The 72089-nt window shown below is 42.5% G+C and overlaps 1 protein-coding gene across 4 annotated transcripts; it reads right to left on the bottom strand.

Moving 5' to 3' along the window:
- Positions 1 to 12634: 12634 nt before the first annotated feature.
- ST8SIA5 (ST8 alpha-N-acetyl-neuraminide alpha-2,8-sialyltransferase 5) lies at positions 12635 to 67934 on the bottom strand. 4 transcript variants are annotated; one of them, XM_087958644.1, is made up of 9 exons: positions 67424 to 67934; positions 41428 to 41535; positions 37344 to 37436; positions 36080 to 36124; positions 35514 to 35600; positions 32065 to 32209; positions 26647 to 26759; positions 15295 to 15387; positions 12635 to 13293 (listed from the first exon to the last, which is right to left on the bottom strand). In XM_087958644.1, the coding sequence occupies exons 1-9, from the start codon at positions 67552 to 67554 to the stop codon at positions 12825 to 12827; spliced, it is 1284 nt and encodes a 427-aa protein (XP_087814770.1). In that variant the 5' UTR covers positions 67555 to 67934; the 3' UTR covers positions 12635 to 12824. The 4 variants fall into 4 exon arrangements, with proteins under 4 accessions (XP_087814770.1, XP_087814771.1, XP_087814772.1 ...); XM_087958645.1 differs by lacking the exon at positions 36080 to 36124; XM_087958646.1 differs by lacking the exon at positions 41428 to 41535 and having other exon boundaries at positions 67424 to 67933.
- Positions 67935 to 72089: the final 4155 nt, after the last annotated feature.

Genomic DNA, 72089 nt, shown 5'->3' with positions numbered 1-72089 from the left:
AGTAGTTTGGAGAATCCCACTTCTGACTGGCCCCACCCCAATCTCTTCTCTGCCTCCCATCGAGTCCCAGCTGATCGGCTGGGTCTTCTTTGGTTGCCCTGCACAGGAGAACAGAGCTGGAAAGCAGGTTAGTGGGGTGGGGAGGAAATGGAGACTTTACAGCAGCGGTCACCAACCGGTGGGCCGTGAGAAAATTTTGGTGGGCCACAGAGAAATCTCACCCCCAGGGCACCCCCATAAAGCAGAAACACAAGGCTGCTTAGCCCACATGGCCCGCGGGAACCCTCCCTGCCCACTCACTCCTTACCTGGTAAACCTGTCTGCTAAGTTGCTATTTTTCCTTTTTCCGACCATCATCTGTTCTGCTGTGCTGGGAGATTCAGATTAGCTAGGGAGCAGGAAATGGTTGGATTTCTTGCTTTCTAGCTAAGCACAGCCGAATCTCTCTTAGGACTGAAGGTTTGCTTGCAAGCAAATTCAGTGCAGACTCACGGCAAGCAAATTTGAGAGACTGAGTTAGCCGATGGCAGATAGATAGATCACTGAATGATTCTGTGAGCACCTCAATCTGCCTGCTTTACCTGATTTTGGATAAAAGTTGCTTTTTTTAATAAAAAATTCAATATTTACACACATGGTGTGTTGTGAGTTAATTTTGTGAGTTTGCTTGCTAGCACATTTTAAGAGTTTGCTTGCAAGCAAATTTTATGTGACAGACTGAGCTAGCCAATGGCAGATAGTTAGATTTCTGAATGAATCTGTGATTCTGTGATCAACTCAATCTGCCTGCTCTGCCTGATTTTGGGTAAAAGTTGCTCTTTTGTATAAAAAAAATCAATATTCATATAAATATTTATAATATTTACATATAAGCCATGCCCAGCCAGTCACATGACCACCAAGCCACACCCACAAATTAGGCCATGCCCTCCGAACCCGTTACTGGTCCCTGGGATCTAAAATTATGAGTGTGGTGGTCCCTGAGGTCCGAAAGGTTGGTGATCCCTGCTTTACAGTATCCTTCCCCTGCCACGCCCACCAAGCCACGCCCACAGAACCGGTAGTAAAAAAAATTGAACCCCACCACTGCAAACAGCTTCTTTGTTCTGACCAAATGATGGAGATCATGCATGGATTCCTTCCATTCTCCACCGTTCAGTCAGAACCAAAGAAGCTTCTTGGTTGAGAAGCCAAATGTCTTCAAAGCAAAACAAAAAAAAGTCCAATTGCCTTTTTAAGGGGGGGGGGGGGCAGGAAATAATCCTTTGGGACAACCAAACCTTGGATGACTGAGAATCTCCATAGATATTTATTTGTTCACTTATTTGTTGGAAGGGTTTCATTTTGCATGGAAGGGGGAAAGCGCCCTAAAGCAACCTGACGAGAACAGCTGGGAAAGGCATAAATCCAAATTGCTGGCAGAATAAATAATAGGATTGGATTATTCAGTTGGGGGACAAAAACAAAAAGCTAGATTTCTTCTACTGACTCATAATGCACAATGTGAACCATTTTAGTCATTCTTCTGTTCTTTTCAAGCTTTCCCCAGCTTTTTTTGTGCAGGAATGAATAGTGGGAGATTATCGCTGGTGGCTATGAAAATGAAAATGTACTTGTGTTCCTGGAAATAGCTGTGTGGCTGAAGAGTTGTCATCAAAATCTATTTTCCCTGATTTAATCACAGTTTTGCCTCTGTACAACCAATTGTATTTGTAGCTCTTTGAGTTCCGAACAGGGTAGGTGAACGTAGCATATCCATAGAATATGTGTATGAATATGGCCCTCTCAGAGTCTGAATCTGAGGAGGAAGACGAACCGCTGACAGGGAGTGGGAGTGTGGCTCCCTTGGCAAGGGAGGAAACTGGGGAAGGGCAAAGTCCAGCTGGTCAGAGTGGGGCAGAGGTAGAACAAGGGAGTTCAGAGGAAGACCCAGGCCCATCCCCTCTTCATCCTAGGGTACACAGGGAGGAACAGAGAAGAGAGCAATGTGGGTTGGGTGGCTTACGGGGGAGGAAAGGGCCCTGATTCCCTTCATTAGCCACAGCTGGGAAGAGAGTTTAAAAGAAATGCAAGCTGAATGCGGGGCATCTGCTGGGAACAAATGTGAGTTTATCTTGTGTTGACTTTAGTTATCTGTGTTCCTGGCATCCTCCCAACCGGGTTGAATTACTGCCATTCCTTCACGTCTAGAATTCCTTCTCCTGCCGTTGGACTAATTACCTCATCTTGCCTTGATCGGACTTATAGTTACAGTTTTTGTTGATCACATTTTGGACTTGATTCTCTGCAGCCAAATGCTGTTCCTGGGACAGTTTTTCTTCAGCCCAAGAAAGTAACCAGGACACTGGGGGCAAAGTTGGAGCTAATAAAGGGACTCCTACTGATTATCTGACTGTGTTGCCTTTGTGCCATGCCCCAGGTCATCACAATATGTATATCCTATGCATTTGGATAACTATTTTGCTATTTAATATTTGGATAACTCATTTCTTCAGGGACAATTTAAAAAAAAGGAGGATGAAAAGATTTCCTTGGCCATTCCAGCAGCAAACAGTGTATTGTGTTTCCTGAAGATGGTTTTCCCAAAAGGCAACTGTTCTTGGTTGTTGTTTTTTTCCCTTGAAAACATTTTGCTTTTCATCCATGAAGCGTCTTCGGATCTAGATGACTGGTATAGAAGGGAAGGAATTCATTCTGCAAAGAATATAAACCCTCCCATTCTCCATCATTCAGTTAGAAGTGAAGAAGCACCTTGGATAAGAAGTGATATTTTTAAAAAAAAATATCAAGGAATTCCAGTTGTTGGGATTTTTTTAAAAAAAAAAGCACCTTTGGAACAACCATGATCTGGAATGTTGAGAATCTCCAAAGACAGTGTTTTGTGTTATCAGCCCATAAGACACCTATGGATGACCTTATGTATTTATGTTTTTATACTCCTCAAAAAAAGGCTATCTCAGGGTGTGGATTCCTGAAGTTGACTGTGGAACATCTTTTATATATAGCAATAGCACTTATATACCCCCCCACCCTTCACAGTGCTTTATAGCCCTCTCTAAGCGGTTTAGAGAGTCATCCTCTTGCCCCCAACAATTTTGGGTCCTCATTTTACCCACCTTGGAAGGATGGAAGGCTGAGCCGACCTTAAGCCAGTCAGGATCGAACTGCAGGCAGTGGGCAGAGTTAGCCTGCAATGCTGCATTCTAACCACTCTGCCATCATGACAAGGAAGGAAGGAAGGAAGGAAGGAAGGAAGGAAGGAAGGAAGGAAGGAAGGAAGGAAGGAAGGAAGATGGGAATGAGAAAGAAGAGAAGGGAGGAAGGGAGGGACGGAGGAAGAGCAATAGCAGTTAGACTTATATACTTATAATATGGCTGAGCAATTCACAATGTCAGCATATTGCCCCAATAATCTGGATCCACATTTTACCGATCCCAGAAGGATCAAACTTGCCCCCCCCACCCCAGAGTGGGCAGAGTCAGCCTGCAATACTGCATTCTAACCACTGCACCAACACACAGTGGTGTTTTAAAAATTTATTTGTGGCCTATCCCACTGTGGGGGGAAACACAAGACAGGTTACAACACTAAAACAAATGAAAAGAAGTATAAACGTAACATTGGCAAAGTAATAATGAAACAATCAATGACATACAATCATGTGAGAAACCAGGGAATATGAGGGGGAGGAATGGGAATTAGAAATATTCTTAGCTTGTTAAAATGAGATCCAACCTAGAAGAGTAAAGAGAATTTTCCAACAGTTAGAACAATTAATCGGTGGAATAGCTTGCCTTCTGGAATTGTGGATGCTCCATCACTAGGTTTTTTAAAAATGGACTGGACAGCCATTTGACTGGGATGATATAAGGTTTCCTCCCTTGAACAGGGGGGGTTGGACTAGAAGACCTTCAAGGCCCCTTCCAGCCCTATGTTTTCTGTCCCGTGTTAATACCCTTCTGAGAGATTGCTACGTACATGTTATGAACAAAATATCCTTAGTCCTTTTGCTGTTTTCAATTAGGTCATCTCAAAACTGGCCACAATAATTGATAGGAACTTGTAGAATTAATACTGAATTGTTTGGATTGAAAGCTGTCCAATCGTAAAAGTTGGCTAAGAAATGCATAGGATAAACAAATGCCTGTTAAAAAGATACATACAAATTTATGGTACATTTCCCATAAGCGAATACAGAAATTTGCTTGCGGCGGGGGGAAAAAAAAAACACACACACATACAATTTTTTCAATTGCATTTCTTTTTGAAATGGAATTGACAGAAGTGGCTTTATTTGTTAAATGTTCGTCTCCCAAGCATAGTTAAACACAGTAGCTGATGAAAATAACCCTGACTGCTATTTTTTCAAAAAAGATATGGCTTACATCAATTTATAGGCTTTCTTTCACATCATATAATACATTAAAGGGGGAAAAAATCCAAATGATAAAAATTTATGTTTGAGGGCTTGAGCAAATGAATACTGGGTACAAACAGGACCATTAATGGATCTATAAACCGGGGGGGGGGGGGTTTTTTCCCTGCTTCCAAATACTGGATCCAAGCCAGATAAATACAACCAATTGTACCTGTATGTTGCATTTCTTAATTTGCATCTTAAGCTCTGTTAATAACACAAGAATAAACTGTCTCCACAAGAGAAGTTGTTGTCTTGCCCATTATTCTTTTCCGTTTCCTTTCTCCATTTTCATGGAAATTTCTGACAAACCCACAACACCAGCAGAAGAAAATATATGTAGCTCAGGACTGAACTGCAGAGTCCTTAGTGCTCTTTGAGCTTGGTTGCTCATTTGCAGGCATCTTGTTACCCAACTAGGTAACATCATCAGTGCCAGTGAGAGTGGGGTTTGCTCCCTGTTTATAACACTGCCCTGCCAAGTGTTGGTGAGAGTGTGGTTTTCTCCTTGGTGGCCTTTTCCTCCAAGATTCAAACTATGTCATGGCGCTCAATGCACAGGAGGCGAAATGGTACATAATCCCAATATATGAACGAATGGGAGTCTTTTGCTAGTCACATCGCTTTCAAAATAAAAATCAATGTGCTTATTCCATATTTATCCGTTTGTCTTCGGCAACCATACGCAATCTCTTTGACATGTTGGCTACATGGGTATTCCTCGACTTACAATTATTCATTTAGTGACCGTTCAAAGTTATACCGGTGCTGAAAAAAAGTGACTTATGACTGTTTTTCACACTTACGACCTTTACAGCATCCCCACAGCCACATGATCAAAATTCAGGTGCTTGGCCACTGACTCATATTTATGACGGTTGCAGCATCCTGGGGTTGCGTGATCCCCTTTTGCAACCTTCTGACAAGCCAATAGGGAAGCCAGATTCACTTAATGTTCTGGCCCAGGCTTCGTTCAATCGTAATTAATCCCAAACTTGTTTTAAAAGCAAGCTAACCCTGACGGCTATTTTATTGCAACGCTGGGAATTGTTTTCATTCCCAGCTGGAACTAATCTTAAACAGCCCCCCAAGATAAGCACACACCTTGCAGTTCTGTGGAATGCGGCCAAAAACAGAAGCATCCAGTTAACTACAGCATAAAAGAAACCAACCAAAGTACACAGGGCTTCAAGGAGGACTCAGAACTGATCAAACTACTTTGCTTCCTGCAAAGGTTTCATCATCTTGGCCTGACTTTTATCCCTTATGGGAGGGGCAATCACCTCCCAGCCTTACTCCCGAGTCACTCCTTTTGTTTCAGCTGCTCTCACCTTCTAGCAGCTCTGTGCATACATACTAGGAACAGGCTCCCCTGGGTCCTCTGCCTCGCTGCTGCCAGCCTCCAGAGGCTCCGGAGGCAGCACCCCACTCCCAGATGGTCCTGGCCCCATCTCTGCATCAGACGCAGAACCCTCGTCCGAGTCCTCTCCAGATTCCCAGACTGGTCCCCTTTCTTCCCCACTGTACCCGATTCCACTGCTGTCTGCACCGGCTGCCGGCGAACCACAACACTTAACAACCGTGTCACTAATTTAACAAGCACGGTGATTCGCTTAACGACAGTGGCAAAATGGGGCAAAACTCACTTAACAACTTTTCCCGCCTAGCTATAAATTCACTGTCGAAGACTACCTGTAATGGGACAGCTCTTTCAAATTAAAAAGGCAATATGTTTATTCCATATTTATCAACTTGCCTCTGCAACCATACACAATCGCTTTGACAGGATGGCTATACTTCACAGTGAACAGCAGTTAACAACAAATAAAGAACACTAATCCATAAACATTTAAGAAACTTCATGGCTTTCTAGAAAATGTTGAAACAATGGCCTTATGCTACAGGAAAAGACCCCCTGATAAAGTTTAATATTACTGATATCTACTTGCATCCTTCCTGGATTCTCTATAACAGGGGTCTCCAACCTTGGCAACTTTAAGCCTGGAGGACTTCCAAATTTTTGGTCCCAATTGTGAATGAGGACTATCTGGGTAGAGGATTGGATGATCTATGAAATTATTTCCAATGTTTATATTCTGTGATTCTAATTAGAAATTTTGTAGTTAAATTCATACAACGTGGCAAATTTGGCTGGCTTTAAGTTTTAACCTTACTTGGGGCGGTTTTCTGTCGCGTAACTTCTGGCAGGCACAAGCATGGATTGTTCATTTAGTTTGTGATTTATTATATTGTCTGAACTCAGAAAATGGACTATTTCAGTATGTTTAAGCAAGCTGCATTGGTTGTTTAACACCTTTAGCTTTGTCAGAATAATCAAGATGGTTATTTTTTAAAAATGGGTTTAATTTTAATTAGCAATTCCGAGGTGAAAAAGAGGATTTTTAAAAGTAATTTCAAATAACTCCTGGGAAAATAGCAAAGGAAAGCTATGGTCTTTTTTTTTTTAAAGGGGGAAGTTAATTAGAGATAGAAAAGGATGCAAAGTAATATACATCATTTCAAAATAATATTTTTTCCACTTGACCAGGTGATGATTATACCCATCATTGGTAATATGCTACTCAAACAGATAGTCCTTGTTTTTAGCAACTGCCGTATATAATTCACAGGGGATTAAAAAAAGTAACTTTGCAACCAATCCTTACATTTATAATCTTCCCAGGTCTGTAAAGCAAAAGAAAGGTGAAGTAAGATTGTAAAATTGTGGTGTTTCTCTTAGCGACCACTTTGCTTAATGGCTGAGTTGTCAGTCTCAACAGTGATCTCTAAGCAAGCTCTACATATACAGATAGACCTCGACTGATAACCTACTTGTTTAGTGACGGTTGGAAGTTGCAACAAAAAGTAACTTATAACCATTTTTCACACGGACGACCCCATGATCACATGATCAAAATTTGAAGCCTGGGCAACTGGCTCGTATTTATGACAGTTGTAGTTGCGTGATCCCCTTTGGCCACCTTCTGACAAGAAAAATCAAGGGGAAGCCAGATTCACTTACAACAGTGCTACTGATTTAACAACTGCAGTGATTCGCTTAACAAGCGTGGCGAGAAAGATCGTAAAATGGGGCAAAACTCATTTAACAATGGTCTTGGTTAGTAACGGAACTTTGGGCTCCATCGTGGTTGTAAGTCAAGGGTTACCTGTACTCCATGCCTTTTGCCAATCACAATCCACTCCTTGAAAAGTTCTCCAATGGATCCTTGACTTATCCTACTATTTGTCAGGATTCCGGCAGTTGCCCGAATTAAATCATGAGACTCGAGCAGAGCTTTTAAAAACTTTGAAGGATTTATTAGGAGCTAACATGTCAGCATGACCTGTAATGAAGCCCATTCTGAGGCATGTATTCACTGTCACCCTTGACTATGGTTTTCCCCCCACCCTCTCTGGGTGTATCATAGTTCATGTTCTCCAACAAAACACTTCCATAGCCAAGAGTCATCAATCACGTTCTCCAATTAGAGATTTGCACGGCAGAAATTACAGTAGCTTAGTAATAATCTTTGCAAGATAAGAATGGAATGCACTTTCAGTTCCAAACTGCTGCACTGCTCTTTCATGGCAACTTTCATGTCCTTGGCTCTCTGAGAAAGAATGTTGTTATGTCTAATCTTCTACCCCACTATGAAATCCCCCCTCCCAAATTCCCAGGCACTTCCAAGTAAAAGATGGCTTCCAAGCCTGACATACTTCCCTTCGGCCAATCAATCATCTGAACCCGTACAGGTTCTACAATGGTGGGATTAAATTTTTTTTACTACCGGTTCTGTAGATGGCACGTGTGGCACAAGTGGCACGCAGAGCCGTTTGTGCTGGCACACGAGCTGCACGCAAACTGACCTCACTGCGCATTCACACGTCTCACAGCTGATTTTGGGGGGGGGGGTTGGTTTGAGGCCTTTTTCGGCCTGCCAGAGGCTTGGAAAAAGCCTCTGCAAGTCTTTTCAGGATGAATTATAGGCCCATTTTGTCACTTCCGGTAATGCCGGAAGTGATGAAACGGGCCTATAATTCGCCTGAAAAGCCTTGCAGAGGCTTTTTCCAAGTCTCTGGCAGGCCGAAAAAAGCCTCAAACCAGCCCAAAAAATCAGCTGTGAGGTGCAGTGCAGGTAAGGGGGTGGGGTGCGGATTGTGCACGCATGCGCAGGGAATGTGGGGAGGGGCGCACGCATTGCATTCTGGGTACTGGCATGTGAGGACGTACGCGCTGGCGCGCATGCAATTTTTGGCACGGAAGCCCAAAAAAGGTTATCCACCGCTAGTCTCCTGCTTGAAAAGTGGGTTGGACTAGAAGACCTCCAAGGTTCCTTCCAGCTCTATTCTGATTCCTTATCTGCTTTTGTAGGGGGCCAGGGGAGGAATTTTGTTTCAGTGGGTCTTTTTCAGAAGATGGTTGCTGCAGATGCATTAGCGCGTTCTATTTTAAGATTCTGTGCAATTTATTTATTTATTTTTCCAGGCGGTGATTTTCTATTCGACCGTAAGCCGACTTCTGTTAGCTAACATCTGCATAGCAGCTTTAGACAGATTTAGACAGGTTCCTGAACATTTTCAAGAAATGAATTGTATTCAGAGGTACATGCAGGTAACCCACTCATTTAGCCACTGTTCAAAATTACAGCAGCACTTAAGGAGCGACTTACAACCATTGCAATGTCCCATGATCACGTGATCAAACTTTAGGGGATTGACAACTGGTACAGTAAGTATTTATGACGGTTGCATTGTCCAGGAGTTATGTGATCACCCTTTGTGACCTTCCCAGCCTGCTTCTGACAAACAAAGTCGATTGGGGAAGCTGGATTTGCTTAACAATCGGTATGATTCTCTTAACAACGGAAGTAATTCGCTTTAACAACCAATGGCAAAAAAGGTCATAAAATTTCACAGGAACTTAAGAACTGCCTGGCCTCATCATCATTTCTCCACCTTGCAGGGTGGAGTTTGGGCAACTGAATGGAGCTAGCAGAGTGTTTTAATGGCCGGATATCTTTCCTGTTGCCAGTGCGGAGTTTTGTTTTCAGCAGATATATTCTCAGTGTGCCCAGAGAGAGAAATATCTGCCTCTACCTAGGATCGAACTCACGGTCTCCTGATTGTGAGGCAAGAGCTCCACCTCAAAGCCACCGCACCACTCCACAACTGCCTTGCTTAGCAATGGAAATTCTGGTGGTCGTAAGTCGAGGACTACCTGTATGTTGGTTCCATGAAAATATTTAACAGAACACATACAGAGTCTTGTTCCACATATGCTTATGGACTTTGGCACATATCTGTATAAACCTATGTACTACGGTGCATCTACTGCTATCCCCGACATGGCTCAATTTTACTGCATAAAAACTACAAAAATATATATATATATATACTTTTTTATTTTTAATTGTTCTCCTATTGAGCATTTTTCTTCTGAAAGCGGACAAATATTCTGTCGATGCCCTACAAAGGAAGTCACATTTCTGCAGAGTTTTCCAAAGTTTCAACTAGTTCATAGACTTTCAAATTGGGAATTTCTGTCTATTTTGACTTTTGAGAAATACGGCTTCCTTCGTCTGACATAGGACAGAAATATGGTCCAATGTCTGAACGACACATTTAATTAGGCGAAATGGTTTTTTTTCCACAATAATGAAATCAACACTTTCATTTTCATATAAATGGCTATTCCCACTTGAAGCAAAGGTGAACCTTGAGGTCCCTGAGACGTACATTGCTAAAGTCCAATTGCAACTCGTGGAAAATTCAGCAGGTAATTCCCATCCGTTTTCAAAAAGAAATTAAAGATGCCATAGGCCAGATCAGCCACCTCCTTTTCCTAACGTCTGCCTCTCCAACTGTCCATCACATTATAATCCTGTTGTATGATCCCATCACTGCAGATTTTGTGCATGGTGGCTCTAAAAAAATACACCTGCACCAAAAAAAATTGTCATCTTCTGCCTTAGAAGATGGGCCATGCATACCTTGCGACTGTCCTGCGCAGTGATTAAAAGATAAGTATTTCCCTGTCCAGTCGTATCCAACTCTAGAGGAGTGGTGCTTATCTCCGTTTCTTGGTCAAGGGAGCCAGTGTTGTCCAAAGACACATCTGTGGTCATGTGGCCAACATGGCCATACTCCAAAGGCACAGAGAATGCTGGTACCTTCCCACCGAAGTGGAACCTATTGATCTACTCGCATTTGCATGCTTGTGCTCTGATTAAACTGGGCTGAATCATAACACATGCTGTGCTTTGTTTTTCGACCTCCTACTGTCCTCTGGAAAGTCCAAATGGATGAAGGGAAGGACAACTATCCCGCTGAATTAGAGCAAAAGTTTACGTAGTCCATAGTTTTGATTCCTGAAGGACTTTTGCACGATGTTCAGAGACGGCGTAAGGAAGCTGGGGGAACTATCATTCTGAGTGTTTTATGCAAGAGGGAAAGAGTGGTAGGAGAAGGGCAGGCAGAGCCTGAAGGTGGAGTCAAGAGAGGAATCAGCCTGGAATCCTTATGTTTCCACAAGCGGTCCAAATCCAATCTCTCTTGAATTCCATTAACTCCTGCCGAGCGCAATTTAGTGCTGATTGTTAATTGGGCAGGTGGGATTTTCCAGACTTATGACCTGTTCCAGGTCTATATCTCTCTCAACCCCAAACCCAAGTGAGTTCAAATCTCCTGCCTGCCCCTCACGTGCCCCTGTTGGGAGTCTGAATCTGAGGAGGAAGACGAACAGCTGACAGGGAGTGTGGCTCTATTGGCTGTGGAGGAAACTGGGGGAGGGCAAAATCAGGCTGGGCAGAGCAGGGGAGAGGTAGAACAAGGGGGAGGGAGTTCAGAGGAAGACCCAGGTCCACCCCCTCTTCATCCTAGGGCATGCAGGGAAGAATGGAGAAGAGAGCAACATGGGTTGCCTGGCTTATGGGAGAGGAAGGGGCCCTGGTTCCTTTCATTAGCCACACCTGGGAAGAAAGTTTAAAAGAAATGCATGCTGAGTGCGGCATCTGCTGGGAACATATGTGAGTTTATCTTGTGTTGACTTTGGTTATCTGTGTTCCTGGCATTTTCCCAACCGTGTTGAATTCCTTCACGTCTGGAATTCCTTCTCCTGCTCTGCCAGACTAATTGCCTCCTCTTGCCTTGATTGGACTGATAGTTACAGTTTTTGTTGACCACGTTTTGGACTTGATTGAGTGAGCTCCCGTTCCTTGTCCCAGCTTCTGCCAACCTAGCAGTTTGAAAGCATGTAAAAATGCAAATAGAAAAATAGGGACCCCTTTGGTGGGAAGTTAACATCGTTCTGTGCGCCTTCAGGGTTTAGTCATGCCGGCCCACATGACCACGGAGACGTCTTCAGTCAGCGCTGGCTCTTCAGCTTTGTAACGGAGGTGAGCATCACCCCCTAGAGCCAGAAACGATTAGCATGTATGTGCGAGGGGAACCTTTACCTTTACTTTTAAGCTGAACATGGCTAAGAGAAATGTGGCAGTTTGAGAAGGTAGTCAGTGGGAGGAAGGAGAACAGATGTATATCCTTTCAAACAGCGTTGGCCATCTTCTTCACAACAGTGTTATCTGTGGGGACACTAGAATGGATGGAAGGAAGGAAGGAAGGAAGGAAGGAAGGAAGAAATGAAGGAAGGAAGGAGGGAAGGAGGGAAGGAAGGAAGGAAGGAGAAGGAAGAAATGAAGGAAGGAAGGAGGGAAGGAAGAAATGAAGGAAGGAAGGAGGGAAGGAAGGAAGAAATGAAGGAAGGAAGGAGGGAAGGAGGGAAGAGGGAGGGAGGGAAGGAAAGAAGGAAGGAAGGAAGGAAGGATGGAAGGAAGGAAGGAAGGAAGGAAGGAAGGAAGGAAGGAAGGAAGGAAGGAGTACAGAAACCATGCTTATTAGGCTGAAGCCTCTCATGAATCCTGTCCTAATTCACAGCTGCTTTGCAAAACAACCCTTTTGAAGGAATTTCCTGCTTGTCAGCTTTGATGCCATCCTAGAAATGAAATACTGAATCCCTAAAGCGATGTGCTCTGTTTCTACTGTAAAATCTTTAGGCTAATGTGCTTTTACTTGCTGGAGGCTCCAAGGCAGGATGCTCATTCCTGCCACACGAAGATGTGCTTCACCCAAAAGACAACAGCCCAACATGGCTGATGAGGGGTGGGGGGGAAAAGAGGATGGCGGGCCACCAACTCTGAAGGAAAGCAAAACCTGACGAGAAAGAGAAGCTCAAATATTATTGCATAATTTTCTTGAAAGCATTAAAATTCATTTGCACAGAACGCCTGGCCCAACGGTTTATCCTGCCCGCTAATTTACTTTTCTGCTTCAGAATGTGGCAAAAGACCCCCAAAACACCTATATTTCGCTTTAAAAAGGGAAAGGAAACAATCCATCCGTTGAATTGGATCAGGAGTAGCTGCAGGCCTCCGTGTGGACTCTTAAAACCCCTCTGCTGTGCAGACGAAGAAAGTTGAACATCTCTGAAGGCATGGCATGAAATCCGGGCCGAGGTTTGACGTTGTCGTAATAATGATGAGTTATAAATATCCCTGAGGGGTTCATGGGGAAACCCCAAAACCCGAAGAGGTGCACCTCTTCACACAGCTCCAAGGCGGCCGTCACAAGTATCAGCCCCGTGGTGATGCGCTTTGCCCGCACCCCTTGAGTCAACCAGTAGCGGGAAACGTTCGTGAGATATTTGGGGTGGAAAAAGTAGACGGCCTTCCTGGATTGGAAGTCATCCAGGACGTACCTGACCCTGAGGGAGACGTCGGTGTTGTGGGTGTTGTAGAAGGCGGGAAGCAACACGGAGGCATTTTCGTACGCTTTCAGGACTTGGTAAAAAGGCCTCCTCCATTTCTCCAGCCTCTGGAACCTGGTATAATTTGCAAGAGGGAGCACAAGAAGAGTAAACACAGAGTAAGTACTGAGCAATCTAATATGACCTTTAAAATTCTCCTCGGATTAAAAAAAAAGCACGTTACAATTAAGAGTTTTAGGGTGGACTCCTCGAAATCTGTGAGACACAAACTCCTCGGGGAAATGTCAACTGTCTCTAAGGTATGGAAAAAGGAATGAAAATCAGAAATTGTGGTTTTTGTCAAATGGCAGGGTCTTTTTTTTCCCTCTTAAGATCCAACTCTGGAACCCTCCGAGCCCTCTGGAGATTGAAGGGTTGGCTTCTGAGTCGAGTTTTCAGTTCCAGACACTATAAAATCAGGAATAAATGCTAAATAAATCTCCTTGCTGTTCTCCTATAGTTCAAAATGTAGAGGAGGATGCAAAACAGAACAGATGAAGCCATCTTAAGGCAGGAGGATGGAAGGGAGGGAGGGAGGGAGAAAAAGAAAGAGGGAGAGAGAAAGGAAGGGATGAAGAAAGGAAGGAAGGAAGGAAGGAAAGGAAAGGAAGGAAGGAAAGGAAAGGAAGGAAGGAAAATAGGAAGGAAAATAAAAGAAAGAGCATGAGAGAAAAGAAGAAGGGAAGAAGAAAGGAAGGAAGGAAGGAAGGAAGGAAGGAAGGGAAGGAAGGAAGGAAGGAAGGAAGGAAGGAAAGCCAAGGGAAGGAAATTAGGAAGGAAAATAAAAGAAAGAGGGAGGGAGAAAGGGAGGGAAGACGGAAGGAAGGAAGGAAGGAAGCCAAGGAAGGAAGAAAACTAGGAAGGAAAATAAAAGAAAGAAGGAGGGAGAAAGGGAGGGGAAGAAGGAAGGAAGGAAGGAAGGCCAAGGAAAGGAAGGAAGGAAAATAGGAAGGAAAATACAAGAAAGAGGGAGTGAGAAAGAGGGAAGAAGGAAGGGAGGGAGGGAGGGAGGGAGGGAGGAAGGAAGGAAGTAAGGAAGGAAGGAAGTAAGTAAGGAAGGAAGGAAGGAAGGAAGGAAGGAAGGAAGGAAAGCCAAGGGAAGGAAGCAAATTAGGAAGGAAAATAAAAGAAAGAGGGAGGGAGAAAGGGAGGGAAGAAGGAAGGAAGGAAGGAAGGAAGGAAGGAAGGAAGGAAGGAAGGAAGGAAGGAAGGAAGGAAGGAAGGAAGGAAGGAAGGAAGGAAGGAAGGAAGGAAGGAAAGCCAAGGAAAGGAAGGAAGGAAAATAGGAAGGAAAATAGGAAGGAAAATACAAGAAAGAGGGAGGGAGAAAGAGGGAGGGAGGGAGGGAGGAAGGAAAGCCAAGGGAAGGAAGGAAATTAGGAAGGAAAATAAAAGAAAGAGGGAGGGAGAAAGAGGGAAGAAGGAAGGAAGGAAGACAAGGAAAGGAAGGAAGAAAAGCCAAGGAAAGGAAGGAAGGAAAATAGGAAGGAAAATAAAAGAAAGAGGGAGGGAGAAAGAGGGAAGAAGGAAGGAAGGAAAGCCAAGGGAAGGAAGGAAATTAGGAAGGAAAATAAAAGAAAGAGGGAGGGAGAAAGGGAGAAGAAGAAAGGAAGGAAAGCCAAGGAAAAGAAGGAAGGAAAGCCAAGGAAAGGAAGGAAGGAAATTAGGAAGGAAAATAAAAGAAAGAGGGAGGGAGGGAGAAAGGGAGGGAAGAAGGAAGGAAGGAAAGCCAAGGAAAGGAAGGAAGGAAAGTAGGAAGGAAAATAAAAGAAAGAGGGAGGGAGGGAGGAAAACCAAGGAAAGGAAGATAAAGAAAAGAAGCAAAATGAGGGCGGGAGGGAATGAGGGAGAGAGGAAAGAAAAGCAAGGGCCGAAGTCCACATGCCTCCTTTCAATTGCAGGCATTTCCCCTGATGACAAGGAGGCTCCGATGACTCTCATTTCCAGTTGCTATGAAATTACACCGTCCAGAGCCACCGAGTGCCAGAGCAAATCGGAAGACACGGCTCCTTCTTGCTCACGCAGGTGAATTTCCCAGAGGCTCAGGAGGGAAAAAGAGGCTGGGAAACGACTGACCTTTCCATGATTATGCTGGGATTGACTGTCACGACGTTAGTCTTTACACCAACATCTGCCACGTATTTCCTCGATATGGGAGGCAAATTGCATCTGTAGGAGAAAAAGGAGCACCGGAAAAGATTGCAGGATTATTATTATTTTTAATTGTAACCTTCTCCTCCCCTCCCCCATCCAACACAAACGTCATTTTACACAGTGCCAAAAACAGCCAACCGAGCTCTACCGCAAGCCAGCTGGGGACTCCGCAGCCTTTGGGTTTAGAGCAAAGGGTCTTCAAACTTGGCAAGTTTAAGACTTGTGGACTTCAACCCCCAGAATTCCTGAGCTAGCATGACTGGAGGAGGAATTCTGGGAGTTGAAGTCCACAAGTCTTAAATCTGTCATGTTTGAAGCTGGAATCTTGACTAGCTGGATACCCCAGTGTGCTTCGCTCTGGAACTATGTGGTCGGGCTTAGTTTTGGGGGAGGAAAATAAGGGGGGGGAATTCTGCCTCTGCCTACCAGCATCCATCGGTATTCATCTGGCTAGCGTCCTGCCAGTGTGTGACACCATTGTGGGCTGTTTGGAAACTGAAACAGTATTTGCTATGTGAGCAAGGAGGAGACAGCAAGGAGCCTGGGCGTGGCTTAGCTCAGCTGTTCTGTACTAAAGCTGCTTGCTGCTGTGAAACTAAAATTGAACCTCCTCTGCTTGTGTTTTGCATTTGGAAGAGATTTCTTTTCAGGTGGGGAGGGGGAGTAGAATTCCTTAGCATCAGAGGGTGTTAATAATAATATAGGAAATACTAATGCTCTGATGGTCATTTGGAAAAATCCTTTCTTAGTGACCACCTAGAAGCCAAGAGGAACATATGTGCCAAATTTCAAGTTTGTAGGCTTTTACGGTTCTGGAGATTTTATGATGATGCGTGAATGGTATTTCGCTTTTATATATATAGATTTCAATTTAGAAGTGGCCCAACTATAGACAATTCTGGGCAGCTTATATTTTAAACTGTATGGAACAACAAAATAGGAGTGGAAACCTGAATTGTATCTTCTGGGGATAATTAAACGGGAATATCCTCTCAAAGTAAGGTACTTGATCATTTTATACTAACAGCGGCACAAATCTCACTGGCACAATATTGGAAAATGCCCATTTTACCACCTATACATATTATTATTCAGAAGATCTGTGAATGTGCCGAAATGGAAAGGCTCACACTAAAACTAAAAGGAAAAGATGATTCTGAATTTTATTCGATTTGGGATAAATGGTACAACTGGATAGACCGTAAGAAAAAGAACGTATAAAATAAACGAACGTATGAAACATATTATTACATATATATCTAATTGATAGGAATTTGTAAAATATTAGTTTTATTTCTTTTTCATTGAATAAACATTATAAAGGGCTTATTTACAAAATAACAGAGTTATAATCCAATAATAACCATAGACAATTAGATAATATATAATATAGATAGTATTTAGTTTATAAGGGATGAGGAATATTTGCCGTTCAATGCCTGTTATGAGTTACTTAAATCACTATCAAATGTGTTAGAGAGAAATATGAATTGTACTGATGTCTATTTGTATGACTATTACATTTTAATGCTTGTATATTTGTATATTTTAATCTTTTGTACTAAATAAAGTATTTTTTAAAAAAGAAAATAAAAAAGGAACAACAAAATAGAAGAAGAAAAAAAGAATAATCAGAAAAAAGACATAAACACACACTTACACAATGGAAGTTCAACAGCCACCTTATCCTCAGGCCTGGAATAGCCAGATGTTCAAAATTTTAATCTTTCCTAAGTGTCTATGAAATTCAAAGGGAGTTGGATTTAGTTCGCTTGTGGCTATGTAGGGATTCTAGGCTAGTGCCTGTTTTGACTCCTCCTGCAGGTTCTGCTACTCTTCCTATACTAATACATTCGTTTGATTCTGCAGGGCAGTGCCATCTTTCTCTCTTTAACTTTTTCTTCTTCTTTTTTTCCCAGTAAAGAAAGAGAAAAGAGCAATAGGAAAAAAATGAACGTTTTCCAAAAAGCAGGCACTCTGTGGACTTCTTCCAAACCCTGAATGAGACACACAATTATATAAGAAATGTCTAATTGGGAGCATTTTTAGCTTTTAGCCTGTGAGCAAGATCCACATGGAAACTAAGCTGCTCCTACAAGGGTCCCCCTCAAAATATCTAAATAAATTTCAGTTAAATCCCAAATCTACAGTATCTATTTTCCTTAGATTGTTAAATACCTCTAATTACTGACATTGCCTTGGGAAATTGTACCGTAGTATTTCAGATAAAATGATCACAAGATTATTTGAGATTATTTTTTTCCTTCTTCGTGATTATAATTTCCGTATCTCATCCCTTTCAACCACATGGTTTGAACTGTCTTTCTAGCCCATTCTGCAAGTCTGCTTTTTTTTTTATCCTCAAAGAACAGCTGGAAGCTGAATTTGTAATCAAGGCAAGGGAAGATTTGCAGAAACCAAAGTACAAGATATAATTAGGAATCCTTCTTTATCACTCATCTCCAATGCAGTACAGAGTTTTCTTCTTTATTTCATTTTATGATGAAGAATGCATTTTGCCACTTTGGTCTAGTTGTCAAGTAACCATGCTAGAAAGCAAGGGACTCTGAGTTCAAGTCCCGCCTTAGCCATGAAAACAGGCTGGGTGACTTTGGGCCAATCATTAAGCGACAGTGAATTCTAGTCCCACTTTAGTCTTAAAAGTCAGCTGAGTGATCTTGGGCCAGTCACTTTGTCTCAACCCAGCCCACCTTATAGAGTTGTTGTAATCGGGAAAATAGGAGGAGGAAGGGATGTTAAAAATAGGAGGAGGAAGGGATGAACCACAGTGGCGCAGTGGTTAAAGTGCAGTACTGCAGGCTACTTCTGCTGACTGCTGGCTGCCTGCAATTTGGCAGTTCAAATCCCACCAGGCTCAAGGTTGACTCAGCCTTCCGAGGTTGATAAAATGAGGACCCAGATTATTGGGGGCAATAGACTGACTCTATAAACTGTTTAGAGAGGGCTGTAAAACACTGTAAAGCAATATATAAGTCTAAGTGCTAGTACTATGTTGGATGTGTTCGCCATCTTAGCAATTTTTAAAATAATAAAGGCGGGATATAAGTAAATGTAGTGTTTGCACACCAGTACAACCTGTGCAGAGTTGAATACCCCTCTAACATAGAAGTGTTGGCAGGATTCCCTATGATATTTATGTAAAAATTGAATAAAATCTGGGCTTTAAGAGGTTATTTTTGGCAGTTGTTTAGCTGGTTGCTAGTCACAGTTGCAAAGAATTGTCTATTTGTATGATGAATCTAGCGTTGCTTGGATGATGACATACAGAGTTTATCCATCCTGAACTAGAAGATGCAGCCAATACTGTATCATAGAAGATAGAAACAAGATTCAGAATATTGGATGGAAAAATAGCCCAACTGCCACCGTCTGCGAGACTAGGATGAAGCTGCTGTGCCTAAAGATGAAGTAGACACTGTCAGAGTATATTCATTAACTGGCAGAGACATGGTTAACAAAGTAAGCATGGCAACAGACTACCCAATGGGAGCTGACAGCCTGGGTGTGGTTTGGCTCTGTATGCTTTGCTGAGAATTGAAAGTGAAACTAACTTGCTTGCCATCTAAACTGAAAGTGTTCTGTTCTGAGCTGCTGCTTGTGTTTTTGCTTATGCTATGTTGAAAGAATCTATGAATGGTATTATAAACTTTACTCATGTTAATATATTTATAAAGAAGTTAGTGATCCTGCTGAATCAGTCATCTGTGTGTTTTCTGGACTTGAATTTCTGCTGCAAACTCTTAACAGACACCTAAGGATGGACAAATGCCAGGAATCTGATCTAAAAGATCCCTGTGGGAAGTAGATAAAGAAGAACTGAATAATTAAGGAAGCAAAGGAAAAATGTCACTTGAAATCAAACAGAAGGATTTGGGCCGAAGCATATGGGAAATCCCTCAAAGCGTGTGATCACTGAACCGGTTGTTATACCAGTGGAATCCCAACCCTGCTCCAAGATCTCTTCCAACTCTGTTATTCTGTTATATATGGAACACATACTATACAAAGTATAGTTCAATGCATGAAGAGATCGAGCGATCTGCTGAAAAACTTGAGGGAGACGACGGGCAGCGAGGGAAGAAAAAAGACGGAGGAGACGCCGCTGCCGCTGCTGCCGCTTCGCTCCGGCCCCCACTTAAGCTGCCGTCTCCAACTCTTGTGACCGCCGCTGCAACTCGCCGAGAGCTCCCGGGGACTGGAGAGAGAAGGAAGAAAATCCAAGAAGCGCCGGCCGGGAGGATCGCTGGGTGAGAGCGCTCCAACTTTCTCTCCCAATTCGGTCTCCTGTTGTGGGGTCGCTCCGGAGAGGTTTCCTTCTGGTTCTAAGTCCCCGTGTGAATCCAGAGAAAGGACGATTCGGTAGCCACGTTCTCCATCCCTTGAAGAAATTGAAGAGCTCCATGGACGGTAATCCCTTCCTCACGATCTAAAAGCCCTTAAATAAGAGTGGAGGGGGTACGCCATTTTAACTAGGACGAGCCCCGCAGACAAAGAAGACTCCTAATACTACCTCATCACCTCAAAACTTACAACTTTTCTACCTCATCACCTATATCAACGATTAGATAATCAATTTCTATAAAATATTTTATTAATGGTTTAATTGATTTATTGTTTTTTAATTGATTAGTGTGATTAGAGTGTTTAGTACAAATAGTATGATTACTGACTAGTTTAAAAGACCAAAATTCATGTAATTTAATTGAATAGTAAAATCTTTGATTTAGTGGATTTAAATGAACAGTGTGAGTAATGATTAGTGTAAATAATTGACTAGTGATTAGAGTAATTAATTAATCAGGCTGATTGTTGCTTAGGAATATTATCTGATTTGAGAGATTACTACAATAGATTGTTTGATATTGTTTGATGTAATATTGACTATATAGATTACCCTAAATTGTTCATTTAATTAATTCAATCAACGTACTATTTTACCAATATTACCATGCCAAAAAGAAAATCCTACCTCAAACCACAACTCAATGAGAAGACAATCCCCACCAATGAACTACAAGACTCCTGCACCAATGAACTTCAAGACTCCTGCACATGCCTTAAATGCTGCAAAAATCTAAAGGATAATAAATACTCCATCAAATGTTCTCTGTGTAAAAAATACACTCACCATGACTGCTTGGGATTACCTGAGCAAATGATTCGATACCTAGAATCATCCAATGAGTTTCCATATTTCTGCAAATTATGCATATCCAAACTAGATCTGTCTAAAAGAGATGATACCGCCGAAACCATCAAAACATCCCCAAACATTGAAACCATTGAAACATCCTCAACCATCGAAACCATTAAAACATCCCTCAACACCATATTAGCATCCCTGGACGCCGTAAAAGAAAGAATAACCAACCTTGAAAAAAAAGACACAACACAAAAACCTGAACATCAAATAGCTACAAACCACATCTCCACCCAACAACCACAATCCAATCCAAAACCCAATCCACAAATAAACACAACCCAGACAAATATTGATATCCCAATCCTCATCAGAGAAGCTGTTGAGCGTGAACGGAAACGTCCAAACGCCATCTTATTTGGACTAGAAGACAGCATTGTCAATGATGACATCACAACTGTCCGAAACATCATCAGAGATTACCAAGCATCAACCATCTCCGGTGATGAAATACTTGACATTTCCCGCATTGACCGAGAGCTCAAAAATAGAGACGGCTCTGTGGCCCCACGCTTGTGCAGGATCATTTGCAAAAATGAATCAAGCAAACGTAAACTCATTTATACTATAAACTCACTCGCCAAAACCAACACCAACCACAAAAAACTCCGTTGCCGCCCTGACTTAACCATACAGCAACGTGCCCGCTCCCGTCACTCCGCATCGAACTCAAAACCCGTCTAGACAATGGAGAGAAGGACCTGTACATTGACTACCATGCTGACTGTATCAAAAGTAAGACACGCAACCCAATACCCAACTTTTACCCTCAACCACCACCCTACCTCAACCACCTACCACCACCCACCATCACCCAAAACTACCCACCACCCACCATCACCCAAGACTAGGCACGCACGCCCCCAACTACCTCAATCCCAACTGCTGCCGGACTTAAATGCAAACTACTCAATGCAAGAAGCCTCGTGAATAAAATACCTGAATTTCTCATCCTCTTAAATATGGCTAACTTCGATATTATATTTGTCTGTGAAACATGGCTCAATGCATCTCTCCCCAACTCCATTACCACAGTAAGAGACTATCATGTTTACCGATCAGATCGTGAAAATCGTCGAGGAGGTGGTGTTGCTATATTCTATAAAAAATCCTTACATCTAAAAAATATCCAAGTTACCCAGGAGCTTGCCCTTCCTGAAACCATCATCTGTGAACTATCCTTAAATATCACAATTCGATTCTTACTATGTTACAGAGCACCTGATTATGACATCGAACATGTAAACAAGCTAAATACACTACTAACATGGGCTACATCCTGCCCATACCCTTTTATCTTTCTTGGAGATTTCAATCTACCTCATATCGACTGGACCCTAAATAATTGTACAACTGAAATCATACACACAACCTTCTACAATGCTATTACAAATCTAGGTCTTGAACAACTAGTAACCAACAACACTAGACTAAACAACTGCCTCGATCTCATCTTCTGCAATAGTTTGAATTTAATTTACGGAATACAAACCAAAGAACCCTTTTCCAGTAGTGACCACAATATGATTGACTTTTGCCTCAACATACGTCCACACAAAAATCACCACAATGATGTTTTCCCTAATTGTAACTTCAAAAAAGGCAACTATGATCTTATAGATAACGATCTCTCATCCCTCGATTGGCAATCTCTATTCACTGGATGCAATACTGTTGAAGACCATTACAACATTTTTTTTACTTGAAGTCAAAAGAGTCATCAAACTATATGTTCCAACAACAACTCCAAAAACAAAACAAAAAAAGCAGATTACCCATATCAATAAGGAAACTTCAATCCAAAAAGAGATCACTCTGGCGGAAAAACAAATCTGGTCACGTTGCTAATTTCAAAAACCGATACAAAAATTTATGCCACCAGATAAAGACCGAATGCACCAATTATCACATTAAACAAGAGGAAAACCTTCTAAGCACCAATTCCACCTGTGCTTTTTACAATTTTGTAAACAACAAACTAAAAGACTCAAGGTCCATCCCTCCCTTGATAGGACCTGATGGTAAAGACTGCAGCGACGACACCATTAAAGCCAACATCTTTAACACATTCTTCGGCTCAGTGTTTGTAAACAGTAATGGATCATGCCCAATGTTTCCTAGCCGTACCACAGATAACAACAATGATCTAATACATATCGATTTTACAGTAGACAACGTTGAAAAAGCACTACGCAATCTAAAACCATCTCTATCTATTGGACCGGATGGAATATGTGCCTACTTCTTAAGAAAGCTATCCACTGCCATAGCCAAACCTCTAAGCATAATCTTTGAAAAAAATCTTTCAGGACCAGCTCCTTGCCTAACCTATAGTTACAAGCCACAGTCATCCCTATCTTCAAAAAGGGAGACCCAAGCCTAGTTGAAAATTACAGACCAATCTCCTTATGCTGCGTCACCTGTAAAGTCATGGAATCAATTATTAACCAATCCATCATCCTCCATTTAGAGACAAACAACCTACTCTCCAATAAACAATTTGGTTTCAGAAAAAAACTATCCTGTAATCTGCAACTCTTACACTGCAAAAACATATGGACTACACAACTCGACCAGGGCAAAGCAATAGACGCAATCTACATAGACTTCTGTAAAGCCTTTGATTCAGTGGTACACAACAAACTACTCCTAAAAATAAAATCTTATGGTATCTCTGGACAACTGAATAACTGGATAGAAGCATTCCTGTCAAACAGACAACAAATGGTCAAAATCGGGAACGCCCTATCAAATCCAGTACCTGTCAATAGTGGTGTTCCCCAAGGCAGTGTTCTAGGACCAACTCTCTTCATAATCTACATAAACGACCTTTGTGATCATATCAAGAGCAATTGCGTTCTCTTCGCTGATGATGTAAAGCTGTTCAATACCACAGACAATACTACTACCCTACAAAAAGACCTAGACTATGTATCTGAATGGTCTAACATATGGCAACTTCAAATCTCAACAAATAAATGCTCTGTCTTACATATTGGTAAAAAAAAATCAGAAAATAAAATACAAGCTGAATAGTCAAGATCTTGTTGATGACCCAAGCTCTGTAAAGGACCTGGGAATACTCACCTCTAATGATCTAAGTGCTAGAGCCCACTGCAACTACATAGCCAAAAAGGCATTAAGAGTTGTTAACCTAATCCTATGTTGCTTTTTCTCTGGTAATATCTCACTACTAACCAGAGCATACAAAACATTTGCTAGACCAATACTCGAATACAGTTCATCAGTCTGGAATCCTTATTACGTATGTGATATTAGCACAATTGAGAAAGTCCAGAAGTATTTCACAAGAAGAGTTCTCCACTCTTCTACTCGTTGTAGAATACCTTATGCCACCAGACTCGAAATTCTAAAACTAGAAAACCTTGAATTACGCCGTCTTCGGTCCGACTTAAGCATACATTGCAATGTCCTACCTGTCAATGAATACTTCAGCTTTAACCATAACAACACAAGAGCACACAACAGATACAAACTCAAAGTAAACCGCACCAAACTTGATTGCAGGAAATACGACTTCAGCAATAGAGTGGTCAATGTCTGGAATACTCTACCCGACTCTGTAGTCTCTTCCCCAAACCCCAAAAACTTTAACCTTAGACTGTCTACTATTGACCTCACCCCTTTCCTAAGAGGTCTGTAGGGGGCGTGCATAAGCGCACCAACGTGCCTACCGTCCCTGTCCTATTGTTTCTCTTATTCTATTATTTTTCTTATATGTACCCATTTCATATATTCACAACTATGTATATACTTGTACTTATTATCTTGTAAACAATTGACAAATCAAATAAATAAGAAAAAATAAGAAAATGAAATGATGATTGAATTCTTTACTCTTTATTGGCCAGGTGTGATTGGACACACAAGGAATTTGTCTTGGTGCAAATGCTCTCAGAGTACATAAAATAAAAGATACATTCGTCAAGAGTCCAGAATCATAACGTACAACACTTAATAAAAGTCATAGGGTACAATAAGCAATCCAATCATACTAGAAAATAGTCAAACTAATAAGGGTCAGTATTGACCAAGTCAGTAAATTCATCAATTCAAATATAATCTCCCAAATTATTTTAGGATGGGATTCCTTGAACTTTTGTTCACTTGTCCACTCTTGTTTATAGGCCATTGACCTCAGTAGAACAAAACCAATGAACACAAAATAAATGGATTTGATAGGAGAGGGAAACAGAGAGAAGGGGGATTAAATTAACATTCTGTCCCGGCTTCTCAACCCTGCTGTGATCCATGGCTTCATAATGCTGAGCCAATAGTCAACCATTGGATCAATTCAACTAAACAAGTTATGTCCCTCTTATGTAACTTGGCTGTGTTTTGGAGAAAATAAAGGAAAAAAATTATTTTGCCTTCAGGCCACAGCTTCAAACATCACCAGCAAAAATGACCTGAAATGGATCCAAGAATCAATTTTATCTTAAGTTAGCAGAATCAGAAATGATTTCCTGTCCTTTCTTCTTTAATTGTGTCTTAAATCTCTACATTAACAATCTTGGAAGAACTTGAGGCTGTTTTTGAGACATAAAGCTAATGATATTTTTTCTAAAAATAATTGAAAGTCATTGTACACACTTTAATTTTTTTTTCCAATTATGAATTCTTTATCAAGAGGCTAAAAGCAGAAAAGCAATAAACCTTTAAATTTGTGGGGTTTTTTTTAATGGTTGGGTTGAGATCATCTACTATTGCTATTTACTGTTGTTTTTTCTGTTCTTTTGCCTTTAAAGAGTTAATCAATTTGCAGGTATAAAGTTTTCCATTATTTTCCACAATTTAATAGTCAAAAACATTGACATAAGCATGTAAATTCACGCTATTGTCTTATCATCTCTGACTTTTGAAAATAAAATTGATTGCCATAGGCCTTTAAAGGTAAAGGTTTCCCTCACACATACGTGCTAGTCGTTTCCGGCTCTAGGGGGCGGTGCTCATCTCCGTTACAAAGCCGAAGGGCCAGCGCTGTCCGAAGACGTCTCCGTGGTCATGTGGCCGGCATGACTAAACGCTGTTAAGGCGCACGGAATGCTGTTGTCTTCCCACCAAGGGGGTCCCTATTTTTCTACTTGCATTTTTTACGTGCTTTCGAACTGCTAGGTTGGCGGAAGCTGGGACAAGGAACGGGAGCTCACTCCGTTATGTGGCGCTAGGGATTCGAACTGCTGAACAGCCAACCTTTCTGATCGACAAGCTCAGCATCTTAGCCACTGAGCCGCTTCATCCCTTAAAGAGCCCTAGTCCTTATGAATTCATTTCCAGTTGCTTCTGTATAGGAGCTTAGTAAATGAAGTGTGGAGAAAAAAAAAACTGAAAAGTTATCTATACCTTCATTAGCAATTTAGCAGCAATAGCAACACAATCACTGTATATAAAAAGAGAATGGAATGGAATAGAATACTTTATTGGCCAAGTGTGATTGGACACAGTGGTGGGATTCAAATTTTTTACTACCGGTTCTCTGGACGTGGCTTGGTGGGCGTGGCAGGGGAGGATACTGTAAAATCTCCAGTCAGAGGTGGTATTTGCCAGTTCTCCGAACTACTCAAAATTTCCACTACCAGTTCTCCAGAACTGGTCAAAACCTGCTGAATACCACCTCTGATTGGACACACAATTTGTCTTCGGTGCATAAGCTCTCAGTGTGCATAAAAAATACATTCATCAAGTATTGTAAGATACAACACTTAGTGATAGTCATAGGATACTAAATAAGTAATCAAATCATACTAGGAAACTAAATAAAACAATATAAATGTAAAGATACAAGCAACAAGGTTATTGTCATAAGTAGAAAAGGTAATAGGTAATAGGAAGGATGAGAAGAATAATAGCAACACAGCCTTAGTAAATAGTTTGACAGTGTTGGGGGAATTAGTTGTTTAGCAGGGTGATGGCATGCTGGGAAAAACTGTCCTTGTGTCTAGTTGTTCTGGTGTGCAATGCCCTATAACGTCGTTTTGAGGGTAGAAGTTTTGAGGATAGAAAATGCAAAGGAGATCATGCTAGACAATTACCGTAAGACAAAATCGGCACCATCGATCTCCTGGCCACATCCGCTGTTCTTCAAAATTCCTCCGTTTCCAACCACTGCACATTTCTTAAACTGGGAACGGGAATAGGGCATCTCCTGGAGCAAAGCAGAAGCCGAAAAATGGGACCAATTCTGGGAAAAATTGTACACGTTTATCCCAAAGGTGCTGTGATGACCCCGGGCATGGCACAAAGGCAACACAGTCCAATAAGCAATAAGAGTCCCTTTATTATCTCCAACTTTGCCCCCAATGTCCAGGTTACCTTCGGCTGGAGAAAAACTCTCCCAGGAACAGCCTTTAACTGTAGAAAATTCAGTCCAAAACAAGGTACACACAAACTGTAACTTAAAATCCAAACAAACCAAACTGAACTGATGAGCTTGACAGGGCAGGAGAAGGAATTTCAGACTTGAAAGCACGTTAAAACTCACACAGTTGGGAAGACACCAGGAGCACAGATAAGCATCCACAATACAAGATAAATTCACGTTTGCTCCCAACAGCTTGCTGCACGCAGCTTCCCTTTTTTATAAACTGTGTTCCCAGCTGCAGCTAATGAAGGGAATCGGGGCCGTTTCCTCCCCCATAAGCCACTCAACTCATGTTTCTCCCTTCTCCATTCCTCCGCAGGGAGGAACGGAGAAAGGAGCAATGTGGCTTATGGGAGAGAAAAATATTGATTCTGGATTCTGTAAAATAAATTTAAGAGTCCACATGGACTTGAAATAAGATTTTGAAATTAAAATCATAAGAATCCTTCTCATGGGAAAATGCTATTGATTTGAATTCTTTTTTAAAAATGATAGAATGGGACTTTGAAACTTGGATACTAGAGGGAGCCAGAAGAAATTACAGTATAGACCAGGGGGCAACTTTAAGCCTGGCGGACTTCAACTCCCAGAATTCCTCAGGCAGCTTTGCTGTTTTGTATGCTGGTTGTAAGCTGGCTGTAAGATGTAAGCTGTAAACTGGCTGGGGAATTCTGGGAGCTGAAGTCCCCCAAGCTTAAAGTTGCCAAGTTTGGAGAACCCCGGTGTAGACCAGTTAAAAGATCCCAACCAAAGTTGATTTACTGATACAGAATGAAGCAAAATACTTTAACATTGGATATATTGACAGATATTTGTGAACCATAGATCCAGAAGTTAATTTTAAAGAGTGTCTGCTATTCTATTCTGGCTGTGTATAAAAGAGGAATAAGCTTTTGTCAGACAGGATTAATATTGATCTGGAAGTAGATTTAAAAGTGATAATATGGAAAAAGCTATTATACCAGCTGGTATCTTAATAATTAAAGGGAATATACAAATAGATTAAAGAATAACCTAGATAACAAGTCAATGTTTAAAGGCTTAAAAAACTTAACGTAATTCAGAGCACTGTGTGAGTGCAGCCACTGCTCAAGAAAGCTGGAATTTAAAAATTTTTAAATTTTTAAAACAGCCAATATGAAACCTGCTCGGATTGCATGCATTCAGGTAAACCTATCTAGAATTTTTTAATTAGCTATTCAGGTGAATTGTGAACTGTCAGGTCAACAGAACTGAATGGAACTGAATTGAATAACCTTCATTGTCATTTCCCTGATTTTGTACACAGACCTGAGAGGTCGATGGCATTAAAAGGGACATTTATAAGTCATTTGCTAAATATAAACAAAATGGAGCCTCTCCAGTAAGAAAGAAAAAGACAACAAACTTACAGGATTAAGATTTCAACTCTGCTGCATTTGATGTCACAATACTGGAAAAATAATTGCCTGTGACCTTGGTGGTTGATGATATCAGATTAAGAAGGGCCAAGACTCAGGGGTGTTAGAGAGCGGCTGGCTTCTTGCATACACAGAAAGATCTTACAATGCTACTAATATATGCATACAGGCAGTCCTCACAACTCTTCATTTAGTGATTACTAGCAGGATACCCGTGCTTCGCTACGAAACTATGTGATCGGGCTTAAATTTTTGGGGAGGAAAATAAGGGCGGGGGGAATTCTGCCTCTGCCTACCAGCATCCATTGGTATTTATCTGGCTAGCGTCCTGTCAGTGTGTGAGAGAGTTGAGAGCTGTTTAGAAAGTGAAACAGTATTTGCTGTGTGAGCAAGGAGACAGCAAGGAGCCTAGGCATGGCTAAGCTCAACTGTTTTGTACTAAAGCTGCTTGGTGCCGTGAAACTAAAACTGAAACTCCTCTGCTTGTGTTTTGCATTTGGAACAGATTTCTTTTCAGGTGGGGTGGGGGAGTAGAACTCCTTAGCATCAGAGCGTGTTAATAATAATATAGGAAATACTAAGGCTCTGATGGTCATTTCAAAAAATCCTTACTTAGCAAGCACCTAGAAGCCAAGAGAAACATACGTGTCAAATTTCAACTTTGTAGGCTTTATGGTTCTGGAGATTTTGTGATGATGCGTGTTGTTTGGGTATTTTCCCACGTCATTGTAGTTGTGCTTTTAAAGTTGTAGCAACGTTTCGGCAGAATCTCATCTGCCATCATCAGGCTTCTGTATTGTGTTCGTCTGTGTACAATACAGAAGCCTGATGATGGCAGATGAGATTCTGCCAAAACGTTGCTACAACTTTAAAAGCACAACTATAATGACGTGGGAAAATACTCGAACAAAGCTGAGCGAAAACTTAAGAAAACATATAGATATAGATATAGATATAGATATAGATATAGATATAGATATAGATATAGATATAGATATAGATATAGATATATACACAACAGCACTGAAAAAAAGTGATTTAAAACTGTTTTTCACACTTATGACCCTTGGGTCAAGGCTCCAACAAATCCACCCTCATTCAAATCAAAAATCTCTAGCCGCATCTCAGAGAAAAGTAAATTGGTTTATTAGAAGTTGCCATGTTGGCGCATGACTGGGTGCAGCCGTTACTAAATTACATCATACATTTCCCCCTTGACCATGGTCTTTCCCCCACCCCCTGGATGTGACTTCTCCAATGGGACACATCTGTCTCCAAGAGTCATCCAACATGCTCTCCAATAACATTCTTACGCTCCGACAACTTTGGGCTGCCGAGGTGATTATCTAGGCATTTCAAGAATGCCTTGTTTTCCCCCCCACTCCCTTTTTCTGGCAGCTAAAAAGACCAAAGGAGTATCTTTTTAGTTGACACCTTGCAGCATTCCCATAGTCACGTGATCAAAATCTAGACAACTGGCTCGTACTTATGACAGTTGCTATGCCTTAGGGTCACGTGATCCCTTTTTGCAACCTTCTGACAAGCAAAAGTCAACCAGGTTTATTTAACAATTGTGTTACTAACCACTGCAGTGATTCCCTTAACAACTGTCGCCAAAGAGGTTGTAAAATGGAGCAAAACTCACTCAACAACTGTCTCATTTAGCAACAGACTTTTTGGGCTCAATTCTGGTTGTATGCTGTGGATTACCTGTATAAGTAATGTGTTTGCAACATAGAAATAAATGTGATTTTAAAAAAATAATTAAAGCATGCATGGTGCAGGATTCATAAAAGAAAATACTGTAAACAGTCCATTAGGGCTGTGAGGTTAACGTAGAGTAGATTGTTTACAGGCAACAAGCAGGTGGCAAATGTAATATGTGCTACATTTCTGGATAATCCCCTGCACTCCAAGAGATGGAAAAATAAACTTGCCTATCTCTACCCACCCAATTAACTATGGAGGCAAAGATATTATTCAAGATATTCCGCCACAAGGTCAACTGTGATGAAGGTAATAAATTCTTTCTCTGGGTAGAAGAAATCTAGAACCTAAAAGGCAAATGGCAGAGAAAGTCTGAGAACTGAATGGTTAGATTCTGGAAAATGATTGGAGTTATATAACTCAGGGGTCTTCAAATTTGGCAAGTCTTAAGTCTTGTGGACTTCAGCTACCAGAATTCCTCAGCCAGCCATGATTGGGCAATTCTGAGTTTGGCTGAGGAATTCTGGGAGTTGAAGTCTGGCTGAATGGCTGGCTGGGGAATTCTGGGAGATTTATGGACTTCAACTTCCAGAATCCCTCAGCCAGCCATGATTGAGCAATTCTGAGTTTGGCTGAGGAATTCTGGGAGTTGAAGTCTGGCTGAATGGCTGGCTGGGGAACTCTGGGAGCTGAAGTCCACAAGTCTTAAAGTTGCCAAGTTTGGAGACTCTTGGTGTTAACTCACAGAGACTTTGGAGGGAAAAGACAAAGTAAAATTCTAAATAACTTCAAAATGAATAATACCAAAGAGGTGAAAAGCAAAGGAAATACATTCTTCATAAGACGATAGATGGACTAATAAAGTCCTGGTTTAAACAATCCACTGTTTGGTAAGTAAACCACAGTAGGCTGGGGTCACACACTACACCAAAACAGAATAAATTCCATCATCATGTGATGTAGAGTTGAACTCCACTGGATAAGTTAGTGGATCAAATCTCCCTTCAGCTACAAACTGATTCCATGGCCTGATTTAAATTATGCTGATTGGCCATTTTCCACATGGGCAGGATATCACTCTGATGCTCTGCTGTGCTAAATATAAATTATGCTGCCTATCTCTTGATATGCAGGAAGGAGATGGCAGGTGGCAGGCTAATCAGAACAACCATGAAGGAAAATCCCAGCCATAGAAAGTCAACAAAATTCACTTACTCATTTCTCACTTTTCATAGCTGCTACAAAATCCAGGCAATGTCTTTGCATCCAACCGCAGGGATCAGACCTCAACTTATGACCACAATTGTGCCCAACATGTTATGTGGCTAAGTGAGAAATTGGTTCAGTGAGTTTTGCCCCATTTCTGGACTTTTCTTGCCACATTTGTTGGGGGAATCCCTGCAGTGGGTACATGAGTGAAATGGATCTAGTCCCTCGCTGACTTGGCTTGCCAGAAGACCACAACAGGGGAGCATCTGAATGTAAATCACGTGATCACAGAGAATCCTGCAACGTAAGCAGTGGTGGGGTTCAAATTTTTTTACTACCGGTTCTGTGGGCATGGCTTGCTGGGCATGGTGTGACTTGGTGGGTGTGGTTTGGTGGGCGTGGCAGGGGAAGGATACTGTAAAATCCTCATTCCCTCCCCACCCCACTAGCCTGCTTTCCAGCTCCGTTCTCCTGTGCAGGGCAACCAAAGGAGACCCAGCCAATCAGCTGGGACTCAGGAGGCAGAGAATAGATGGGGGGCGGGGCCAGTCAGAGGTGGGATTTGCCAGTTCTCCGAACTACTCAAATTTTCCGCTACCAGTTCTCCAGAACTGGTGAATATCACCTCTGGTCATAAGTCTGAAAAACGGTTGTAAGTCACTTTTTTCAGTGCCATTGCAACTTTGAACGATCAGTAAGTGAACTGTGGTAAGTCAAGGACTACCTGCACTTAGGGGCAATTCTTTTTTTTTAAGTCAACAAAGGTACCACACCTTAGGAAACATTCTGAATACTTCGACGTTGATATGGAAAATTCCACTGGTATCCACTTCATATTTCAGGTCTGTTCCCAGGGGTGTGTTCTTTTGTGTGGTGAAGAGGAAAGCTGGTGCACTGCAGCATCTGGACAGAGTAGACCTATGTGAAGAAGCAAGAAGGATACACATGAATCGTGGTGGCGCAGTGGTTCGGATGCAGTATTGCAGGCTAACTCTACTCACTGCCAGGGGTTCGATTCTGACCGGCTCAAGGTTGACTCAGCCTCCCATCCTTCCGAGGGGGGTAAAAGGAGGGCCCAGATTGTTGGGGGCAAGAGGCTGACTCTGTAAACTGCTGTAAAAGCACTGTAAAGCGGCATATAAGTCTAAATGCTACTGCTATTGTAAGTACTATTGCTAAGCTCTACCTATAGCTATCAAACACAATAAAACACCCTTAAGGGCAGCCAGCTAAGTGTAGTAAGGATAGTGAGACAGATGTAGGAAGTTAGCACCCACACCTCTCCTAGAAAATTAAAATATCCTAGGAAATATTAAAAAGGCAGAATATTTCCTCTAAAAAGAGTAGAAATTCAAAAGCAGAAACACTTCAGAAACATCTCACCCACCCATTTGTTAATAGGTAGGCCATTAAGGCCTGGCCAGAATACTTTACATAACAAAGATCTCCAGGTAAAGCTATAGCAATTGCTCAAAAGCCCTTTCAGTGCATCATCCTCCAGCAAGGCTCAACCAAGCCTGGAACTCAGGACAGCCTACAGAGTTGCCCCTGCACGGCCCCATGGGAGTCTGACAACCAATCAGAATACAAGCTCCAATTCAAACCCCAACAGAGGGTATAAAACCCAGGCACTCTCAGCATCTCAGCCCTTCCTTCTTTGGAGCTCCAAGCCACGTGGTCCTGTCCACCATTAAACCATCTTTCCCAAACGGCCTCCATGTTTCCAGTGTCTTTTCCCCCCACTTGGAACTGAACCCAGAAGGATAATTCTTCCAACACAGACAAGCACAGGATTCCTCTAGAGAAGAACTAGGGTTCACATGATAGCCGTGTTTCAATATTTGAGGGGCTATCACAGAGAAGAGAGGATCGAGCAATGGGTGGAAACGCATCAAGGAGAGAAGCAACTTAGAACTAAGGAGAAATTTCCTGTCGGTCAGAACAGTTAATGAGTGGAACTGCTTGCTACCAGAAGTTGGGAATTCTCAAACACTGGAATTTTTAAAGAAGAGATTGGACAACCATTTGTCTGAAGTGGTGAAGGGTTTCCTGCCTAAGCAGGGGGTTAGACTAGAAGACCTCCAAGGTCCCTTCCAACTCTGTTATTCTATTATATTCTAACTTATTCTCCAAAGCACCTGAGGGCAGGACAAGAAGCAATGAATGGGAAACGTATTAAAGAGAGACCCTTCCTCGAAATATGGAGGAATTTCCTGACAATGAGAACAATCAAACCAGTGGAACAGCTTGTGGTTGTTTGTGCTCCATCCCTGGAGTGATGATTGGACAGGCATTTGTTCGGAACGCTATAGGGTCTCCCTGCCTAAGCAGAGGGGTTGGACTAGAAGACCTCCAAGGTCCCTCCCAACTCATTTAGTCTGTATTCCTCCGTTTTGGCCAGATAATCTGTCAACTATGCTGAATATCTGTAGGGTTGAAGGAAATACGCAACCCACCCACCCCACTACATACTTCATCTCAGTGGCGACTGCAGAAGGCCCAAGGTTCAATCCCCAGATCTCCAAGTGGAAATGTGAAGACTGTCTGAGAACATCGAAAAACCACCAGACTCAAAATTCTAGACCTAGAAAACCTAGAACTACGCCGCCTTCAGTCCGATCTAAGTATGGTATATAAAATCATACATTGCAATGTCCTACCTGTCAATGAATACTTCAGCTTCAACCATAACAACACAAGAGCACACAATAGATACAAACTCAAGGTTAACCGCACCAAACTTGATTGCAGGAAATACAACTTCAGCAACAGAGTGGTCAATGTCTGGAATACTCTACCTGACTCTGTGGTTTCTTCCCCAAACCCCAAAAACTTTAACCTTAGACTGTCTACTATTGACCTCACCCCTTTCCTAAGAGGTCTGTAGGGGGCGTGCATAAGCGCACTAATCATGCCTACCGTCCTTGTCCTATTGTTTCTTTTATTTTTCTTATATGTACCCATTTCATGTATTCATAACTATGTTTATACTTATACCTATTATCTTGTAAGCGATTGACGAGTAAAAATAAATAAAAATCGATGTCTGATATTAGGTAACCCAATTTCCTCCTATCTGGTGTCTCTCAGGACTCCCAGAATTCCAAACCCAGCCTATCTCAATCCCAACGCATTTAAACCTGCTATATTGGAGATGCGGTGGCCTAGAGGTGGAGCTCTCGCCTCACAGTCGGGAGGCTGTGAGTTCGATCCTAGGTAGAGGCAGACTATTTCTCTCTCTGGGCACAATGGGAATATATCTGTTGAACAAAACTCCACATTGGTGACAGGAAGGGCATCTGGCCAGGAAACATGGAACTCCATTCAGTTGCCCGGAATCCACCCAACAAGGGATTATGGGATCATTAAAAGAAGGTGATATGTTGGAGGAGACACAGCTTAGAGAAACCATCATCTGAGGAACCATCATCTAATTTAGTGGCTTGGTCCTGTGATAAAGTATGGTTTGTTGAACACATCACATTGGCTGGGTCACTGTACCTATATAGCAGTGGCAGCTCACCTTTTTCAGCTCCTGTGCCGATAATTCCATGCGTGCTCGTGTGCTCCCGTGTCAGCACCCAGAAGGCAATGCGTGCTGGGCCCCCACCCCACCCCTGCGCATGTGTATGCGATCCCACCGCATGCCATACATCTGTGCCTGCGCACGTGATCCACCCACCATGCACCGTGCACCGCTGCACACGTGCACATGTCTCCCGCGTGTCTCCTGCACGTGCATGCGCACCCGATACCCGACAATCAGCTCTCAGGCGGCAGCGCGCACACATTCACAGTGGGGCTCTTCTGGACGAGTTCTCGTGTGCTGGCAGAAATGGCTCAGCGTGCCATTTCCGGCATGCGTGCCACAGGTTCGCCAACGTGGCTATATAGTCTGACTGGTTTTAAGTAAAACACAGCCACGGTAGTAGAAAAGAATGAATGAAACGGTTTTTAATTGTTTTCTGAATTTTCTTTTCCACTTCTCCTTCTTTATTTCTTTTTTTCTCTTTCACATTTATGCATGTGTTGTCTGTTTTAATTGTAAAATTAATAAAGTTTATTTTTTTTAAAAAAAAAGAATTAATTTATACTTCTCCCTGCAGCTGAGAAACAATAAACCCGGAATCAACGATTACCCATTTTCGCTGTCAAGATATAGATTGGGGCTAGGGATTGGATCAGGTTTTGTCAAATCTCTTAAAGTTCACCCCCCTCTTACTTGAAGAAGTTGGCCTCCGTGATATTCATCTCCCATTTGCAGATCTGAAGGTTCTTCCACCTTTCAAACAATTCTGTCTGCCTCGCTCTAAAACAGGCAGAAAAAAAATGGTCACCTTAGAGCTGAATTCCAAACGCAGCAGCATCTACATCCCAATTTGGACAAACAACAATGCAACTCTCATCCTGGTCAAGGAAGAGTCACCGTGTGCACACACACTCAACACACATTCTTCCGAAGCAAAGAAAACCACAGGATATGGAATATATACGGAAGAGCCGTGGTGGCACAGTGGTCAGAGTGCAGTACTGCAGGCTACTTCTGCTGACTGCCGGCTGCCTGCAATCTTGGCAGTTCAAATCCCACCAGGCTCAAGGTTGACTCAGCCTTCCCTCCTTCCGAGGTGGGTAAAATGAGGGCCCAGATTGTTGGGGGCAACAGGCTGACTCTGTAAAACTGCTTAGAGTAGGGCTGGAAAGCACTGTGAAGCGGTATATAAGTCTAAGTGCTATTGCTATTGCTATATACACATACATACATACATACATACATGCATACATACATACATGTGTGGGTATCCCAGATCCTGTGACTTGCTTTGCTTCTTTTGCCTGTCAAACAAAAGAATATTCTGATCGCAGGCTTGGCAAGAGTCAAGCTTGCTGATTGGACACAGGCAACTGATGGCTTTATTTATTTTATGTTTATTTTATTTTATTTGTTTGTCAAACATGTACAAGATAACAAGTATAGCTATGAACATAAACAGTCCCACGTCCAACCTTTTTGTTTCTCCGTCATTCCTTGGAAAAAACCTTCCTGCCAATCTTGTCTTCAAGACCTCACCACCGGTTCCAGAAAAGCTAACAATCCCAGCAGGTGCTGGGTGATCACTAGTTCTCCTGCAAGTTGGAGCAGACTAGGAGCTGACTTACACCTGCTGTTGGTTCAGAAGTGGGATTCAAATTTCTTAACAACTGGTTTGTGGGTGTGGCCTAATGTGTGGGTGTGGCTTGGTGGTCATGTGTCTTGGTGGGTGTGGCTTATATGTAAATACTGTAAATATTTACATAAATATTGATTTTTTTTTATTTTAAAAAAGAGCAACTTTTACCCAAAATCAGGCAAAGCAGGCAGCAGATTGAGTTGCTTGCAGAACCACAGATTCACTCAGAGATCTACCTTTCTGCAATCTGCTGCCTGAGTCTGCACTGAAGAATAGAAGCTTCAGCCCTCAGGAAGGTTCAGCTCTGCTCGCAGGCCACTTTTCCCCCTCCCCACCCACTGAATACCACCCCTGGCTGAACCTCAAGGAAGCCTCCCGGGTGAAGGCAAAGCAGTCCAACAGCAATTTAGGCGAGCTAGAAAGCAAGAAATCCGACCATTTCCTGTTTCCTAGCTAATCTAAATCATGCGCCACAGCTGATAGTTGGAACAGCTGATCATTGGGGGGGGTGGAGGAAAAACAGCAACTTACCAAAAATTAGGCAAGGCACAACACAAGCAAGTTGGATGGCGCGCATGCGAGATAAGGAGGACTAGGCGGGGAGGGGCCAGCCAGTAGCACGATTTGCTGGTTCTCTGAACCGCGCAGAATCATGACAACCGGTTCCATAGAACCGGGCCGACCAGGTAGAATCCCATCCCTGTGTTGGTTCCACCTCACTGTTACTCACCAACCCTGACAGGAAAACCTTACACATTCTGAGCATCGCTGCAAAGTAGTAAATTTGAAAACAACTTATTCTGGACCAAAAAAAAGGCTGGATTTTGCCACGCCCTTCGGTCAGTGTTGCCTAGGACAAAAGGAATGAACAGGTTCCTACTTACACCGTCAGCACCTTCAGCTCCATTATTTCCCGCCTTAGATCCAGACATTTTGTAGAGTTGTAATCAAAAGGTCCGTCATAATATTCAAAGTACCTGAGGAAGAACAAATGAGACACACACAAAAAAATGAATGTCAGGTCTCACTGCTTCTAACATCCTCTTCACACAACTGGCTGCCCTTTCCAAAAATGTTTGTCAACCAATCTCATAAGTACCATTCCTCTAACTGTGGTTTGTACAGCATATGCAGTAGGCTCAAAAAAAAAGATGTTGAGAAGAGCAACATAGATGATTAGGGGACTGGAGGCTAAAACATATGAAGAATGGTTGCAGGAATTGGGTATGTTTAGCTTAATGAAAAGAAGGACTAGGGGTGACATGATAGCAGTCTTCCAATATCTCAGGGGCTGCCACAAAGAAGAGGGAGTCAAGCTATTCTCCAAAGCACCTGAAGGCAGGACAAGAAGCAATGGATGGAAACTAACCAAGGAGAGAAGCAACCTAGAACTAAGGAGAGATTTCCTGACAGAACAATTAATCAGTGGAACAGCTTGTCTCCAGAAGTTGTGATCCAACACTGGAGGTTTTTAAGAAGTGATTGGACAAACATTTGCCTGAAAGGGTACAAGGTTTTCCTGCTTGAGCTGGGGGTTGGACTAGAAGACCTCCAAGGTCCCTTCCAACTCTTTTACTCTGCTCTTCCATTAATGAGGAAACTGACAGGCTAATGGAGAAACAGACTCACCCACCCACCCAAAAAATGCAACAGCTTTGTTCGCACGAGTTCTTCCTTTGGTTACGGAATTAACCCATGTTCTGAGTTTGTAGAATGACCCAGAACCATAAGCTATCCAATGTTTTAATGCTGCAATCCGCCCAGAATTGTTTCTGTATAAGATGGGTGGCAAAATACACTTAATCAATAAATACGTGGATAAATATGGGCTGGATCGAAAGCAAGCGAGAACCCTACCCAGGTTCAGCCTGCTCTGGAAAACCCACTCTGAGGTCTTTATAGGATGAAAGTTGGTGCTTTTATAGTCCTGACACAGATAACTGGTCTATAGATAGTCCTCAATTTATGACCTCAATCGCACCAAAATTTCTGTTGCTAAGCAAGGTAGTTGTGAAGTGCATTTTGCCCCATTTTACGACCACTCTCGCCATGGTTGTTAAGTGAATCAGTGCAGTTTTAAGTTAGTAACTCAGTTGTTAAGTGAATCTGGCTTCCTCAGTGACGTTGCTTGTCAGACGTTTGTAAAAACGTGACCCCAGGACCTCTGCAACCATCTGAATTTTGATCAGGGGGGATGCTGAAATGGTCATAAGTATGAAAAATGGTCATAAGTTGCTTTTTCAATGCTGTTGTAATTTCAAATGTTCGCTAAACAAATAGTTGTAAGTTAAGGACTATCTGTATTTGTTCCTCGAAAGAGTGGGGAAATCTTGCCTTGAAGAATCTGGATTTGTATATTTTGTATATTTTTCCTGTCAGCGCAATCATGTTTAACTCTAGCTGTCAATTAAATTAAACAGAAATCAAATCAAATATTTAATTTTCCAGATTAATCTGCTTTTCTTTTAAGCAACCGACAGAAATCTGAACAGCCCAGCAGCCAAAACGTTTTACAAAATGAATATTGGACCATATATTTTAAGAAAAGCAACTGGCACAAGGGAAATCATAACTGAGAACCCCAGACAGTGATGGACAAGTAAAGAGAATTTTGTTTCTTGTGGCTCACTATCTTCAATTTAATTTCTCTTTTTCCTGCGTGAAGCTTATTAAATACACAAAATTGCAGAAGTGCCAATGAATGGATGGTGCCCACAAAACAAAAATAACCACATCAAATTCACCTGTGCATTGGACAAAAGATTGACAAGCTATATAAATGGCCAGTAACAATCAAACAGCTACACTAAAGTACAATTCTGATGTACAGTTAAAAGTAAAGAATGCCTGAAATGTACGTCATTAACAAAGCAATTCCAGAAAATTCAACCAGATAGCCTGAAATCTGTTTTGCTTGCAGCTCTGTCAGGAAAGTAAAACAATCTTGAAACTTTTACTGCTCTTTAAGCACATGGATGCATGGATAAATTCAAACAGGATCTGACCCAGGTACCCTGCTTCCACACATTTTTAAACATTCATCCCTCTCAGAAAACAACTGAGCATACACCCCTATTCAAATGCACTTATTTTTCATAAATATGCAAACCTGACTTGCAAAAAGTCTGGAACACTATAAGTGGTTTTTGACTTATAACCATTTGTTTAGTGACTACTCAAAATTAACAATGGCACTGTAAAAAGTGACTTAGGATTGTTTTTCACATGACAAGCAAGGTCACTTAAGAACCATGTCAACTAAAAAATATTTCTTTGGTCTTTTTAGCTGCCAGAAGAAAGGGAGTGGGGAAAGTAGCGCATTCCTTAAATGTTTCAGATCATTGCTAGCAGCCAAAGCTGTTGGCACGCAAGACTATTACTGGAGAGCATGATTGATGACTCTTGGCTATGGATGTGTCCCATTGGAGAATAGGAATTACGATACACCCAGGGGGTGGGAGGAAAACCAGGGTCAAGGGTGACAATGAATTATGTGTCTTAGAGAGTTGGCTGCACCCAGGAAACGCCGACATGGTCACTCCTAATAAATTATTTTTTTTACTCTGAGGGATGCGGCTAGAGACTTATGATTTGAATGGGGGTGAATGTCGGAGCCTTGACAAACCGTCTTGCTAACATAGCAATTGCAGCGATTCACTTCACAACTTCGGCAAGAAAGGTTATAGAATGGGGCAAAACTCACTGAACAAACGTCTCATTTAGCAACAGAAATTTTGGGCTCAGTTGCGGTCGTAAGTCGAGGACTACCTGTATTCCACTTTCGTCAGCTGAAAAGAACTTTTTGTTCTGACCCAGTCCCCAAACACGAGAAAAACCCTCTGTAGCTGAAGCAATGTTTCCTTTATTAGGAGCGCCAGTAGCCCCAGCAAAAAAGTTTGTCTTTCACCGCAGGCTAACAAGTCCGTCAGGCAGGGGAGGTGAAGAGTTGTCTGCCACACCTATTCATCCCCACCCCCTGCCTTTTATCCGCAGAGCTAGAGTGGGGCTTCGTTAGCAGCAGTGGCTCTTCCATCCCAAGGACCGGCCCATAGATTTCCATTATTCTCCTCTCCTCTGCCTTCTGCGCATCCGAACATCAGGCACTGGGTCCAGCTGTTCCTCCTCTTCCTCATCAGCCACCTCCAGACCTGGGGGCTGTTGATTCTCCACCTGAGGACTGACAGCTGGCCCAGGCTCGGCCTCTGTCTCTGTCTCTCTCTGTCTGCCAGTTCCATTCCCTCTTCCCTCTCGGAGCTCTCGGGTTGCCCTGATGCTAGCCCTTGACTCCCACACCTCCTTCCCTGGTTTGGCTGCTGGAGGGGCCGACGGCCGACAGGCCAGCACTTTTAAGGATTAAGGTGGGACCTCTCTTTTCTCTACATTAGGAGAGTCCAACCTTGGCCACTTTAAGATTTGTGGAACGTCAACTCCATGCTGGCTGGGGAATTCTGGGAGTTGAAGTCCAGAAATCTTAAAGCGGACAAGGTTGAAGACCCCTGCTGTCAGCGTTCCAGAAAACCTCCACTCCAACGAATAACTCCAAGACTGACATCTTCTCAAAAGTTCTGTTTTAGTTGGATAATAAACTGGCACATCTGGGGAATCCCGAATCTGAAAGTTCTGGATTTCCTTGCAATAAGTAAAAACTACAAATCCACCCCCCTGTGTCCATCATCGCATCAACATGCCCCAATCACCATCCGTTCCAACTTGAGACGTCCTCTCACCCAGGTGCAGAAATTACATGACCTTGACTTAGAAAAAGAATGTTATTATGTCGAACGACATACACTCCAAGAAATTCCCCCCTCCCATTTTTCTGATCTCAATATGTCTTCCAAAGGGGGAACACCTGCTCTGCATGGAAAGGATGTGCCACATTCACGAGTGGTGATGCCTTCCTGGATGATCTCAAGGATCTGTTGCAGGATCTCACCCTTCCAGGGCTGTGCCCTCCAATCTCTGTACCTGCTGCCTGCGCCACTTCCACTCCTCAGAGCTCCGCCATCCATGAAATTGGAGCTGTTGGTCCAGTTCGCCCGTTCCTCATCACTCTGCCAGCTAAAGTGTGGCTCACTAGCAAAGAAACAAGGCAGTTGGTATCTCACATCATTATTCTGTCCTTCTCAGCATCGGCTACATCCAGGTAGTCCTCGACTTACAACAGTTCAGTTACTGACCGTCCGAAGTGACAACAGCACTTTTGTGACCTTCTGACAAGCAAAGTCAATGGGGAGGCCCGACTCGCTTAACAACCGTGTGAGTAAATTAACAACTGCAGCGATTCGCTTAACGACCATGGCAAAGAAAGGTCATAAAACGGAGCAAAACTCACTTTAACTGTCTTGCTTACCCACAAACAAATTTGGGTGTTCCATTGTGGTCGTAAGTTGAGGACTACCTGTAGTCAACATAAAATATTTCCCCAAGACAGGGGAAACCTGAATCCTCCGCGGATGGCTGGTGGACTTCAGTCAACCTTTTTCAATCAACGTTAATATGGGAAATATGTAACAGGCAGTTCTTTCCCCCGTGTTTCTAGTGCATTTAGAAGGACTGGGTGACACGTTGCTAAAAGGGGACAGTGATGACATGGCCACAGCTCACTGGCCCTCATGGATATTATGGTCTGGATTTGAAAATCAAGAGAGTGAAACGTAAACCAGCTACAATCTCACCTGAGCCAGGTGGGCTGCCTCTAGCCAATCAGCTGTCTGTCTGTCTCTGTCTGTTTGTCTGTCTCTGTCTGTTTGTCTGTTTCTCTGTCTATCTATCTATCTAATCTCTCTCTTTCTATCTCTAATCTCTCTTTCTATGTATCTACTTACCTACCTATCTCTCTATATATCTCTCTTGTCTGCCTGTCTGCCTGCCTGCCTGCCTGCCTGCCTGCCTGCCTGCCTGCCTGCCTGCCTGCCTGCCTTCCTGCCTATCTATCTATCTATCTATCTATCTATCTATCTATCTATCTATCTATCTATCTATCTATCTATCTATCTATCTATCTATCTATCTATCTATCTACTTACCTTCCTACCTAATCTCTCTCTTTCTATCTATGTATCTACTTACCCCCCCCTCTATGTGTGTGTGTGTGTGTGTGTGTAGCTCCTGTCTCTGTCTGTCTGTCTGTCTGTCTGTCTGTCTGTCTGTCTGTCTGTCTGTCTATCTACTATGTGGGAGCTTCATCACTGGAAGCTTTCAAGAAGAGACTGGACTGCCATCTGTCAAAAATGGAGTAGGGTCTGCTTGGGTGGAGATGACCTACAAGGTCCCTTCTAACTCTGTTAATCTGTATCTCTATCCATCCATCCATCCATCCATCCATCCATCCATCCATCATCCATCTATCTGTATCTGTGGGGCATAAAATAGATGGATAGCAGCAATAGAACAACACATAATAATAGCGTAATATAAATGCACATAGGATGGGAATGTATTGTCAACTTTGTAAGGTATAAACCAGCCAGTGCACACTTTTCTTCTGAATTTTGCGAATCGTTATCCTAGAGACGCTCATTTTATGTCAACCTGGAAGGAAGTGATTATCTTTTCTTAGGCGCAAATAATGCTTCTCACCAATAGGACCTCAGGGTGGCAGAACTCAGTGGCATTTGTTATTGGCAACACAACGGCGCTGCAAAACTGCATCCGTGCCCTCTCGTTCTGCCAGCCATTTCCTTTGCGGTGGTTGCCAACTCTTTCCCACTAGCAATTATTTAGAAACAGGTTGTGCATAAAACAGAGAACATGTTTAGTTTCGGGCTGAGAACAAACAGCCCACGTGAAACTTTCTATCCGAAGACTTCAGGTGGCGTGCTCTATCTCAGATACAGATAGTCCTCGACTTACAACAGGTCGTTTAGTGACTGCTTGAAGCTACAATGCCACTGAAAAAAGTGACTCAGGACTGTTTTTCACACAGTGAGCCATGGTGGTGCAGTGGTTAGAGTGCAGTACTGCAGGCTACTTCTGCTGACTGCCAGCTGCCAGCTGTTCGGCAGTTCAATCCTCAATGGCTCAAGGTTGACTCAGCCTTCCATCCTTCTGAGGTCGGTAAAATGAGGACCCAGATTGTTGGGGGCAAAGGCTGGTTCTATAAACCGCTTAGAGGGGGCTGTAAAGCATTCTAAAGCAGTATATAAGTGCTATTGTGAAGGAAGGAAGGAGGAAGGAAGAAAGGAAGAGGGAGGAAGGAAGGAAGGAAGGAAGGAAGGAAGGAAGGAAGGAAGGAAGGAAGGAAGGAAGGAAGGAAGGAAGGAAGGAGGAAAAAAGGAAGGAAGGAGCCAGGGTGGCATAGTGGTCAGAATGCAGTACTGCAGGCTAACTCACTGCTCACTGCCAGGAGTTCGATTCTGACCAGGCTCAAGGTTGACTCAGCCTTCCATCCTTCCAAGGTCACTAAAATGAGGACCCAGATTGTTGGGGGCAAGAGGCTGACTCTGTAAACTGCTTAGAGGGGGTCTGTAAAGCACTGTGAAGCGGTATATAAATCTAAGTGCTAGTGCTATTATGATCGTTGCAGCCTCCCCATTGTCACATGATCAAAATTCAGACACTTGGCAGCTGGCTCATATTTATGACGGTTGCAGCGCCCCTGGATCACGTGATTCCCCCTTTGAGACCTTCTGATGAACAAAATCAGCAGGGAAGCCAGATTTGCTTAAACAACCATGTGACTAACTTAACAACGGCAACGATTCACTTCAACTGTGGCACAAAGGATCATAACATGGGGGCAGAACTCACTTAAGAATTGTCTTGTTTAGCAACGGAAACATTGAGCTCAGCTGTTGTTCTAATTTGAGGATTGCCTATATTTTCTTTTACCCCAGAAACAAAACTTAAAGGAGACACAAGTGCATCACTGTTGTGGTTAGCCGGCAGCAGGTGCGGACGGCTGAGGAGAGCGAGGACTCAGATGAGGGTCCAGGACCATTAGGGAGTGGACTGCTGCCTTCACAGATTGTGGGGGCTGGCAGCAGCGATGAGGAGGTTCCCGAGGAGCCTGTGCTAAGTGCGTGTGCGTGCAAGATTGCTCAGAGGAAAGAGCAGCTGCAGCAGCACGGGTGACTCGGGAGTAAGGCTGCAAGGTAATGGCTTCTCCTTCAAGAAGATAAAAGCCAGCTGTGAAACAAACGTACTTTGCAGAAGGCAAAGACGTTTTGAAACTTCAGCCTCGTGGACATTCCAGTATCTTAGTTGGTATTTGAAGGCTCTTGTGTTGTAAAATATTTCTTACTTTAGTTATTCTTGGCAGCCTCACACAGTTTTGGCGAGGCTCGTGCTTATCTAAGTTAATTAGTTTGCAACAGCCTTTTAACCAGGGATTCGTAAGAATCATTAAAAGGTTTCTGTTCCCTTCGGTTTGTGTTTGTTTTATTGGACAAGGGTTTGGGTCAGTACAATCGCAGTCCACCTCATGGCTAGTGCAAATTGTACACGTAGTCCTTGCTTAACAACTAGCTGCTTGGCAATTGTTCAAAGTTATGACGGACTTCCCCAGAGTTACTTATGACCCAATTTCAAAGTTCCAATGACCGCACCAATGTGTCCTTATGATTTATATGGATTGTTTCCTAGTATGATTGGATTGCTTTATGACTATGACTATCATTAAGTGTTGTACCTGATGATTCTTGACCCTTGACGAATGTACCTTTTCTTTTATGTACGCTGAGAGCATTTGCACCAAGACAAATTCCTTGTGTGTCCAATCACACTTGGCCAATAAAGAATTCTATTCATGTGACCTGCAGTCACATGATCACATTTTGGGGGCTTGGCTACCAACACATACTTATGGATGCTTATTGTGTCCCACAGTCATGCAACTAACAATTTGTGGTGTTTTTTTTGCCAGTTTCTGACATTTATTTCCAGTTTTCAGCCAAAAAAAAAAAATCCATTCATAAAAAAACCAAGTTCGCTTAATGACTATAGTGTTTACTTAACAACACAAGCATTCACTTAACGACTGTGGTGTATGCTTAATGGCCAGCTCAAGAAATGTTGTAAAATCACATCATGACCTTTTAGCAACTACCACAAATTATAATCCTGGGCTCAGTTATGGTTGTAAGTCAAGGACTGCATGTATATCAGCCCATTTCAAGCCTTTTTCAATTCTTGGAGCATTTTAAATGCTGCCACTCAAAAGAAGTTTCATTTCTTACAAAACCATGTTTTGAGCCTGTAGCCGTGTTCCCTTTCAGCCTATCTAAAAGCAGTCGCAAATCCTCAAATGGAGGTGGAGTCGAAATACAGCCGTCTCACAAAAATACGTGACTGAAAACATCATTCACCCAGTATCCATCCTTAATTTTTTTTTATTTTGCTCAAAAAATTCACACAGCAAAGGAAGAGCTACATATAAAAATGCAAACACCTTCAAGTAACGTCAGGACAATCATCGTCTTCATTTAACAACTCCATAATCCCTTGCGGGATGAAGTCTGGGCAACTGAATGGAGCAAGCAGAGTGTTTACTGGCCAGATGCCCTTCCTGTCACCAATGCGGAGTTTTGTTCGGCAGATATATTCTCAGAGTGCCCAGAGAGAGAAATGTCAAGGATCAAATTCAGAGCCTCCTGATTGTGAGGTGAGAGTTCCATCTCTAGGCCACCACATCACTCTTAATGTCAGGACAATCTAACAATTAAATTCATACGATAAGTGAGGTACATCACTATTCTATATTTTATGTTTTAAGACACGATCTGTGGAGAGCAGCAATTAAGCTTTGGAACAGTGATGAAATATGTCATAGAATTGCACAGCCGCTATCCAGATGAAATTGGAGACTCTAACACAAACTTGTAGTGTTTGAAATATATAAATGTATTTTAGATTTAAATTTAAAGGGGTCTTTGTTATCAGCCAGAGAGAAACAACACAAGATAGTCAGAAACACAGGAACATCATCGTGAGACAAATGTTTACAATATACACAGAAGAAAAAGGTGGGGAAAAGGGGAAACGGCCCTTTTACATCCACAGCAACCAATCACAGCGTAGCCGTAGATCGTCTCACGCATGACTCAGCATTCTCGAACCGCATGAAGTCCTCGGCTTATGACCACAATTGAGCCGCCCAACATTTCTGTTGCTAAGCGAAACATTTGTTAAGTGAGTTTTGCCCCATTTTGCAACCTTCCCGGCCGCGGTTGCTCAGTGAATCACTGAAGTTGTGAAGTTACCGTGTTTCTCATATAATAAGGCTGGGTCTTATTTTTTTTTGAGCCCGAAAAAATGGCTAGGCCGTCTTTTCGGGGTGACTTAATTCCCTCCCCTTGCATCTTCGGGCGGGCGGCGACGGCTTGGATGTTGACCTCGGCGTTGGTGGGGCACTTCGCATCGGGGTCAACGCAGGCAGCACCATATCCGTGTGTGCAACAAAAGTACTTCCTAACGACAAGCCCCCGCCATTCCCCCCATTTTGCATGTTTTAATATAGGCCTTAATTTGGGAGGAGGGGCTTAATTTCATTTCGTGCCTATAAAACATGCTGGGACTTCCTATTGGGGAGGCCGTATTGTTGGAGAAACAGGGTAGTTAAGTTGTTACTAACAACTTACTAATTCACTTACTGGTTGTTAAGTGAATCTGGCTTCTCCCATTGACTTGGCTTGTCAGAAGGTCACAGAAAGTGATCGTGTGATCTCAGGACGCTTTGAGAACTCATAGCTGTCTTTCTGTTTTGTTTTGTTTTTCCATCCCTGCTCCTTTTACACAAAAATGGGAAAGAGAAATTAGCACTGCCTGCCTGCAAATCACACATTTTGCCTGTGAGCTCCTGAGCAAAAGTTGTGAGAAATAGCTGAGTTTGCACCTATCACTTTAAGGCAGGCTAATTTTATAATAGCATTGATATAAGTGTGTGTGTGTGTGTGTGTGTAATTATATATATATACATATACATATACATATACATATACATATACATATACATATACATATACACATACACATACATACACATACACATACACATACACATACACATACACATACACATACACATACACATACACATATATATATATATATATATATATATATATATATATATATATATATATATATATATATAATATATGTAATTTTATAATAGCATTGGCATATAGATAGATGATGTAGATGTAGATGTAGATGTAGATAGATAGATAGATAGATAGATAGATAGATAGATAGATAGATAGAATAGCATTGGCAGATAGATAGATAGATAGATAGATAGATAGATAGATAGATAGATAGATAGATAGATAGATAGAATAGCATTGGCAGATAGATAGATAGATAGATAGATAGATAGATAGATAGATAGATAGATAGATAGATAGAATAGCATTGGCAGATAGATAGATAGATAGATAGATAGATAGATAGATAGATAGATAGATAGATAGATAGAATAGATAGGCAGATAGATAGATAGATAGATAGATAGATAGATAGATAGATAGATAGATAGATAGATAGATAGATAGATAGATGAATAGCATTGGCAGATAGATAGATAGATAGATAGATAGATAGATAGATAGATAGATAGATAGATAGATAGAGATAGGGAGGGAGGGAGGGAGGGAGAGAGAGAGAGACGGAGAGACAAACTGGTCTGAGTTAACTGAACTGCAGAAGACATGGCAGGCTTAAACTTAGTTTTATCCTTGAAAAAGTTACCCAACTATTTCTGCAGGTTCCTTCTTTCCTATCTTTAATTGATCCATACAGGTAATCCACAACTTACTACTGTAATTGAACCTGAAATTATGCTCATAAGCTGTGCTGGTTGTTAAGTGGGTTATTATGTGATTTGAGGATGTGGTTTGTTTTTTTTGGGTGGAGGTCATTAAGCCGGTGGCACTCATACCCAAAAGCAATGGTCATGAAACAGCTCTCACAGATATTTAGCTGCACTGATTCTATATTTTAAGCTCTTGTTCCAACTGCATTATTCTCCAAATATTGTAACTCTTTTTTTTGTCTTTCAAAATTTTGATTTTTGACTTCTTCATTTCAGCTTCAACAATGATGTGTAATCTGTCTATTATTTCAGAAGAGACTGGACGGTCACTTGTGTGAAATGGTATTGGGTCTTCTGCTTGACCAGGGGGTGGTGGTCTAGAAGACCTTGAAGATCCCTTCCAGCTCTGTTCTGATCAATCAATCGACTGATATATCACAGAGTAACTTATTTGAAGAATGGTCTATTTGAAGATGAGTGCTATGGCTGTGCTAAGTTGTAATATAATTTGCTTGGTTTTGTTTTAGCATGCTGTATGAACCTGGGTCTAAACCAAATAAAAGAGATAAACAAAACAATTGATTGTGTGGCTGAATAAATGAGAAAGATAGAAAGAAAGAAAGAAAGAAAGAAAGAAAGAAAGAAAGAAAGAAAGAAAGAAAGAAAGAAAGATAGATAGATAGATAGATAGATAGATAATTGATAGATGGTAGATAGATAAAGAATAGATGGATGGATTGATGGATAGTTAGATAATTGATGGATGGTTAAATGATGGATGGATGGATGGATGGACAAAGATAGATAAAGGATGGATGGATGGATAGATGAATGATGGATAATAATTGATAGATGGATGGATAGATGGATGATTAATAAATAGTTGACAGATAGTTGGACAGATACAGACAAACAGACAGACAGATAAATTTCAAGCTGTCCTTTAGCCATGCAAGTTCCTTGAATATTTCTTCAAGAAAAATAAAGCAAAGTTATATGGAGTTGATAAAATCAAAACAAGAGATATGAAATCCAAAATTTAAGGGTTCACAAGTGTTTGCAAACTACTGAAGCTGAATATTTTTTACAGTTAGCCTTCCCAAAGCACTGCAAGTATAAAAAAACAGCATTCTTTTTCTCTCTGTCTTTAAAAGTAAGAAGAAAAAAGTTATGGCCCAGTTTTACTAAAATGCAATCTTCTACCTCAATGGTCCCCTCAACCTTTTTTTTAATAGCCAGTATTTTTCACATTTCCTAAGCATTTGCATATGCAACATCTGCCTTTGGCACGGGACAGTTTCACAGGAATAGCCAATGTTTTGACAGAAGCTGGCAGCAGACTTGAAATTATTTTTAGGACGTTTTCTTTCATTGTGTCTGTGTTTCCATTTGCTCATTCCTCAGTAGGAAATCTTGAAGAGTTGGAGGGCTATTTTTTCCCTAAAAAAAGATCAGTCATGGAGGTGGAGATGATAATATGTACCAGGTGAAGAAAACAGATGGAAAATTTGTGCTTGTAAGTCGCAGCCTAAGCCTCTGCAGGGGATATTGTATGCACCCTGACCTCATGTTATATAAATAATGGGAATTTTGATCTTTGCATCGTTTGGGTGATGCTGCCATAACATGTGACTTTGTCATGGCTTTTAGTACATAGAATGACAGAGATGGGAGGGGCCTTGGAGGTCTTCTAATCCAACCCCCTGCTCAAGCAAGAAACCTTATACAATTTCAGACAAATGGTGGTCCAGACTCTTCTCAAAAACTTCCAGCGATGGGGCACCTGCAACTTCTGAAAGCAACTTCTTACAAATGTGTAAGAAGTTGTTCTGTAAGAACTTCTTACAGCAGTGTGCAGCGGCAGTCAAAAAAGTCAATGCAATCCTAAGTTGCATGAACAGAGGGATGCAACCAAGATCAAGGGAGGTACTAATACCACTCTATACACCATTTCTGACAGATGGGAGTCCAATCTCTTCTTGAAAGTTTCAAGTGATGGCACTCCCACAACTTCCGAGGGCAACTTCTGTTCCATGGGTTGATTGTTTTCTCTGTCAGAAAGTTTCTCCTGATTTCCAGGTTGAATCTCTCCTTGGTAGGTGTCCATCCATTATTCCTTGTCTGGTCTACAGGAGCTTTAAAAAATAGCTTGACCACTTCCTCTCTGTGGCAGCCCCTCAAATATTGGAAGACCGCTTTCCTGTCTCCCCTGGTCCTTCTCTTTCCCAGACTAGCCAGGCCCAGTTCTTGCAACCGTTCTTCATATGTTTTAGCCTCCAGTCCCCAAGTACCAATTTCTGCAAGCATCACATTCCTATTCTTTCTCTTCTCTAAAACTATTCAACACTCCACCATCCCCAACCATAAAGCCAACTGAGAATAAAAAAATAAATATCACGTACATTAAAAAAAAAAAAGAACAGAAACTCCTTTAGCAGGAGAATAAACCTTCTAAGAAAGCGCAAGGCAGATTTTACTGTTGTGGATCAATTTCTGTAAACCACACTAAAGGTTTTTCTACTATATTAGAAGAGTGACCTCAAGGTTAGAACGAAACAATTAAAATTACACACACACAGCCTTGGTGGAAAGGGAATATTGTGCTGACACCTTTGGCAGCTTTAATGCTTACTTTGCTTTTTATTTTGTGAAATCAAAGGTGTGGAGAACGAAGCTCCACAAATTCAGAAGAAAATCTTCCGGTCAAAGTTAGCTGAGGTGCTGATCTTTGGGAATTCTAGAGTGGGGATACTCTCCGTGTCAAATAACAGCGTAACTGAGTTGTAAGAATCCTTAGAGGTCTTCTAGTCCAACCCAAGCAGAGGACTCTATATCATTCCAGACAAATGGCTGTCAATGTTATGGCCCGCCAGCAGCCAGCAGAGCAGGCGGTAGATTCGGACAATGAGGAGGTTGAGGAGGAACATGGGCCAGTCCCGGAGTCTGGGGAAGGCTGTGATGAATGCTCTGCATTGGAGGCAGAGATGGAGCCAGGGCCATCTGATAGTTATCAGCTGCCTTCAGAGTCTGAGATCAGTGGGGCAGAAGAACAGCTGGAGCCTGTTCCCAGTGTGCGCATGCACAGAGCTGCCAGGAGAAGGGAACAGTTAAGGAACAAGGGTCAACTCAGGAGTAAAGGCTCCGGTGGACGGTGAATGGCCCCTCCCATAGGGAATAAAGAGGAGCGAAAAGGGAGTGGTGTTTGCAGGAGACAATTAGTTCAATTCATTAGGGTGAAGATCTGTTCCTGACTTCTTGCCAAGTAATTGCTGCTACAGCGTGGCATTTGGAAGATATCGGCCTGGCAACTCTCCAAACCTGATAAAGGTCTGTAGTTGTGAAATCTCATGAAAGACTGTTTGCCGAGACTTGGCTGGAGAGGAATTCACTGTAAACTAAATAAAAGGGGTTTTATCAGGACGAGGAGTCTGCTTCATGATCTTGGGAAACCTAGGTCAGAACAGTCAAATCTCTTCTTTAAAACTTCCAACGTTGGAGCATCCACAACTTCTGAAGGCAAGTCATTCCACTAATTAATTAGAAGAATTAATAAGGAATTTTCTTAGTTGTAGGTTGCTTCTCTCCTTGATTAGTTTCCATCCATTGCTTCGTGTCCTGCCTTCTGGTGCTTTGGAAAATAATTTGACCCCTCCAATGCTACAGTGCAGGGAGATTGAACCTGACATCACTAACCAAGGGTATGTGATCTGTTCTTACCACCCTTTTCACTTCATTAAAATCTGCAGAGGAATGAAGGAACATGAACTAATGGACGTGGGAACAGAAATAGGAAAGAGCAGAGGCCATCCAATTGAAGCAATGGAGACTCTTTTGAAAATTTGTAGCTTGTGCCTAGTAAGAAGCTCTTTTAAGGACTCACTGGAAGGCTGGAAGGAACCTTGAAGGTCTTCTAGTCCAACCCACTACTCAAGGCATTAGACCTTATACCATCCTGGTCAAATGATTGTCCAGTCTATTTTTGAAAACTTCCAGTGATGAAGCATCCCACAGCTCCAGGAGGAAAGCTATTCCATTGATTAATTGTTCTAAGCTTCTAGGTCAGTGATGGCTAACCTTTTCAGCTTGGTGTGTCGAAATCGGGAAAAAGTGTAGCCTTCCTCAGGTCGTATGTCACTTCAAGAAATATCAATAATTTGGTTTATGACGGACTGGGCTGGGGTGATCACACAGGGCTGTGAAACTCGTCTCCCTGGTCTCAGGGCTGCAGGTGCAGGATGTGGGGATTGGAAGGCCACCTTACAGGGCTGTGAACCTCATGGATCTCCTTTCCTCCTGTAGCGTTCCTGAGGTAATGAAACTGACAAACCTCAGTTTATGGCGGTTAAAACTGGTTCTCTGCTGCAAAGATCTCGCGGCAGCGGTGACACCATGCCTCCACGCAACAAGCAGGGAGCAGGGATTGGAGCAGAGCACAGGCAGCCTCTAAATGTGCAGGTTTTCCCCACACCAACAGGCGTGTCAGTCAAAGTGCCTCGGCGTGTCATGAGTGACATGCGTGTCATAGGTTAGCCATCACTGTTCTAGGTTGTATCTCTCTTTAATAAGCTTATATGCATTATTTTTTTGTCCAGCCCTGTGGTGCCTTGGAGAAAAAGTTGACCCCTTCCTCTCTGTGACAGCCCCTCAAATATTGGAAGACTGCTATCATGTCATGCCTAAACCTTCTTATTGGTAGGCTAGTGTTACTGCATTGCATTGCATTGTTTACTTTTACATATAAACTCAAGGCAGCGAACCCATCCAACAATTCTCCTCCTCCTATTTTCCCCACAACAACAACCCTGTGAGGTTGGTTGGGCAGAGAGAGAGAGAGAGAGAGAGAGAGAGAGAGGAGGGAGGGAGGGAGGGAGAGAGAGAGAGAGAGATTGGTTACCCAGCTGTTCTTCAGTATGGGTCAGACCAAACTAGACATAGTTGATTTAAAGGTCAAGGTTTCCCCCGTCCAATTGTGTGTCCAACTCTCGGGGGTGCTGCTCATCTCCGTTTCTTGGCTGAGGGAGCCAGTGTTATCCGAAGACATTTCCATGGACTTGCAACCCGCGTGACTATATGCCAAGGAATACAGAACGCTGTTACATTCCCACTGAAGTGGTGCCTATTTATCTACGCGCATTTGCATGCTTTCGAACTGCTAGGTTAGGCAAGAGCTGCAACAAGGAACGGGAGCTCATCCCATCCCGCAGCGCTTGGGTCTCGAACCGGTCTGTCAACTCTCCAGCTGACAAGCTCAGTGTCTTGAACAGCTGAGGCACTGCACTTAGTCCTCGACTTACTACAACAATTGAACCCAAAATGTATGTTGCTAAAGTTCACTTAACAAATTTCTAAAGTTCACTTAATAAATTTACCCCATTTGACAACTTTTCTAGCCACATTTGTTAAGTGAATCGCTGCAGTTGTTAAATTAAATTAGTAAAACCACTGTTAAGTGAACCTGGCTTCCCCACTCATTTAGCTTGTCAAAAAGGTCACAAAATCTGATCACATAACACTGCAATCATCATAACTGTGAGTCAATTGTCAAGCATTCAAATGTAAATCGCATGCCCGAGGGGATGCTGCAATGGTCATAAGTGTGAAAAATGGTCGTACGTCACTTTTTTGTAACTTCGAAAAGTTACTAAATGAACCGTTGTAAGTCGAGGGCTACCTGTATTTGGTGTATCATATTTGGTATAGTATACAGGTAGGCCTCGACTTACAACAGTTTGTTTAGTGACCGTTTGAAATTATAACAGCAGTGAAAAAAGTGACTGACGACCGTTTTACACACTTATGACCATCACAGCATCCCCGTGATAAAAATCTGTATGCTTGACAACTGACTTGTATTTATGACAGTTACAGTGTCCTGGGGTTCAGTTAAGAACCATGTTACTAATTCAACAGCAGTGATTCACTTAACAGCTGTGCAAGAAAGGTCATAAAATGGGGCAAAAATTTTTGGGGGGATTCAATGTTGATTGTGCATTGAGGACTATCCATATTTTATTTATGTTATGCTATGTTATTATAACATAAATAAAATAAAACACAGATATTCTACAACAGGGGTGTCCAACCTTGGCAACTTTAAGCAAAGCTGCCTGAGGAATTCTGGGAGTTGAAGTCCACAAGTCTTAAAGTTGCCAAGGTTGGACACCCCTGGTCTATAATGATCAACATCGAGTCCAAAAAAATATTTTTGCCCCATTTTATGACCTTTCTTCCCACAGCTGCTAAGTGAATCACTGCTGTTGTTAATTTTTTTATTTTATTTTATTTATGTTATGCTATGTTATTATTAAGGAACACGGTGGCTCAGTGGCTAAGAGGCTGAACTTGTGAATATGAAATTGTAAACAGGACAGACGAAAGTACAAAAACATTGATTAGAAAGGTTTTAAAAATTAGAAAAAGATATGCAATTGGATTTAGAAAGGAATGAGTTAATTTAAAATAAGGCTATAGGAAGTAAAGAAAGGGAAAAGCTATTGAAAAAAATTGTGAAAATAGTTATAAGATATGGATTAGAACGTGTAAGATAAATATGTATTGAGTTTATGTCTGTATGGAGAATTGATAACCCGGGGTCACGCTGTTCTCAAAAAAAGATATTTTATTTGTATTTGTATGTTTTGTGAAAACTTAAATAAAACTTTTTTTTTTTTAAAAGAAAGGTCGGCGGTTCGAATTCCTAGCGCCATTCCTTGTCCCAGCTTCTAACAACTTAGCAGTTTGAAAGCATGTAAAAAATGCAAGTAGAAAAATAGGGACCCCTTTGGTGGGAAGGTAACAGCGTTACGTGCACCTTCAGCATTTAGTCATGCCGGCCACATGACCACGGAGACGTCTTCGGACAGTGCTGGCTCTTCGGCTTTGTAACGGAGATGAGCAGCACCCCCTAGTGTTGGAAACGACTGGCACCTATGTTTGAGGAGAACCTTGACTTTTATGTTATTATTACTTTATTATTTTACTTTTATTTCATTTTCTTATCACTTTATTTTGTTATTTTATTCTAACTCCCTCAAATATTCATTTAGCTCCCAGACCCCTAATCATCTTTGCTGCTCTTCTTTGCGCACTTTCTAAGGGGCTCAACCTATTTTCTGTATCGTGATGACCATAACGTGGTGACTCAGATGTATTTTTAAAAAGGTTGGTATCCATGGACATTATTCTTGTTGTTGTTGTCGTAGTCCTGCCTCTTTTGTACTGAATTTCAATTTACTCCCTTAGCTGCATCTGGAGACCGTTCCTTTTATCATTGCTGAAATTACAATTAAAGAGAAATCATTAAATGTCAGCGGCTCCTTTCAGCTGGATTGTCAGCTCCTGTGACAAGCACTCTGATCCGAAGGGAGCATCTGCAATTTGCATTAGCATTAGTGAAAGAACCAACGGTGCTTTAATGGGACCAAATTTGAAAGAACACTTAGCGCCGCTATTTGTATCAATCAGAATAGAGTTGGAAGGGACCTTGGAGGTCTTCTGTCCAACCCACTCAAACAAGAGACCCTATACCAGGGGTCCCCAACCACGGTCCGCGGACCGGTACCGGTCCGCGGAACAAGTCTTACCGGGCCGCTGGTTGCTGGGCGCCGCCATCTTTTTGATAAAAATGCTTCCGGTGAGCTTTTCCGGGTAGAAAGCTCACCGGAAGCACTTTTTCATCAAAAAGATGGCAGCGCCATGCGCTCGTGAGCTTTTCTGGGTGAAAGCCATTTCTACCGGAAAAGCTCACCGAGCTAACGCCCGCCATCTTTCTGATGAAAAAGTGATTCCGTGTGAGGTCACCGGAAGCACTTTTTCATCAAAAAGATGGCGGCCCAGTTGATGCCGGTACCGGGCCGCGGCGCCCAGTTGATGCCGGTACCGGGCCGCGGCGCCCAGCTGATGCCGGTACCGGGCCGCGGCATAAAAAAGGTTGGGGATCACTGCCCTATACCATTTCAGATAGGTGGCTGTCCGCTTTCTTCTTAAAAACCTCCTGTGATGAAATCCCTACAATTTCTGAAGGCAAGCTGTTCCCCCTGGTTAATTGTCCTCACTGTTAGAAGTTTCTCCTTAATTCCAATTTGCTTCTCTCCTTGATTAGTTCCCATCCATTGTTTCTTGTGTTCTGGTGCTTTGGAAAATAAATTCACCCCCTCCCCTTTGTGGCAACCTTTCACATACTGGAATACTGCTATCATGTTCATTCCTAATTCTTCTTTTCTCTAGACTAGCCATATCCAAATCCTGCAACCCTTCTTCGTATGTTTTTTGTCTCTAGGCCTTTAAATCATCTTGCTGGCTCTTCTCTGCACTTTTTCCAAACTCTTAACATCTTTTTTTAATAACATGGTGACCAAAACTGGATGTAATATTCCAGTTAAAGTGGTACTATGGTGATATTTGCTTTTTAAGTAGCATTCACTTTTTTAAAAGGATGGTTTCCTGGACCTATTTGAGAATTTCATCTACTGGAATTCTATCCTAAATGGTGTGATGTAAGGCTAGGTTCTCCCACTGTACTAAATCTCAGTTTGACTCACTTGGATTTACTTTAGTGCGATGTGAACCAGCACCTCACTGCAACTCTTTGAAGCAGCCAGGCAAGTCCAATAAAAGACCCAGCTGCTTTAAAAGGCTACACAAAGATAGGTGCTTATTTTAGTTCTTTATATGTTTATTCCTTAAATGTATTTACCACCCACCTCATTATCCCAAGAGATTCCGGGCAGCTTGCAAAGCAATAAAAATAGATATAGATATAGATATAGATATAGATATAGATATATATCAAAATATTATAAATGCAGAAACAGTTAAAATTACAAGAATTAAATGGAGTAAAAATGTTGCTGCCTTTATTACTTTATAAGTAACACAAGGCAGCGAACATGCATCATAATCCTTCCTTCTCCTTCCCCCTCCCACAACAACAACCTTGTGAGGTAGGTTGGGCTGAGAGAGAGGGACTGGCGCAGTCACCCAGCTGGCTTTCATGGCTAAGGCGGGACTACAACTCACAGTCTCCTGGTGATTGGCCTAAAGCAGGGCTGTCAAACTCGATTTCATTGAAGGCTTTGGGAATCTTGGGTGGGCATGGTCAGGGTGGGTGTGGCCAGCTCAATGTCACTCATCGAGGCTCCGTTTTCAGCCACGACGGCCTCCTGCAACCCTCTGCTGGCAAAAATAGAATTCGTGGAGGATACACGTGGCCCGCCAAGGCTCCACTTTTGCTGGCAGAGGCACCACAGGCCAGTCCTTCGCTATTTCCAGGGCAGCCCTGCAGACAGAGGTGGTATTCAGCAGGTTCTGAACAGTTCTGTTCGGTAGCGGAAATTTTGAGTAGTTCGGAGAACCGGAAAATCCCACCTCTGACTGGCCCCGCTCCCATCTCTCCTCCGCCTCCTGAGTCCCAGCTGATCGGCTAGTTCTTCTTTGGTTGCCCTGCACAGGAGAACAGAGCTGGAAAGCAGGTTAAGGGGTGGGGAGGGAATGGAGATTTTGCAGTAACCTTCCCTTGCCACCAAGCCATGCCACGCCCACCAAGCCACACCCACAGAACTGGTAGTAAAAAAAATGTGAATCCCACCACCGCCCACAGGCCAGATCTAGGTATCCCAGAAGCTGGATCCTAGAGTTTGACACCCCTGGCCAAAAGTCACCCAACCACCTTTCATGCCTAAGGTAGGACTAGATACCTAGGCCTCATACATGTGTGTGTGTGTGTGTGTGTGTCTATGTAAGCATATACAATATACATATATTGCAAAACATCTTTTGAACATCATATCCACTGGTCTAATGATAAGCTTAATTATGCATAACTACAGGTGTGGCATTTCTCGAAGATTGTGAATCAGGAAATGTCGTGGAAAATGTTTTTTTTTTTTTTTCTGAAAAGGAACATGAGTTAAATAATCATCTTCAGGTCAATATCTATCTACAGTCTCCAGAAGTATCATTTGATATTTTTTTAAAAAATTAGCCTATTTAGTGTGATATCATTTGAGCCTTGTGTTCAAAGAAAATAAGTGCTGGAGGAAAAGTGTTTCTACTGGAATGCTAGAAACAAAGGACCACAAAATCATAAGCAATTCCATTTTATCTCAGCCTCTCAATTTTTAAAACAATCACCAGAAGAAGAAAAAAAGGAAATATCACGACCCCTTCAAAACTGTGCAACTTCTCCAAAGTAAAAAAAAATCCCCATTTTGTAATATTCTTCATGGGACTTTTCCTAGCCGACATTTCTGCATATCCCTGTAAACCAGGAATTGGAAGAATTGGAACTGAATAAGGATGAGAGTGGAGTATATCTACTAAGGGGAATGCAAGGGGCACCCTTCAGTGAATTAGACAAGGTTAACACCCATGCCAAATCTTATTTCATTTAATAATTGATTAAAATATGTTGCATAGGAAACTCCTGGTGCATTTACAAATAGTGCTTCATTTAGTGACGGTTCCAAGTTATAATGGCACTGAAAGAAGTGACTAGTGACCATTTGTTCACACTTATGACCGTTGCAGCATCCCCATGTGATCTGAATTCAGACGCTTGGCAACTGGCTCATATTTATGATGGTTTGCAGCCTCCTGGGGTCATGTTTATTCCCCTTTTGCGACCTTACAACAAGCAAAATCATTGGGGAAGCCAGATTCACTTAAGAACATGTTACTGACTTAACAACTGCAGTGATAGATAAGTAGCTGGAAAGGTTGTAAAATGAAGCAAAATTTGTTTAATTAACTGTTTCACTTAACAACAGAGATTTTGGGCTCAAAATTGCATAGCTGGCTTTGATGCCTAAGGCGGGACTAGAATTCACCATCTCCTGGTGATTGGCCTAGTCATCCAGCTGGCTTTGATGCCTAAGGCGGGACTAGAATTCACCGTCTCCTGCTGACTGGCCCAGAGTCATCCACCTGGCTTTGATCCTAAGGCGGGAATAGAATTCACCGTCTCCTGGTGATTGGCCTAGTCATCCAGCTGGCTTTGATGCCTAAGGTGGGACTAGAATTCTCCGTTTCCTGGTGATTGGCCCAAATTTTACCAGTTGGCTCTTGTGCCTAAGGTAGGACTCGAACTCAGGGTCTCCTGGTTTTTAGGCCAGCACCTTAATCAGTATGCCAGATTGGCTTTCCCCTCCCCTCTTTTTAAAATTCTGCTTGAAATAATCTTCATATACAGTAACTCGGCCAGCAGAGCTCATACTAATATTTCCTTCAACCGCAGACAGAACAGCTGGATTGCACTTCTACCACCCTGCAAGTCTTCAGCCTCGTCCCTCCATGAGTCAGATGCCTGCGTGTTGCAAGGGAAAGGAAGGCCTGAGTTGCAGACACGTATGAAGAGGACATCTGAAGGATGCTTATCTAGAAACAAGGCTCCTGCAACCTAAAATTGTCAGATCGATGTGATTGATATTAATCCCCCCAAAATAGCTTTGGGGTGGCATTAAACCAAAGGTGACTTCTTGCTTCTTTGGAAGGGTTTTAATTGATTGCAAAGATATTTGGAAAGTCATTGTGTGTGTTTACTGGATGAGACGAAGTTCCCTTTCATCCAACATTCTGCCTGGGTGGACAAATCCGAAAAAACACGCTTTATTGGAAGCCACAATGGCTTGGTTGACTTTTTATCCAGGTCTACACACCTTGGTTCACGGTTCACCAAAGTTGGTTTCAAGCTTCCATCAAACAATACCACATTCTATGCGATTTGAGAATCCCCAATTCGTTTGTGCAAAACTCCAATAGACAGTCCATTTGAACATCCTTCCAAACAGATACTGGTATCTCCTCAAACTTACAACCACAAGGGAGGTTGTAAAATTTTGGTTGTGAATTGTGCTGCCATTTTACGACCTTTTAAGGCAGTTGTTAAGTGAATCACTGTGGTTGTTAAGTGAATGGTGTGGCTGTTAAGCCAATTTGTCTTCCTCCATTGACTTGGCTTGTCAAAAGCTGGCTGGGAAGATAACAAAGGCGATCACGTGACCCCAGGGCAGTGCAACTGTATAAGTACCTGTCAGTTACCTGTTGTGGTTTGCTAGTGGCAGGTGCGGACGGCTGAGGTCTCGGAGAGCGAGGACTCAGATGAGGGACCTGTGGGTGATACAGGGATGGGGCCAGGACCATCAGAGAGTGCAAGGCTGCCTTCAGAGATTGTGGAGGCTGGCAGCAGTGAAGAAGAGTCCCCCGAGGAGCCTGTGCCAAGTGCGTGTGCGTGCAGGGCTGCTCAAAGGAAGGAGCAGCTGCAGCAGCACAGGTGACTCAGGAGTAAGGCTGGAAGATAATAGCCCCTCCCTTAAGAGATAAAAGCCAGCTGAGAAACCACAGTTCTTTGCAGAAGGCAAAGAAGTTTTATACTCAGGCCTGGTGAACGTTACAATATCTGAGTTGGTGTTTGGAGACTCTTTGATTTACTGTTCAGTAACTTTATCTTTTTTGGCAGCCTTGTTGGCCTTGGCAGCCTTGCAAAATAGGAAGTCTTGGCAAGGCTTTCTTATCGGAGCTAATTACGGTAGTTGGAAGCAGCCCTGTGAAGGACCGGGATTTTTTCGTAGCTATTATAGGAGAAACACGGTAGTTGAAGCAGTTTATCTGTGAAGGACCGGATTCAGAACTACATTCAAAGGTTGTGCTGTTACCTTTGTCTCGTGTTTACTCTCTTGGAACCAGGTTTGGGTCAGAACATTACCAAGCACTCAAATTTTGATCATGTGACCATGGGGATACTGCAGCGGTCGTAAGTTTGAAAACTGGCCATAAGCCGCTTTTTTCAGCGCCACTGTCGCTTCAAGTGGTTACTAAACAAATGTTTATCTATCGAGAACTACCTGGATCTCCCAGGAATTTATTTTAAAGCCTCCTGCAGATGTATCTTCCCATATACGATGCTATACTACTTGTTCTATACCAATGGTGGCTAACCTTTTTGGGCTCCTGTGTCAATAATTGCGCATGCTGCTGCACACGCGTGCTTGCGTGCCAGCACCCAGAAGGCAATGCGCACAGGTCCCCCACACGCCCCCTGCGCATGCGTGGGTGATACCCTATGCGCACACCGCACGTCTCTGTGTATGTGTGAGCGACACCCTCACATGCTGCACATTTCTGCACATGCATGAGTGAACCCTCCCGTGTACCGCACATCTCTGGACATGCGTGTGCATCTCCCACACTACCCCCACCCTTCACACATGCGCACCAGATACCCGACAGTCAGCTGTTGGGCGGGCGGTGCACACTCATGCACAATAGACATGCTCTGGGGGAGGGCTTGCATGCCAGCAATAATGGCTTTGTGTGCCACTTCCAGTATGTGCGCCATTGGTTCGCCATCACAGTTCTATATAGTCTCATAATGTATCCAAGAGGTAGAATTTAGAAGATTCCTGAGGACTCAGGAGACTTTATGAAAGAACAAAACCAACTTTATGAGAAAATCCCAACCCAAAGAACCAGGATCTCTCCACCCTCTCTTTTTTAAGGAGATGGCTCAGTGGGACAAGGATTGCTGGGTCCCTGAAGAGGGTGGAAAATTGGGGTGGAATAGACTAGAGTGTCCTTGTAAAGTTTGTCCTGGATTGATTAGGACCCTGAACAGAACTACTTCACCTCATTTGATTTCTTGGAAACCCATCTTCCACAGTCCATGCTGCCAACCAGGGGTGGGATTCTCCCAGTTCACACCTATTCACTAGAACCGGTTGTTAACATTCTAAGCAGTTCGGAGAACCAGTTGTTAGAAGAAATTACTGGGCTAATCCTGTAAGGAAGGCAGGAAGGAAACATTCTGGTGTTGCTTACAGAAACTGCCTCTCCGTTAACCCTTATTACATTCTTGGCAGGACTAGACTTCCTGTCTCAGGAATGTCTCTGAAGTTATTTCTCCTCCTTTGCTGGTACTTTGATTGTGTGGAGGGACCCTTCAAAGTTACAATGGCACTGAAAAATGTGACTTATGACCATTTTTAACACTTACGACTGTTGCAGCATCCCCACAGTCACAAGAGGCCAGGCGAGGAGATGCATGCCTCGATGTGAGTGATGTTGAGTTGGCCATGTCCACCCGGTCACATGACCACCAAGCCACACCCACAAACTAAGCCACGCCCACAGAACCGGTCGTTAAAAAATTTGAATCCCAACCCTGCAGCCAACTAGTATTAATCACATCTAATCAAGGCATGTACTCATCACAACTAGGTTCCAAGATGAGTATGAACTGCTTCTGACTTATTCTCCATAACTTCTTCATTTCTGTGATATTGGTTCAAACCAGTCCATGGGATTTGTGGTGAGATTCAAATTTTTCCACTACCGGTTCTGTGGGTGTGGCATGGTGGGCGTGGCAGGGGAAGGATACTATAAAATCTCCAGTCGGAGGTGGTATTTGCGGGTTCTCCCAACTACTCAAAATTTCCGCTACCGGTTCTCCAGCACTGGTCAGAACGTGCTCAATAGCACCTCTGGATTTGCTTCCAAAACAGCCCACACCAGCCTGAACATTGGGGGTCTTCCCCATCTTTCGCTTTCTTTGCCTGATAATTTTTTCCTACTTTTCTCTGACCTCTGTTTCTATCGCTCTGCTTTCTCCTTTGGGAAAGTCCTAAAAAGAGCTCTCTTTTCTTACGATTTTAATGCGAGGCTCTTGGAGACCACAGACGGTGGGAAAGAAGATTTAATCAAGGAAGTCACAAATTTCCACATATCCATTAGCCCTCTAGAGCAACATTTCCCAACCCTGGGCAAATTTAAGGTGTGTGGACTCCTACTTCCAGAATTCCCCAGCCAGCTATGTTGGCTGGGGAATTCTGGGAGTTGAAATCCACATGTTTTAAAAATTGCCAAGGTTGGGAAACCCTGCTCTAAGGAATCTTCAGTACAGGGAGAACCTACTCTGTCTCTGAGAAATATTCCTGAAATATTCTTCTCTTCTGAAGAACGTTTCAAAAACAAATTCTCTTATCCAATGCAAACGGGGGGAAGCAGGAATGTTTTTTTCTGCCTAGCACTTGCCTAGCTCAAAGAAAAGGGGTGAAGGAAAAAGAGAGGAGAAAGAAGAGGGAAGGGAGGGAGGAGGAAGAGGGAGAGGAGGGAGGGGAAAAGTGAGGGAAGGAAGGAAAGAAGGAAAGAAGGAAAAGAAGAAGAAAGAAGAGAGAGGGAGGAAGGAGGGAGGAGAAAGAAAGAAAGAAAGAAAGAAAGAAAGAAAGAAAAGAAAGAAAAGAAAGAAAGAAAGAAAGGAAGGAAAGAAAGAAAAGAAAGAAAGAAAGAAAGAAAGAAAGAAAGAAAAAGAAAGAAAGAAAGAAATGAAGGAAGGAAAGGAAAGAATGAAGGAAGGAAGGAAAGGAAAGGAAAGGAAAGGAAAGGAAAGGAAGGAAGGAAGGAAGGAAGGAAGGAAGGAAGGAAGGAAGGAAGGAAAGAAAGAAAGAAAGAAAGAAAGAAAGAAAGAAAGAAAGAAAGAAAGAAAGAAAGAAAGAAAGAAAGAAAGAAAGAAAGAAAAGCAACTAAACAAGGGTCAATATACAATAGATTCACTAGTCTCTACAGCCACCAAGAGCTAAGCTCAAGCTAAGGGAAGATTTTATTTTTAGCACCCCAAATGCTTCCAAGTTACTCCTCTGCTAATCAGGAAGAAGACTTCCGTGTCTCCCCCAGTCAAGGAGCCCAAAGGGACCCACATTTTGCAAAGTAGGTCTTAACAATGAAATCCTGAACATGTTTTATCTTCTCTGCCAGGTCCATAAATCAAGAGTTAGGCTCATCTTGTGCCCAATCAGGAATGCCGATGGCCTTTTTCTGTGTAGTTGGCAGAAATGTAGGTCCAACCTAATCCTTCCTCTGATGCGTCAATAGGATCTATTTACACACAGCAAGGTCACATTGTTACTCTGGAGGGTTTTTTTTGCTTTTGCTTTTTAAATAGCCCCTTGATCCCTTTCGTATTCTAAGTGGAAAGAGAGCAGCAGCTACAACCCGACCACAGGTGAACACAACTGAACTGCAACTGAACCAAGCACAAAAGGGTTTTTTTGTTGAGTGCTTGGAGTTAACAACTTTCCTGGGCAGTAACTCTCTTAGCCCCTAACCAAGTCGGCAAGAGTCTTGTGTCATCTCGGCAAGCCAAAGCTTCCACGGACTATTTCGCACGAGGTCTCACACTGTTGTCTTGGCAAGGCACCACAAAAAGCCTTCCGTGGTTTGTGCCTGAGTGCATTTGTCCACGAGACTTCGGGATGAATCAAAACAAATTTAAATAAAGCTCGGGGACTTCCACAACAAATATACAGTACTATACACAAGGGTATGTCTAACTTGGTTACTGAATTAATCCATTTCCTGGCTCATGCAATATGCCCATACAGTTTGAATGGGGGGCTATCAGTGGAGGGTTAAGGATCACAGATGGGTTTTCTCCAGGACACTGTGCCCAACCTGGCTTTACACTGAGAGAGGAACCAAATAGAATAGAATAGAATAGGAATAGAATAGAATAGAATAGAATAGAATAGAAATAGAATAGAATAGAATAGGAATAGGAATAGGAATAGGAATAGGAATAGGAATAGAATAGAATAGAATAGAGAATAGAGTAATAGATTAGAGTAGAGTAGAGTAGAATAGAATAGAATAGAATAGAATAGAATGAATAGAATAGAATAGAATAGAATAGAATAGAATAGAATAGAATGGAATAGAATAGAAAAACAGGAACAGAACAAGAACAAGAATATGGAATGGAATGGAATGGAATGGAATGGAATGGAATGGAATGGAATAGAATAGAATAGAATAGAATAGAATAGAATAGAATAGAATAGAAAATATGAATGGAGGAATAGAATAGAATAGAATAGAATAGAATAGAATAGAATAGAATAGAATAGAATAAAATAGAATGGAATGGAATAGAATAGAATAGAAAATATGGAATGGAATAGAATAGAATAGGAACAGGAACAGGAACAAGAACAAGAATAGAATAGAAAATATGGAATGGAATGGAATGGAATGGAATGGAATGGAATGGAATAGAATAGAATAGAATAGAATAGAATAGAATAGAATAGAATAGAATAGAAAATATGGAATGGAATAGAATAGAAAATATGGAATGGAATAGAATAGAATAGGAACAGGAACAGGAACAAGAACAAGAATAGAAAATATGGAATGGAATGGAATGGAATGGAATGGAATGGAATAGAATAGAATAGAATAGAATAGAATAGAATAGAATAGAATAGAAAATATGGAATGGAATGGAATGGAATAGAATAGAAAATATGGAATGGAATAGAATAGAATAGGAACAGGAACAGGAACAAGAACAAGAATAGAAAATATGGAATGGAATGGAATGGAATGGAATGGAATAGAATAGAATAGAATAGAATAGAATAGAATAGAATAGAAAATATGGAATGGAATGGAATGGAATGGAATAGAATAGAATAGAATAGAATAGAATAGAATAGAATAGAATAGAATAGAATAGAATAGAATAGAATAGAATAGAATAGAAAATATGGAATGGAATGGAATAGAATCGAATAGAAAATATGGAATGGAATAGAATAGAATAGAATAGAAAATATGGAATGGAATGGAATGGAATGGAATGGAATAGAATAGAATAGAATAGAATAGAATAGAATAAAAATATGGAATGGAATGGAATGGAATGGAATGGAATGGAATAGAATAGAATAGAATAGAATAGAATAGAATAGAATAGAATAGAAAATATGGAATGGAATAGAATAGAATAAGAATAGGAACAGGAACAGGAACAGGAACAAGAACAAGAACAAGAACAGAATAGAATAGAATAGAATAGAAAATATGGAATGGAATGGAATGGAATGGAATAGAATAGAATAGAATGGAATAGAATAGAATAGAATAGAATAGAATAGAATAGAATAGAATAGAATAGAATAGAATAGAAAATATGGAATGGAATGGAATAGAATCGAATAGAAAATATGGAATGGAATAGAATAGAATAGGAACAGGAACAGGAACAAGAACAAGAATAGAATAGAAAATATGGAATGATGGAATGGAATGAATAGAATAGAATAGAATAGAATAGAATAGAATAGAATAGAATAGAATAGAATAGAATAGAATAGAATAGAATAGAAAACGTGAATGGAATAGAATAGAATCAAATAGAAAATATGGAATGGAATAGAATAGAATAGGAACAGGAACAGGAACAAGAACAAGAATAGAATAGAAAATATGGAATGGAATGGAATGGAATGGAATAGAATAGAATAGAATAGAATAGAATAGAATAGAATAGAATAGAATAGAAAAGAAAATATGGAATGGAATAGAATAGAATAGAATAGAAAATATGGAATGGAATGGAATGGAATGGAATGGAATGGAATAGAATAGAATAGAATAGAATAGAATAGAATAGAATAGAATAGAAAATATGGAATAGAATAGAATAGAATAGAATAGAATAGAATAGAATAGAATAGAATAGAACAGAACAGGAATACGAACAGGAACAAGAATAGAATAGAAAATATGGAATGGAATGGAATGGAATAGAATAAAAATAAAATAAGAATAGAATAGAATAGAATAGAATAGAATAGAATAGAATAGAATAGAATAGAATAGAATAGAATAGAATAGAATTCTTTATCGAAGTGTGATTGGACACACAAGGAATATCTTGGTGCAAATGCTCTCAATGTAATAGAATAGAATAAGAATAAGAATAGGAATAAGAATAGGAATAGAATAGAATAAGAATAGAATAGTAAGAATAGAATAAGAATAATAAGAATAAGAATGAATAAGAATAGTAATAGAATTCGTTATTGGTCAAGTATGATTGGGCACACAAGGAATTTATCTTGGTGCAAATGCTCTCAGTGTACATAAAAGAAAAGATACTCAGTTCACACCATAAGCTGCACCACAAACCAAGAACAAACCAAGGTGACCGCTAACCAAGCCCAAAGAGAAACGCATCACAGCATTCCTGTCTAACCTAGGGAAGGAGGTTTTGATTCTCATGCCGCACGCAACCCTTCCTCCCCTTCTCCGAAAGATTCAAGTCCTGGAGCAAAGCCAGGCAATGATGGGTTAATCCGGTACCCAGGGTTTAAAGGGGTCGTGCGAAGGCAGCCAAGCTTCTTCCTTTTTTTTTTTTTTCTTTTTCCCCTCGTTTACCTCTTCAGGTAGTTTCTCCCGTACAGGATCTGCTGCAGCAAGGTGACCACGGCGAAAGCGCAGATGAAAATGAAAAGCAAACTTCGGTTCCCCAGCAGATCCCGGTTGAAAGTCGGGTCCGTGTAGCCCATGCTGGCGGCGGCGGCGGCGGCGGCGGAGGGACGAACGAGGGCAGAGGTATCCGTCCGGTCAACCCCGGCCAAGAGCCCAAGCCATTATTCGGGCACCGGGACGGCCAAGCGGCCGGAGGAACCGCTCGGGCGCCCCAGCCGAGCGCAAAAGCCAAGGACGCGGCGCCCCGCATCGCGCCGGGAACGGACGGGAGGAGCCGGGATGGCGCGTTCCCCGCGACCCCTCAAAGTTTCCGGCCGCGGGGGAAGAAGCGCAGCGGGACCGCCGCCTCAGGAGAGCCCAGCGGAACCGTCCTCTCTCTCTCTCTCTCCCGCTGTCACCGGCGCGCCCCCGAGGAAGGCGACGGCGGCGGCGGCGCTGCTGCTTTTCTTCCCCTGGAGAAGCCAAAAGCGGGCGCGAAGAGCGGCCAGAGAGCCCGAAGTAGCCGCCGGCTCCGCACCCTCAGTGGCCGGAGCGGCTGGCTGACAAGGAAGGAAGGGCGGCCGGGGAGGGGGCGCGGAAAGCCGCAGTTCGCCGCGGCGATGCTCCGAGCTGCGTCCAAAGGCAGGCAGGCAGGCAGGCGGGCGGGAAGGCGTGAGGGAAGAAGGCCGGGGGAGGGTCTCGTTTGGCGGGAGGGAAGCGGAGAGGCGGGCGGGAATGGCTCCTCCGTCTCCTGTCACGGCGGGTCTCGGAGATGCCTCCTCCTCCTCCTCCTCCTCTTCCTCCGGCCTTGCGCCGGCTTCTTCTCTCCCTTCCTCGCCTTCCCCCGCCCCGTCCAGCCTCGGAGAAAGCGAGCAAGGTCGCCGCGCCTCCATTTCAAGGACGCGGGAGCGCCGCGCTGCCTCGACGAAGCTCTGAGGGAAGCTGGCTGGACACGCGCGCAGGCCGGAGACTTTCAAGGATACTTGCCCCCCCCCACACACTCCACGTCCCTGTCCAACGTTTGAGGTGTTTCAGAGGTGGTCCTCGACTTACAACGGTTCGTTTAGTGACTTTGGGGAAGTAACCTCAACCCCCCACCCCAACCCAGGCAGGGATTTAGGACCATTTTTTTCCCACTTACCACCATGGTGGCGTTTCCCCGAGGTCACCTGATGGAAAATTCCGGCACTTGGCAACCGACTCATAGTTATGACGGGCTGCAGTGTCCCGGCATGTCGTGGGATTCTGCATTTTTTTGTGACCTTCGGACCAGCGAAGTCAACAGGGAGGCCAGATTCACTTCACGGCCGTGTCGCTAACTTTTAACGACTGCTGGGAGTCAATGAACAACAGTGGCAAGAGAGGTCGTAAAAGGGGGCAAAATTTTGTCTAGCTCGGCGACAGACATTTGGGGTCTCAAATTGCGGTTGTACATCGAGGACTGGCTGTAATGGCGAGAGAAAGATGACCGGGGCCGTGTCTCAGCCTCACTGCTGCCTCTCCGATTCGTTTAGTGGCCCTCCCTGCGCAAGATGCTCTGAAAGAAGTTGAGGTCCCGAGAGGAGGACTTTGAGATTGACCTTGAGAGGGGAAAGCAAGATGGAAAGAAACGCCTTGCAAACTGGGAAACCTGAATCAAGAAGGGCTCTTCAGGAGCATGTCTGAATGTTTTGCTTTCTCCCCTCTTTATTCTTGCCCCATCCTGGGCACAGTGAGATATTAAGCATCCCTAAACAGTCATATTACAAGGAGGATTTGTGAGAAAGGGATGGGTATGGATGCGATATGAATGCGGAAATGGTCGGATGCCAATTGGAGCAGAGCCTCCAGGAAAATGCTGGGCTTTGAATTTGTGGTGCATCATGTCCAGAGACCCAAGCGAATAAAACTGCTTGAAGATAGTCCTTAATTTGTGGCCACAGTTTGAGACCAGAATTCTGGTGGTTAAGCAAGGCAGTTGTTAATAACAAGTGCACTAGTGCTTAGACTTGTATACCGCTTCATAATGCTTTGCAGCCCTCTCTAATCGGTTTAAAGAGTCAGCGTACTGCCCGCAACAATCTGGGTCCTCGTTTTACAGATATTGGAAGGATGGGAGGCTGAGTCAACCTTGAGCCGGTCAGGATTGAACTCCTGGCTATGGGCAGAGTTTGCCTACAATACTGCACTTTAACCACTGCGCCACCAGGGGAGGGAAGGGGAGGGAGGGGGGATGGAGGGAAGGAAGGAAGGAAGGAGGGAGAAAGTGAGGGAGGAAGGAGAAATAAAGCAGGCAGGCAGGCAGGCAGGCAGGCAGGCAGGCAGGCAGGCAGGCAGGCAGGAAGGAAGGAAGGAAGGAAGGAAGGAAGGAAGGAAGGAAGAAAAATAGGGGAGGGAGGAAGAAATAAAGGAAGGAAAATAGGGAAGGAAGGAAGGAAGGACGGACAATAGCACTTAGACTTATATACTGCTTCCCAATACTTTTACCGCACTCTCTTTTAAGTGGTTTACTCTTGCCCCCAACAATCTGGGGTCCTCATTTTACCCACCTCAGAAGGATAGAAGGCTGAGTCAACTCTGAGCCGGTCAGAATCGAATTCCTGGCAATGAGCAAAGTTAGCCTGCAACACTGCATTCTAACCACTGTGCCACCAGGGCTAATTAAGTGACTCATGCCCAATGTTACGATCTTTCTTGCCACCATTGTTTAAGCAAATTGCTGCAGTTGATAAGTAGTGGATTGTTAAATGAATCCTCCTTTGACTTGGCTTGTTGAAAGCCAACTGGGAAGGTCACAAGTGGCAATCATAGAACCCCAGGATGCTGCAGTCATTGTAAATTGTAAGGCCAGACCTGGAATACTGCCTCCAGTTTTGGTCGCCACGATGTAAAAAAGATGTTGAAGATGATTAGAGGACCAGAGGATAAAACATACAAAGAACAGTTGCTGGAAGTAGGTCTATCTAGTTTGATGAAAAGAAAGACTAGGAGTGACATGATAGCAGTGTTCCAATATATCTCAAGGGCTGCCACAAAGAAGAGGGAGTCAAACTATTCTCCAAAGCACCTGAAGGCAGAACAACAAGCAACGGATGGAAACTAACCAAGGAGAGGAGCAATGCAGAATTAAGGAGAAATTTCCTGACTGTCAGAATAATTAATCAATGGAATGACTTGCCTCCAGAAGTTGTAAATGCTCCAACACTGGAAGTTTTTAAGAAGAGATTGGATAACCATTTGTCTGAAATGGTATAGGGCAGAGGTCAGCAACCCACGGCTCTGGAGCCACATAGGGCTCTCTCATCCCTCTGCTACGGTTCCGTCGTTCAAAATATGCATTACAACCGCCAATATGCGACCTTCGCCAGCATGTGATTTATTGAGTTTTTTGACCCCTGGTAGGCCAACCATGGATACATCCAAGAAATGAAAAATTTCAGAAGAGAATAGAACACTTAATTCAACTACATATGCTAGGGGCTGTTCAGGAACTAGTCAGACACAGGAAAGGTTTTGTGGCTCCTGGTGTTTTCTATGGGAAACGGGACCAAATGGCTCTTTGAGTGTTTAAGGTTGCCGGCCCCTGGTATACGGTTTCCTGTCCTAAGCAGGGGATTGGACTAGAAGACCTCCAAGGTCCCTTCCAACTGTTATTCTAATATTTCTAAATACATGCCAGTTTGTTCAATTTTGATCACATGACTGTGGTGATGCTACGACAGTTGTTAGGGCAAGAAGTAGTGGTAAGTCACTTTTCTCAGTGTAATTATGAACAGTCAACTAAGCAAATGGTTACAAGTTGAGCACAATCTGCACTTTGTTTGTATTCTGGCCCATGGCTGACCTGATGATGACCACATCATGTTCACCCTTAGTGCTGCTCCTCGTTGGTATTCAGGTTCAGTCCCAAAGGTGCTTTTTCAAAAGCCGACTGGACTTTCTGGTTCTTCTCTGAAGACGTTTCGCTTCTCATCCGAGAAGCTTCTTCAGCTTCTGACTCAACGGAGGGGAATGGAAGGATTGATATTCCATGCAGACAGCTGGTCGTTTGCATTCTTTTAAAGAGTCGTTGAGTCATCTATGTCAAAATTGAACAGCCCTCTCTCAACAGAGGGGGAGGGATACGACATCATCTACCTCCAATCTACAACACAGTCCTTTGAATAGTATTTGCACCACTCAGATGACCCTGAGGACATAGATAAACCTTCAAGTGCTTCAAGGACCCTCAAAAAGGATGCAAACGACCAGCTGTCTGCAAGGAGTATAAATCCTTCCATTCCCCACCATCCAGTCAGAGCTGAAGAAGCTTCTTGGATGAGAAGTAAAATGTTTTCAAAGAAAAACCAGAAAGTCCAATTGCCTCTTGAAAAAAAAGCACCTTTGGGGACAACTATGACCTGGATGACTGAGAATCTCCAAGACATTCAGGTTCAGTCTTTCTGGACTGCCAGTGTTCCAACATAATTTCTAGGACAGAGCCAGAAATTGGAATAATGCCCGTAGATCTGTAAGAACTTACATGAGCAATTACTCACTTCAGTGAGTTAGTTCAATGTTTTTTTTTTCCTTCTGTTCAGTCCCATCTGATTCTCAGAGACTGTGTTGCACAAATTCTTGCAGTTTGCTTGGCAAGTCTTTTTCAGAAGGAGAG

The sequence above is a fragment of the Notechis scutatus genome, chromosome 2 (genome assembly GCF_049901735.1).
Source record: "Notechis scutatus isolate UNSWTSFEM ecotype Mainland chromosome 2, rNotScu1.2, whole genome shotgun sequence".
Lineage (NCBI taxonomy): Eukaryota > Metazoa > Chordata > Lepidosauria > Squamata > Elapidae > Notechis > Notechis scutatus.
This window is presented reverse-complemented; position numbering and strand designations above follow the sequence as displayed.

What these genes read in the sequence shown, in the direction of transcription:
- ST8SIA5 (XM_087958644.1), bottom strand. Translation starts at nt 67,554, where the DNA reads ATGGGCTACACGGACCCGACTTTCAACCGGGATCTGCTGGGGAACCGA. An exon ending in GGTGCCGATTTTGTCTTACG is followed by an intron (nt 15,388 to 26,646) that starts GTAATTGTCTAG and finishes TTTCTCCTACAG; the next exon opens with ATGCAATTTGCCTCCCATAT. An exon ending in CCCAGCATAATCATGGAAAG is followed by an intron (nt 13,294 to 15,294) that starts GTCAGTCGTTTC and finishes AAATTATACCAG; the next exon opens with GTTCCAGAGGCTGGAGAAAT.